Raw genomic sequence first — 69629 nt, 5'->3', positions numbered from 1 at the left:
ACGGAATTTTTTGTCTCAGTGTCTTCACCTGAAAAATATGCACGGCATCTCTTCAAAACAACAATTTAACTTTGATAATCTTGTAGTTACAAACTCTTTCTTCAAGCTTTTACATTTTGCCCGCCTAAAATGAAATGAAAAGGAAATGTAATGTAATAAGAGAATAATTACTCACAATCAAATTAAAGTTAAAAAAAATATATAATCAAGTTTTTAAACACAGATGTTTGCAAAAATACACATCATTTGTGATGAATTGGCTAAAACCTGTAAAAATGTTTTGGTCTTTTAGACTTTTAGATAAATCAGATGTGGACTATATAAAAGGATCTCAGTGATTCTTATCAGGTCAATTACTTCAATATTTAGTTGAGAAAGTTTCTGTCTGTTGTTCCAGGGTAACCGGAGAGTGTGTATCGATGGATGTGTGTGTGTGTGTGTGTGTGTGTGTGTGTGTGTGTGTGTGTGTGTCTGTGTGTGTGTGTGTGTGTGTGTGTGTGTGTGTGTGTGTGTGTGTGTGTGTGTGTGTGTGTGTGTGTGTGTGTGTGTTAGTGATTAGATTAAGTCGGTCCTCTCCTGAGGTGTGAGATCGGCTTACCAAACCCGGCTCTTCCAAACACCTGAGAAAACACACAGGATGTTACTGTGCAGACACTCAGTCACCACTGCTGGCAGCGTTTAAAGGAAAAGTTCAACATTTTCGATTTTTAGCTTTTTGCCTCACTCGCTGGCTAAAGTAAAGGCGCCAGAAACCGTTCCTCTAACTGTGTGTGCATTTTTTATATATATAAATGGACACCGGTCTCTCATCCAGGTTAGTTTAGCTCAACCCTAACCCTTTCTGTCACCTTTTCTTGAGCCGAAGAGAGTGAGGCAAGAAGCTAAACAATTAAAAATGTTGAACTATTCCTTTAACCAAAGTGTCTTCCTGAATACCTGTCAATCATTTTGAATTATACATGTCTTTGAAGAGCTATAGCAGCTACACTTAATGATCTGGTGAAAACACTGGGATGAATTAGACAACATCGTTTTTTATCAATAAGCATAAACAGGTGTGAAGACTATAAAATGTTATTTATTTTAACTTTTAACTATTTATCTTTTATTGCTGTTTTCACACATATTCGGAAAAAATTAAATAACACGCGCACACACACACACACACACACACACACACACACACACACACACACACAGTGTTCTATTGTGGCATGGTCTTTTGCTCATGGGCACAACAATAGCCAGGTCTGAGGTAGAAGGGAAATTACATGCATATCCTCAACACTCACTAAGGTTCAAATACGCCACTGCTTTCTTTCCCTTGATGGTTTTATCCTTTACCCTAATTTGTTGAAGAGCTCAAAATCCCACAAGCATCACTCAAATAACTTTTTACCTTATCTTTAAGCTGTGACAAAGACGCCGCCATTTTGAAAAGTGTCATTGCCTTTGTGAGCAGCTCATGATCCCCTTACATAATAAAACCTTTTCCCTCTTGACACTTCTTCATCCGTCTCTCTTTCATTCTTACAGGATTCATTACATAACTGCTGTAACTCCCGCTCTCTTTTCAACTCTTGTCTCTGAGCTGTCACTAGCTCTTAAAGTGAGGCCAGGCTTTCCTCTATCTCTTCTGTCTCTCTTCACACACACACACACACTCACTCACTCACTCACTCACTCACTCACTCACTCACTCACTCACTCACTCACTCACTCACTCACTTGCAGTCAGACAGACAGACAGACAGACACACACACGTTTGTACGGTTATACTTGTGAGGACATTCATTGACATAATGCCTTCCCTAGCCCTTTACCCTAACCTTAACCATTGCAACTACATGCCAACCCCAACCCTTACACTAACCCTAACCTAATTCATACCTGAGCCTTAAAACCTAGTGTTAACCCTCAAACAGCCCTTTAAAGGCCTGTCCCGAAGTGAGAACTGAATGAGTCTTTATTTCAACCAAACTCACCATTAGTATAATATTTACAAGACAGTAAGGACTAACATTTCGGTCCAGTTTACCTGAGACTTTAACCATAAAGCAAGTAATCATAATGCATCACTATACTACTGTGGTTTAAATCATTTAACAATTTCTTCCATTCTCTTTAATCTATCCAAATCCCGTTCATCCGGCAGGTGGGCTATAAAAACAAAACTTAAAACCCTAAACTTGCATCATCTTTAAAACTGGACTTGTATCACCTATGTTGTGTTGAAGCTCAGAATGTTCAACTATAGCACCCCTATGTGGATATTAAAGGTATTACACCACAAGGAGAATTGTTCTAAAGAGAACTTTCTTCAACAAGAATGTTCTTAATGGTTCGTCACGACTCAAATCATAATGATCATGTAAGATGTATTTTAAGTTAAACAAAACAAATGCAAAGTTGTACCCAGCAACATAAGTTAAAAGTAATATTTAACTAACTGAGGGTGCAAAGTTCTACTTAACACACTATTGGCTGTTTGCTATGACTCACTATCAAAAATGGCATGCAGCCACTTTGATAGTAAATAAAAACATTAGATAGAGAGGACATTTGTTAAGTGCAAGGTCCATAACCATCTGGTCTGTCTGTGCAAGACTACCTCAATAACACCACCTCCCCCTGATGCTGTTTTTTAAGTTCCAAAACATCTGAGGGAGTTGGAAAAACAGTTTAATAGACGAAGAGCCGCCTGCAGCCTCTAACAGAGAGAGAAGCGACATAGTAAACAGGTAAGAGATCCCTGCATCATCATACGCTGTTACCTGTCACTGTGCTCCTCCACCTCACACTATTCAAACCACACATGAGGAATAACACTTTCCAAACTAACCAGAAATCTAATCAGTCTTCCTCCTTAACCCTTTGACGTATTTTCTATTAAAACAAAGCATCTACAGCACCTACAGTCTTTTATGTGTATTGTCATATGTTTTTATGTGGCTTTTTATGTGTTTTTCTGGTGTCTGAGCTGCTGGCTACAGAAATTTGCTCATGGGATAATAAAGTATCCATCTATCTATCTATCTATCTATCTATCTATCTATCTATCTATCTATCTATCTATCTATCTATCTATCTATCTATCTATCTATCTATCTATCTATCTATCTATCTATCTATCTATCTATCTATCTATCTATCTATCTATCTATCTATCTATCTATCTATCTATCTATCTATCTATCTATCTATCTATCTATCCATCTATCTATCTATCTATCTTATAAGAAAGTTTAGATCATGGTCATTAGGTGAGAACGAATGTTTCAGATTGTACCTTTTTCCCCCTTTGTGTTATTTCTGTTTTGACGATATCAATGTCAGCAACACGACTACTGTTGATTTTCATGGTTTGATGATTAACCTATAAAGCAGTAGCTGTGCAGGACATTTAATGATTACATTGTACTAGACTTTGGACCAAAAATCAATCTACATCTTGGGACAGTGAGTCTGTTATTGACTGTGCTCATGCATTTGACCAACACAACATAGAGTGGGTGGGAGACACTGATGACACCAGCTCTGCGGATCAGTTTGTTGAGTCTGTTAGAGTCTGCTACCCTCAGCAAGCCCTTAACAAGCATGAACTAACCTTAAATAACTAAGCATTAACAGTTAGTCAATGCTTTATAAGCATCAATGAACAGTTAATTAGGCTAATGTGACTCCGAATGTTAACTTACTGCAAAGTGTTACATTGTTTTACTTCAGATGAATCTAAATATAACAAATAGTGCCGCTCTTTATCCGATTAACAACTTCTGTCTTATATGTCAAATTTTCCCCCAAAAAAGTGACTGTCCTGATTCCTTTGTTACAGCCAAAAGAAAAACATATAGTTCCTGAAGAGATGGCGATGGCCTCTCAGGTCCGCCTGCAGCTGCTGCCTAGCGCCCGCTGCCTGTATGACGAGCCTGTCGGGGTGCAGGTGGACGGGCTGGGGTGCAGACAGCTGGTCACGTTGAGAGCCAGGGCCACCGACGAGAAGGGCGTGGTGTTCAGCTCCGCGGCCCACTACCGGGCTGACGCGAGCGGGAAGATTCACCTGGACAGAGACCCCTCGCTCGGCGGGAGCTACCTCGGGGTTGAACCCATGGGTCTGCTGTGGGCCATGAAGGCGGACACCGCGCACACATACTTCCACAAGAACAATTCGCTTGACCCCCAGGCAGTGAGGTTTTCTGTGGAGGAGGAGGAGGGGGGCAGGGTACTGGCCCAGGCGACAAACGAAAGGCTTCTGATGGGAGACGGAGTCAGCAGGCTCACCGTCAACCAGGGGAATATCCAGGGAGTCCTGTTCACTCCACCAGGTTGGTGCTTCTCCACTCTCAGTCTTCATCATAGTTTAAATACAATATCTATAATGTAGGCTATTATGATCATGAAACATTACATATTACATAATTAGCATTAATTAGCAAAATAACCATATTGACAATATTTCAGCCACTGCTTTTCCGATTTGGACAGTATTGGAGTGGTTTTGGTGGTTATTGAGGATGATGAATCCATTTTTGACATTTTCAAAATTCAAAATGGCCGGAAATTAAACCGGAAGTGGCCATATTTCAACTCAAAGTGGGACGATTTTGATGAATTTGGAGTCGATTTTCAGGTTATTTGCTTAAAACATTGGCAATCATAATAAACTTGGTGCTAATTTACATATGCATATTATATTCCATTTCTACCAACTGCACCTTTAAAGGTCCAATAGAGAAGCTCAGCATTGGATGAGTAACATCAGTGTCTATCTTATGATGTATAAGGTGAAGGTCCATTCCCTGCTGTGTTGGATGTCTACACCTTCAAGTCTGAGAAAAGAGCCTGTCTGCTGGCTAACAGAGGCTTCATGGTTCTGTCAGTTGCTGTGTACAACAGTCCGGCCAACGTCAAAGAGTTACACCTGGACCACTTTGAAGAGGCGGTGGATTTCTTAAAACATCACCCTAAGGTGAGTTGTGTTTGACATTGAACATGTAATGTATTTGAATTGTTTAACAGACTGATCATTATATTATGTTTAGCGGGTTGCAGGCAGGTATAGGACACAGACAATTCAATATAACAATGATTTAGTAAGTGCCAAAATGACAAAAATATACGAAAAGGCAGGGAACACAGAGGACTCATCACACAACACATAACAATGATCCGACACTGAACAAAACCCAAGGACTTAAATACACAAGACAGGGGAAGGGGACACAACGAGGAACAGGTGGAAAACATTAGGGGAGGGAGCAGGAATCACACGGGAGGGAAACATGACCGGACAAAGGGGAGAAACAAGACAAAGGTTGCGTTCCGAATCGCATTTAGGATGGTTAGAAGTACCCGGATGTCCTACTTCATGCGGCTAAGATTGTTAGTGTTGAAAAGTGCATCCTATTTGGGCGATTCCGACCCACAATCCAGTGCGCACGTGAAGTGACGTCACATCGACGAAGCCTCCATATGAAAACAAACGGGGACGCGACGGATATAAAAGCAAGAGGCAAGATCAAGGCGCAATGTTATGATGAAATAAGAGAGTAAAGTATGTCCCAATAGTATGCCTACTGCATCCTAACTAGATTCTTTTTATCGTCGGATGTAGTATGTAGAATAGAAAAAAGAAAGAGTATGCAATTCGGAACGCAACCCATGATATCAAAGTAAAACAGGAAACACAGGGACACACAACCAAAACAAGACAAGGAACAGACAGACCATGACAATTTCCTCCTGCTCCACTGGTTAATGTTATATTCGTTATTTCTGACTGCAAAACCCTCCTCAGAAGCAAGCTCTCCCTGAAGTATGCAGACAGGGACAGTTGTAGTTTAATTTAGGAGAGGGATTGGACCAATCCAAGTTTATCCTTTACGTCTGTGTGGCTATTTGACAGTAAATGTACCACAGAGACCGCTTTTACTAGTTTACAAGGTGACGCTGGTGTTGCGTTTTCAAAAGATTCCACTCTGGAAGCTGGTTTCAAAAGTTTACATTTTCAGTCACCGATAATGCTGTTGTTGTGTAAATAAAGGCCCAAAAAGTAAAAATACTTTGAGAACCTTACTGTGTAAACAGCCCTAATTCAGTCTCATCCCAGTGTGTAAACAGTTCCATTTCTAATTTGCGTGTTTTTCTTCACAGGCGGGCAGTAAAGGAATTGGCATATTAGCCACGTCAAAGGGAGGAGATATTGCACTGTCTCTGGCTGCCTTTGTGCCCGGTGTCGAGGCTGTAGTGTGCATCAACGGCTGCTGTGCCAATGTGGCCGTTCCTCTTTATTACAGAAAACAGAAGATCCTCTCTGCGTTGATGTATGACACTAGCAAAGTGATTCCCACTGAGTCAGGAGCCGGCATTGTCAAGTACACTGTTAACGATCATTTAGCCGAGGAGAACCGGAGTAGCCTGGTGCCCATAGAAAAAGCCCAGGGACGCTTCTTGCTTGTGGCCGCGGAGGACGACCTCAATTGGGACAGCAAGGCTTACATGGACTCTATGGTGGAGAGACTGAAGAGTCATGGGAGGGACAACTTTGAGGAGATGTGTTACCCTGGAGCGGGACATTACCTAGAGCCCCCGTATGGGCCCCACCGAAGCTCCGACTTCAACAGGTTTGCTGGTATGCCCGTTCTGTGGGGGGGTGAGCCCAGGTCCCACGCGGCAGCTGAGGTCCACCTGTGGAAGAAGATCCAGCAGTTCTTGAGAGCTCAGCTGAGCTGTGATGCTCCACCGACTGAAGCCAAATTATAGACGTTTATCCCTGCGTTCCAATTACCCGTACTTCCCTGCTGTTTAGTGTGCCAGAATTTTTTTTTTTAATTTAATTTCTTTTATTTACTGCTCTTGACCATATTACCATGGTATGGAGCACAAAACAATCAAATAATAACAGAACAAAACAATTTAGGATTTCCCAATACATGCATGTCAAATGCCTAAAAATATTAGAAATGGGACTGAACAGGTCTTACTTGAGACTGAGACCCCGTGTCTCAATGAGATTACCTGTATAATAAAGGTTCAATAAAAAAAAAATCTGTATCATGTGCCAAAACGTCCGTAAATCATTTATCGGATATCGGACTGACTTCACTGATCCATATTCTAAATCAAGGTCTCTTTTCACCACATTCTCCTGCACTTCACTGATGCTGTTGTGTCTGTACAGTTGTTGCTGCTGCATTAATATACAGCCCGACTTAATTTTTGTTTTATTGTCTGATTCATTAGTTTTCCAGTAAGTTTGTTGAAAGGCACTGTGGGTAAGTACACAGACAGCCACAGACAGTTTATTGAATTGATGAGCACATGTGTGCAATAAACTTGGTCGTGATCTCAAATATGATCATAAACTGTGAGCGCCTCGGTCTTTTAACAAAGATAAAACACAAGGCACTTGACGACTACAGTACGTTTCCCATGTGGCATTGACAGCTCATGCCATATGAATGTTGAAATAATGTAATATAGTCTCTCTCTCTCCCTCCCTCTCTCTTTCTCTCTCTCTCTCTTCTACACCTACACTTGAACTGTTGAACTCTTGGTCATAAGTTCAATTCTTTCTTCTCCTGTCTGTGTTTTAATGGCTGACTTTAGCCAGACACCGTACAGTAAAGAAGGTTTAGGAAAATGTAAACACATCCGCTGCTCTCCCCCCAGTGTGCCTGTCCAAACTGTGCCAAACATTATACACCTGCATGGTAAATCTCACAGCAGCAGCATGCACAGAACTATAGAAACTACACCTCATACTATATTAGCACACACTGTTGCTGTTTGGAATGTTTCATTTGGACAACTGTTAATTAATGTCTGGAGAAAGCTTGTTGTCAAAATCACTTTCTGTCAAAATCAGTGAATTCACGATTCGGATCGGCTATCTGTCTGGTGTTAAATGAACATTTCTGTTATACTCTATACTACTACTGACAAGATTTCCCCCAAATTCAAAATAAAATATATTGTCATTAAGCAAATTGTGGTCCCTTAATTTTTCCCAGAGTTGTAACCAAACTTTTAAAATTTGAATATAAATTTGAACAAAAAATTAAATATAGTGTTAGCAGAATCAGACACAGAGTGACACAGTTTGATTTTTTAGCATTATTGTGATTTAATTCACTATGTCTCATATCACAAAGGGAAAGTCTTTTAAAAATGCATCAGACTAGAATTTCTGTATATAAACTGTACACAAAAAGCAAGGCACTATACAATCAGGTTGATCAAGCCGCTGTTTCTCATTCTCATAAACGTCAAACCTTTTTGAAAATTACAACTCCTAAATCTCAGAGTCACTGTTGCCCAGCGACAACAGTTACCTAGACGACCTGTCCGGACAAAAAAAAAAAAAAAAAAAAAAAGGAAAAAATTCTCACAAAATCGGACATGACATGATTTGTTTTTACATATACATACAAAGTCACAGACACACACACACACACAGACACACACACATACACACACACACACCTTTACACAAACTAACATTACAAACGCAGCATGAACATTATATACAATCGCAAACGCAATACATACATACACACATGGCACTCATGACCCCAAGCGTCCAACTGTAGTTCTTATCTCAACGAGCAATTACTTTTCATACAAGGAGGTGCTCTTTATTTCTCTTAAACCATTTTAAATACAAATTTTTGTTATTTAATGACAACATTTTAAAAGGTAAAAACATGACTATATATATATATAAGCGAGGCGAGTGCATCTCCAGTCCCATCCTTCATGATTACGATTTCTTCAGATTCAGATTTTTTTTGAAATATTGAAATTCCAAATGTTCTCGCGCGTTCTCCATCCAAACAAGTTCATGTTGCATTTTTCCCGTGTCTCCATCTTAACTGTCCACTTTATCATCTTCTTCAGATCCACTTCGTGCGCCATCTTTGAATTTTAAAAATCTTGCTTTAAAACAACCCTTTGGCCTTCTTTAAGTTCACTTGCTTCCACCCTGGTAGACTTTCGTATTCCTCTCTATTCATATCCAACGCTATCTGCAATTTGAAAGAAAAAAACAGACACATTCGGTTTTTTAATTTGTACGAAAATGTTTTTTAAGGGTATCAGTAGGCTTTTTAATAAATGAAACAATAATTATATATGTAGTGTTTGGTGTTCAATTAATCTTTAGTTTTTTCAGTGTTTTCATGCCTCCATCTTGTGCTCCAGAAACAGACAGTGAGTCAGCAGCTCTCAGGTGTGTGTGTGTGTGTGTGTGTGTGTGTGTGTGTGTGTGTGTGTGTGTGTGTATGTATGTGAGCGTGACAGCAGCAGAGATGTGTGGTAGGAGTGTATTTTAGTGGAAGGTGATGAGCACAGACACCTTTTCAAAGAGGAGAGGGAGAGAAGAAAAATGGCTGCACAACTTAATCGTCTCGTTTATCACAAAAAGTCTAAATTTGACAAAAGTGTTTAAACACCGAATTTACAACCTCAGCTTTTCGTGTTTAGCAAATGTGTTGACAACAGTTGGTTATCACTGAAGATTATTATTAATAATACTTTGTGAAAAATATACTGACTTATTCAAAATAATGCAACAGTGAAAATATTTTCTTTTTGTCTGTTGTAAGAATGACTTAGTTATCACATAATATACATTGACACTACAACTTATTTTCCTAGCAGGAACAGAATATAAACTAGGGTTGTGTAGGTATGAAGACACCAGAGCACTAAATCCGTTGCGACTACAGCTAGTAAAAATGAACTGACCAAATAAATCAGGCTGATAGTGCAGACGTAATTGTAATTGTGCAGCCGAGCCGAAAATCTCTCGTCCCCCCCCCAATCAGCACCACAGTCATTTAGGAGTGAAACAGTTTGTGAAACAGTTTGTGAAACAGAGGAGGTAAACACAGTGCTGACGTGCTGGAGAGAGAGAAGGAGACGGCCGCAGAATTATCAGTGGCTATTTTTTCTTACCTGAATCCACCTACAACTTGTTCTGTAAAGTAAGAGTTAGATGGTGTTAGGATGGATGATATGGATGAGTTTCTGTAGTAGTGAGGGAATATCCAGCCTTTTTTATAGTCTTATTACTTTGTACCCAAAACTATAATTATTTAGAATGTTTCGTTGTACTTGTTGTGCATAATTCTGCATGTATCTCTCATGCTCTCCGGCTATGGGGCACTTTTCATTTTTCTAATTAAACTGCAGCAGACAGTGTCCCAGGTATATATTTTTTTCTTTTAAAGATACTGATGGGACACAGAGTAAAAAAAAAACCTAATTGCTTGATTCGTAAACCTCCCCACATGGCCTTTTTTTAATAGTTTTGAATAATAAAATTAACGCTAAATTTAGATATATTAAAAAGAAATTACTGTTTGAAAGTTACTAAAGATAAGTGCTAGATATTTTGAGTGATAAACAATGCTCTTTCAAAATAGGACATTTATTTTTAACCCTCCCTACAAACGTTCATTTTAAGTGGAAAATACTATTTGTACTGCAGTGTTAGTGGCTTATTAACCATTATACTGACCTCAAAGTCCTGGTCGTTGAGGTATATCTCTAGCCGTAGCGGGTCCACGCCCTCGGGCAGCGGCCGCGCTGTGAGCTGAGCCAGAGGGAAGATGTTCTGGGTCAGCTGAGCCAATACGTCCTCTACTAGGATGATCTGGTTACACACCTCCGCCTCCTGGGGGGATAGAAGGTAGAAAACATATTAATATAAAATCAAACTGTACGAGCAATTATAACATTATGGTCACTGTTGTACTCTTCATATACTAGTACTAGGGCTGGCCCGAATTATTCGAATATTCGAATACTCGTTCGGAAAATTAGTATTCGGAGCTTGAATTAGTATTCGGAGCTTCGTTTTTTTTTTTATTTTTTTTTTTATAATTATTTATTTATTTATTTTTTCAACATTTGTTTTTTCAAGAAGCTAGTACTGCAATATAATGTTATCAAATAATTTTATATTTGGGTATAAAAGTTAGTAATATTGTAGTAGTAGTAGTAGTATTGCTCATTTAGGAGGATATTACATCACTAAGTGTCATAGCGCATCCATTACTTCACCTCCGTGCGTGTAAATCTTCAACAAAATATGCAGATACTGTCAAAATCGGTTCCAGGGAGTATATAGGGATTATTAACGTTTTTTTATAATTTTTTTTTTTATAATTTTTCTTTTTTTTTTTTTTAATGTTGTTTTTGATAGTGTGTTTTTCTGGAACGAATATTCGCTCAGAAAAACCAACGAATATTCGAAGCCTGAAAAATGGCATTCGGGCCAGCTCTGACTAGTACACAGGTGCATCTCAAAAAATCTGTATGTTAGCATTCTGACTGAAGAGCCTGCCCACTGAAATCATAATTAAATGATTAACAATGAATAATAAAACAAACTGTACGAGCAATTTAACAAATATTTAAAGTAATACAATACTATAAAAGAGATAGGATTAAAAAAAACACTGATAGAGGCCAAGCAAATTAGATAAGGAAATAATATACGGAAATCTCTATGCAAGCAGACTGACTGAAAACCCTCGTGAAAGCTGACTAATATCATATATGATGAACATAAGAGTGTATAGTGAGAGTGTATATATTTGATTTCATTCTTATTTTTTTTTATTAAAATTGTTTATATACTTTATCATAATTTTTTGTTTCATTGTGTTGTAAAAAAAATAAAAAAATAAAAAAAACATATTTTGAAAAAATAAATAATAAAAAGATTGTATAGGTGTGTGTTGTGTGACTGACCCTCTCAGTGATCTCGGCCACGTCCTCGCGGTGCTCCCAGCTGGGGAACATGTTGGTGAAGGTGAGCGGCTCCAGACCAGCGTGGATCAGGTACGACTTCTGAGGCTTCTTATCGTTCTTCTCTGAAACACAAAAATCATCCCAATGACTGTGACACCAAGTTATGAAAATAGCTGATATGACAACAATGTGCAAATGTTTTAATTTAATATATTAATTTAGAAAAATAAATGGTTAGGTATGAAGATTAGTGGAGAGTTTAAATTGTTTTAAAGTCATAGTTACACTTTTTCACCAAAACACGGACCAGATTTTTTAAAACTTTAATGTGCTTTTTTTTGTCCAAATTGGGTACAAATCTTTATTATTTTGTGCGGAAAAGCTTTCTTTATTACATTATGACATACTGGTAGTTATACTATGTTGAACCTGTAAAACCTAAACTGACTTCTGACCCCTTCAAAACCCATCTCATTGTATACGGTAAAATATGTACCAGCCTTTGACTTCACTTGTTTAAAAACATTTTAGCATTATTGTGTATTCATCAATGGAAACTAGTAGTTAGAATATTGTATAAGTCATATATTAGTGCATCTATCAGCTATATTTCTGTACTAACCTTTGCAGTACTGCAGCACGGTCTCCATGGCACACTTCCGGTCTGCGTCCCATCGTATGCGAGCGGAGCCGGTGCTCTCGCTGTCCTGAGGCCACCAGCCCTGCCACAGGTAAACCTCATGGAAGTTATCCACCAGGAACAGCGCTGGTAAAGAGAGAGTTACTATAGCAGATCTTTCAGTGTGAATAATACAATAACATCAAGTTGTAAAGCTGTATTTCTGTAACATGCCCACTATTCTTTTTTTTGTAAAAACCATTCAACTCAAACAATGCGAAGAGATGTTTAAAAAAACAAAACAGATTTAGCTTCATGCTGAGTCAATAACAGTATTCGCTGCATCATGGTGTATTTATAGCCATGAGTCAAAGTGAAATAAACTATATTGTGAATTTCTGCAAAATGTGCCAGACATTCAGAGTAATCGAAAATACGTTTCTCTCTGACGGTGCAATACGTACAAAAGGATAAAAAAAAGATAAGTAATATACAATAAATACATTCTAAATAGTGTAAAATTAAGGTAAAACAAAAAGGTATAGAAAACTAACGGAATTGAGAAATGTACAATATAGAGACTATTTTTATTATTTTTTAATATTTCCAAAAAACAGTCATTTATAGAAAGCGAATATGTACAATACAAGGGCATGACAATGTGCCGAGTTAGTATATATAGATAAATGTAAAAAGCACATGAGTCAGTGTCCAGGCCTCACCAGGCTGTGGAGCGTTGTACAGGTCTTCCTGGAGGAAGGGCAGAGAGCTGACCAGGTCTGGAGCTCTGGACAGATGGAAGAACTCTGAAGCCACAAACTCTCCTGACGTGCTGCTCAGCTGGAACAGCCGCGGGGTGAAGTTGAATTTACCGGGATCTAGAAAAAATACAAATACATTGAAATTGAAATAAGATCACTTGTTTCCCCAAGTTAAGTGAACTTTTTCTGGCACATAGCAGGTTTGAAGCTTTGTAGAGCAAAAATAACTAGCTGGAGCTGCATGTGTGTCTGAGACAGACTCAGTGGAGTAAATGGTAAATAAACATCATAAAGTAAATGCAAGGCATGGCAATTGTAACTAAATAGCAAAATGTAGACAAAAGACAATTCAAAGTGCTTTACAGTGGCATAAAAAAACATTAGGATTAGACAATGAGGTAAAGAGTGAGGGAAGGAAGAAAAAAAGGAAAAACTAATCAGAAACCATGTTCTGATTTCTCTCATTAGGCTATTTGTAATATTTGTAATGCTTTGGCAATCCTGTTTTCTACAATAATCATGCCAATTAAGCTTATTGAATTGATTTGAGTAAATGTTAAATGTGTATCTTTAAGTAACCAAAGTACATGTGTAAAGAGTGTAGCTACCTTGCAGCATACAGTCGTAGGCCTTCCTGTCTTTCCTGCCCAGAGCGTCCCAGAAGCCCTGAGGCTCCATGCCCTCGTCACACTCGTGGATGGTCACCTTACTGCTGCTGTGGAGACCCGCCTCCAGTGGACACCTGACGCAAGAGAAGGCCAGTTTAGTTATACGGCACCATTCATACATGTAGAAAGTGTGTCTGTTTTTAATTTTTTATTTATTCATCTACTACTATTTTAACTTAGTTTTTTATTGCTTACATGTTTCAAATAAAGACAATCGATCAATCAATCAATCAATCAATCAATCAATCAATCAATCAATCAATCAATCAATCAATCAATCAATCAATCGATCAATCAATCAATCAAACAAACAAAATACACAAGTAAATTCAAAGTGCTTTATATTGGCATATAAACACACCTCGATTAGACATTAGAAATTGTATTTAAGACACAATAAATAATTTGAGACACAATTCAATACATGTGTAACACCACAGCACCAACCCCTGACCAGTTTGTGTCTGGTGTTGACTTATCGAATAGCATCTTAAAGCTATAGTGCGTAACTTTTTCGTGTTAAAGATGAATGTCGGTTACATTCAAGCCATCTCCAAACGAGTTGACAGGGAGTTGATTAGCCTATCAGCTCCACTAAACTCTCTGTGTATTTCTCAGTATGGCCCAAGAAGAGCCCAAGAAATGTTTCAGTTGTTGATTCTACTGCTAAGAAAAAGCCTGGGCATACAGCAGAAGTGTGTGTGTGTGATCACTGAAAGCTTACATCATGCAGATTTCACAGACAGTGTTGTTGTAATTACTCAGAAATCCTCAGATCAAGTTACGCATTATAGCTTTATTCCAAATCCCTTATAGAAACTCACTGTTCTTTGATCTTGTTTGCGGCGGTGTTGCCCACACTGCGCGTGTGCGTCTGCGTCTTGCAGCCGTGCCACAGGAACATGGTGGCTCTGTTGATGTTGAGCAGGATCATGGAGGCTCTGGAGCGCAGGCAGCTGCAGTGACAGGCCACCTCCAGCAGGTGGCCCTCCACCGGCACCTCGCCACGCACACAGTACAGACGCCACTCACCTACACACACACACACACACACACACACACACACACACACCACACACACACACACACACACACACACACACACACACACACACACACACACACACACACACAGGCAGGGGGATAGGATCAATGAATGAGAGCATTTTGTTTATTTCTTAGTGCTAAAAATATATACATTTTAAATAACTCATAGCATATAAATAACACAACAGAAAAGTTAAAACATTTACTCTGATTGTTCTCTTCCTCCTCCTCTCTCTTTCCGGCGTGAAGAATCATCCCTCCGTTAAAACACTGCAGGAAACATGGCGGCTCCTTTCCCTGCTGCACCTGGACCTGTAACACACACACACATTTGCATCTATTTAAAAAGTTGGCACTCTGATTTATACTAGTAGGAAACGACACGATATGGAAGTAAAATAGGCTAAAATCTTATGTATCAAATATTGAACGGTCAACTTTTTGTTATACATTAAACATTATACAACCTATTCTAAATGATGTCCCCATCCAGATCTCAAGACATTTTCTGTAGTTTTTACATCAGAAACCAATTAACTGCCAGAAAGTTTATATACGTAATCTCTAGTTTTCATTATTTGTCTCCTGTACCTGTGCCCCTCTCTCCTCGTCCAGCTCTACAGTCATGAGAGCAGAGGTTCCCTTCTCACTGACGGTAGAGTTCCTGCCCTGCCAGAAGAAGTAGCAGCAGCGCTCCTTCCCCGGCCCGCTGCTCCGAGCCTCAGGGTTCTGCCTACGACCAACTGGGACACACAGACACAACAGAGGAATTAACAATACATTCGGAATGGCCAATACTGTTAAAATAATGTTAGTATTGCAGCAGTAAGTTTAACTCCCTGTGAGAAGCTCTCATTTCACAGTAGAAGTTTTTCACCTTATGTTAACCTTTGTTTATCTTTGAAGTAATTCCAAGAATTTTCCATAGCTTTCTGCTTTTATTAAACTTGGTCTTGTAACTTCACCTTTAGAACTGTTACGAAAAGTGCCCAAAAGAAACACACTTTTCCTGCTCTTATCAAGGTTGTAATTTGCATCCACTAGTAAAACACCAACAGTCCACAATTACTTTGACACTCCTCCCTTTTTTTTCTCATGTATCTTATATGTTGTTTTGTATTGAATTTTGTACAGCACTTTGATGTGCTATATATTGCTATTTAAATGTGCTATAGAAATAAATTTTTTTTTTTATTTTTTTTATTATTATTCTTCCGGACAATTACACATAATACATAATTTTCTCATTGCATATTCATACATATTACTTTGTGTTATCGTCCGAAGGGAAGCAGGAGAAGCCAAAGGCTTATCGGGTCCCGCCCCCACTGCCATAAGATTCAGATACACAGATACACAGCTACTACAGTAAGAAATTTTTTTTTTCTTTTTTTTTAAGAAGATTCATTCTAATACACAGATAATTTTAGGTCTCTATTTTCCTCTCTGCCTGTGACAATGCAGATATGGCCTTGTCCATTTCTTCTCTAGTAGTCTAAACACATCTGCAACAGTATTCAAAACAGTCAGTGTGTCTGCTGACCTCGACTACAGTCCCATAACATGCAGTGTATTTACAAATTCTTCAGTCAGAGAAAGTCTTCCAATTTTGAATCGGTTGTTCTGAACACACAGCTGATAATTAACATTTATCTTTCATTTGAATTTCAATCGTCACACATTCCATTAGGTTATCAATAGCAGAGCACATTTTATTTACGATTTCAAACCTTATATTTTGACACAAACCAGTTTAAATCCCTTTAGTTCAAAGTCCATGCTTTTTGCCTTCTTTAATCCTCGTCCCTCCGGAATTGATCCAAATCCTCCTCCGTTTTGATTTGCACAATTTTGGCTTCTTCGGGTGTAGCTCCATTCATTTTGATGAAGATTCTTCCATCTCTCGTCCAAGTTTGTTGGACCTGTCCACATTTTTTTAACCCTCTCGCTTGGTAGGCCAGATAAGCCTTTCTCTTGGTTAAATTTTCACTCATTCCAATTTGTTCACCTTTAAGCTTCTTGCCTTGACTGAGCAGATTTATCTTATGCTTTCTACTCACAAATTTCAGAATGACAGCACGCTTTTTGGCGAATTTTCCCTTCGGGAGAAGAAAACAGGACTCCACGTTCTCTAGATCCAGATTAATGGCTTTGCTTCTCAGAAACATTGCCACTTGTTTTTCCACCGTTACATTCCCTGTATCGCCCTCTTCTTCTCCATTCCCGGCACCTGCATACGACCTTGGTTTAATATCCATTCCAGTTATTATCACATCTCTGTTTTTTGCTTGTTGTTCTTGATCATCAATTTTATCTCCAAGCTCTTTCAAGAGCTGATCTTTCTTCACATTGACGGCTTGAAGTTCCTTCAATTCGATCATCAGTGGCTTCAGACCAGCAGCAACTTTCTCTTTGATTTTTACATCAAAACGCCCAATCAATTCGTCAACAATCCCAGCCAGTTCAGCCTTCCGCAGTGCTCGCTCCGTCTCCCTCTCACTTTTTATTTCTCTCTTCAAATCTGCCAACATTCCTTTCTTCAAGTCTGACAACTGTTTTTTCATTTCTTCCGCAAAAACTTTGTCTTCCTCCATTGCCTTATCAGTGGTTTTTCCTTTTTTGGACATCTCCAGAGATTTTCAGAGATTTTTAATGCTGTGAATCTGAGTTCTCCGCTGCTCTCAAAAAATAGCTCTTCACCCTCAGCAAGCCGGAAGTGAACAATTTGAGTTTGACTTTAGTATATCATGTAGATCCCAGCCCCCTATATCTCCTGACCTGAGGTGCTGATGCAGTACTTCCACTTGACCACGTATGCGTCTCCCTCGTGGAACTGTCCGATGCTCTGGCGGGGCAGACGGCTGTAGTCAAACTCCAGGATGTGCCAGACGTCCACAGACAGGGTGCTGATCTCCTGACTCCTCATGTGGTCTTCTGTCTGGACCGGCCCGTGTCCCCGCCCCACGTTCACTCCCTCCAACATGGTGGAGATGGAAGACTGAAGCACGGGCAGCATCAGGGTCGCATCGTAAGCCCGGCAGTCTCGCCCAGGTGCCTCCTGGGAGATAACATTATAGATAGGATGTGTTATGAAAGTATTAGTAAATCACTTTTTGAGTAAGTATTATAAGTATATATAAGTAAAAGTGTTTTAAAATCAGACATAGATTTTACATTTTTACTTGTTAATTAGCACTTTGAAGCATGGCTTGGATTTTTTCAAATTTGGGTTTATGAATATGCTAGCCCTGTATTACTAATTTTTATTTTAGAACTGCACTCAAAGGCATATGCTCTATTATCCTTGTTTGGTTCCCAGTTTGTGACCAACTATTCTGACAACATTACTGTAACGGAGTCAGACAAAATGTAACCAAAACATTTGGCAGATTGGTAGATGGTGAAAACATATGCATACTCTCTGATGTGGTGTGTCCTGTAAAGCAATAATAATCATGAGAAAACAAAACAAGCGTTTATCTTTGTACCTTCAGCTCAGGTACGGGTTCGATAACTTCCTTAGGTGATGGAGACTTCACTGCTTCCGTCCACTCCACAAACTTCGCCTTGAACAGAATGGTCTCGTTGTGCTCCGTCAGACGGCCGAATATCGCCCAATCAGGACGGCCCTGGCCCTTCCTGTCAATAAATACACACAAAGAGAAAATTAGAAATGTTGATTGAACACTATTTTATGCTAAATAAAAGAGCTTATATTCTTATGTGTGAATATGCATGTGTGATAATAATAATAATAGGAGAGTGTTTAAAAAAATATATATATCTGCAATCTACTATATAATGGTTAAAACATATAGAAAAGGATCATGTCCATAATATAATTCTAGAGACATTGACTTTGGACTAGTGTGAGTTAAGACTTTGTTTTGGAGTCACGTTTAAAGCCTTTTGAAAACTACTGCATGGCAAATAAAATGTTATTGCGAGGAATAAAACAAGTGTGTGTGTGTGTGTGTGCGTGCGTGTGTGTGTGCGTGTGCGTGTGTGTGTGTGTCTGTTGTCCTACCTGGGTATGAGTGTGTTGCAGCCCCCGGGGTCCAGTGGGTTGACGTCACAGCAGGTGTAGTCAAACATCCCGTTCCAGAGATGCTTGGCGAGCTGGAAGGCCACTTTCCTCTGGGCCAGGGTCACCTCTTTACCATGCCACACGTACACCTCACTGCCAAAGTCAAACACCAACACCTGCAGCAAAAAAAACAATGGGGAAGACAATGGGTACATGGATTTGACTTATATAGCGCTTTTTAGACAATTTTCTCAGCCCCAAAGCGCTTTACATTTCTTACCACATTCACTCATTCACACACACATACACCGATGGTAGTAGCTGCCATGCAAGGCGCTCTCTGAACCATCGGGAGCAATGTGGGGTTCAGTGTCTTGCCCAGGGACACTTGGACATGTGGCGGGGAGACGGGGGATCGAACCACCGACCCCGCAATCCAGTGGACGATCGCCCTACCCGCTTTGCCAATGCCGCCCCTTATACATAGCTGTTAATGTCTCTCAACATACTAAATGTACTATGCATATTGATAATATTGATATACTGAACTTGTTCTAATGTATACACTGTTTGCTCCTACACTAACCCAACAACATAAATCATAACATAGTATATTGTGTAGACTTCAATGAATACGACCACAAATATATATATATATATTTTTTTTAATTCAAGTAACTGCAGAGCATTCCTTGTTCTGAGGCCCAATTGAATTTTTTCAGCCGCAGCAGCAGCAGTGCACAGATGGATGTAGGAGGTGTTCGCCATGTCACCTGCTGTTGCCGAGCAACAACTTAAAAGCAGCTAAGAGCAAAAAAGCTCTCCTTAAATTTTTTAAAGAAATTGAAAAATTAAGAGCTTGGTGACTCAATGTAAAAGTCAGCCATTTTACATTGCTTTCTGCACATAAACTGAAAGCAAGTCTGAACAGTGCGAGTTAATAGACACAACTCATGTTTACAGTATACAATTATCCTCATCTTATTCAGGTTAAGACCTCTTTTCTGTTCAAATAAAATAAACAGTGGATTATTTTTATTTAAAGAACTTTTTCTCTGCATTTCTTTAATGCTTTTAATCTGATAGTGTGGAGAGATATAGATGAAAAGGGGCAGAGACTATGGACCTATAGAAAGTGCCACTGACCTCTTTGGGAGCGAGCAGAGAGCTGCGAGGGACCTTCCCCCACTCCTCATCATCAGGGACCAGTTTATCATCCAGCAGTCTGAAGATACAGTTGGTTTCTACGATGCCGTTCTCAAACTGCTCATCCTCCTCTGGTGGGCCCGCCGCTGTAGAACAATGAGACAGACATATTATATTATTACATTTCATTTTGCTGATGCTTTTATCCAAAGCGACTTCCAATAAGTGCATTCAACCATGAACGGCAAGAGTCACGCAAGTACCTTAGCTTCAAATAAGCCAAAATGCACATATGTAACATCTAAGTACAAATTTATTAATATTTTTTGGTAACTTCATGCATTCATAAAATGAATGATCCGAAAAACAATGTTGACACCATAAACCTTAAAGGGATAGTTCAGCATTTTTAAAGTGTTGTTTTAAAGTATCTCAATTTAGCGTACAATTGAACATATATTTGGATAGATATCTCCATATGGAAACACACTATGCCTAAGTACACCATACAACCACACTTTAAAAATACTGACCTATCCCTTTAACTCTTTTCTCTCTCCATGTGAAAGATATATTTGTTGTGTTTAAAGATGTTTTGTTTTGTATTAGAATGACTGTGTGCAAACCAATAAAATAAAATCAAATAAAATCAAACTTCTTGCTCTCAAATCTCAAATGAGTGTTTGATGTCTTACATTGGTAGGGTTTCTGTCCACCCAGAACCTTCCAGAACTGTTGGTAGTCCGCTCCCTGTGTGTTCACTCCCTCCTCGATGGTCTGCAGCTCTGTCGCCCTGCAACCCATGTCCTTCTTTGTCTGGATGAAAGTGGCCAAATCTATCGCCTAGAAGAAAGAAAATAAACACAGATTTGTGATTTTGGTCTGTGTGTGTCTCATGCTTTCTTTGATCAAAACAATAATGGGAATTTGAATATCCTCAATGGTGATCTGATCTCTAAAAAATCCCTCTTCACATGTATGCACAAATTCAGTGAAAATGAACAACTTGACAATTGAATCAGATGCTTAAGACGAAGCATGGTTACTGAATGTTGTTGGGGTTTGGTGCTTTACGTACCAATAAAGTGAGTAAACAGCACTGAGTGAGGAGTCGCAGAAAAAGAAAACTAAGTGTCTAGACAATGCCCTTTGGGAAGCTGTAGATAAGCCGGATAACATGTGTTTGATGAGGGGCACAGATGGATATATGAGCCAGTGTGTGTGTGAGAAGCAGAATCACCAATATTACAACACGGACGTCCAAATCATGTGAATGTCTTTGTGTTTATATAAAAAAATAAGCACTGTTATATTAACAATGTTGTGGCATTTGAGTATAAGGCCCAGTCATAATGACAACAATACAGTAAGTTACAGTACAACACTCACCTTTGCTTTCTCGATGACGTTTGAGAACTCTCCTATCCAGACAAAGCAATGTTCCGGAGTGACCAACAGGAAACAGTCTCCACTGTTCAGAGATGAGGCTCTGGGCTCAACTAGTCTGGTCTGGACATGACGACGGCCTGGAACAAATAATTAATATCTGTTTAATTTGTTTTAAAGTTATAGACTTTTTAGTACATTTAGATTTTATATATATATATATACAGCTCTGGAAAAAATTAAGAGACCGCTCCAAATATTCAGTGTCTCTCGTTTGACTATTTTTAGGCATATGTTTGAGTAGAATGAACATTTTGGTTTTATGATATAAACTACTGACAACATTTCTATCAAATTCCGATACATTTTTGGTCATTAAAAGCATTTTTAAATAAGGCATGTAGAGATTAAGATTGAAGAAACATCCAGACTGGTCTCTTAATTTTTCTCTACAAGATGGCGGCAGGCAGGGTTACATGCGATATGAGAACAGTCAACGTTTAAAAATTATTTTAAAATGAATGTTTTACCTTTGATCTGCATGAGCATGAGGTTCTTGTAGGGCACGGCGCTGTTGTTGGACGCCTGCTCCGCCATGTTGACGCTGCGAAGACTCACACTGCTGAAGTTCTCTTTACTGGCCAGACCAGCCAGGGCAGCCTCAGAGTACTCCGAGGTCTTATTCGCTATCAAGAGAAAAAATTCATATTTTATAAAAGTTGTATAAAAGTTAAGACCTACAGGGCTAGATTAATAATGTGAATGGTTCAATAAGTTTAAAGAAACAATACTTGCTACTTCTCTACTTAAATATTTTTAAAAATGTTGGAATTCATACTATATCTGTACTACATTTTCATGGATTTAGTTTAGTAGGCTCTAACAGCAATAGTGTTCAATATAAACGTATAGTTAAAATTCACAAAAAATGTATGCACTACCGGTACATAAAAAAAACACACACACACACCCACACACACACACACACACACACACACACACACACACACAGACACACAGACACACACACACAACTCACTCTTCTCACTCTTCTCGGTCTTGATCCTCTTGCTCTCCAGCTGGGCTACATTAAGTCTCTGCTCTGTGTACTCGTGTCTGATGTCTTGTCTCGCTGCTAACATCTTCACAGGGTTACGGGACGCCTGCACATTCCTGGACGGACGCACGGACCGTTTGTGTTGCACCATGGCCGAGGTCAACCTCATAAGGGAGAAAATCAAATTCGGCATAAGCATAGAGGATGATGTGTATTTGTAGCACTTTCAGCTACATTTGCTTGTATGAAAAGTGCTATGTAAATAACATTTGGTTGATTGATTGATATACAGTAAATGCCCTTTCAAACTTTTAAACAAAGCTGCTTGAGGCTGTAGAGATTGTTTAGTATATATGAAATAGTTTTCATGGGGTTTTACTACTGGGTCTGGGCAATACTTTTGGCAATTTTTGGTGCTGTATTATATACAGCTCTGGAAAAAATTAAAAGACCACTCCAAATGTTCATTGTCTCTTGTTTTTACTATTTATAGGCATCTGCTTGAGTAGAATGAACATTTTGGTTTTATAATATAAACTACTGACAACATTTCTACCAAATTCCAGTACATTTTTTGTCATTAAGAGCATTTTCATTAAGTTATGTAGAGATGAAGATTTAAGAAAAATCCAGACTGGTCTCTTAATTTTTTTCCGGAGCTGTATGTTGGTTGTTTTCCTGTTACTGTCAAGGCATTTATGTGTGCAGCCAACGAGTCCAATTATTTCCTCACTTTGGACCCTGTGAACCAAATATGGCGTCAAAGTCATCGCTGATCTCGATCCTGGTGGGCAGGCGTGGGAACTCAGCCACGCGTTTGTAGAACTTGGAGAAGATTTCGTCATCCAACTTCATGACTTCCTTCACCGCCTTCTCCGTGACTGTTATGGTGGTTTCCTGCAGGCCAGCCACTGATCCACAAAGGATAACAAATAGAAATCTAGATTTGGCTATACTACAATGATTTAATTGGTAGAAATAAGGGTAGAAATGGCAGAAATTGCAGAAAAATAGGCTTAAGAAACTATATTTAAGTAAACATGTGTTGTTTAGGTGTGAAGAAGGACTGTCACATACTAAACATACATACCCCCAGACCAAATATCACTTCACAGGCTTAAAGTCAGTTAGTTAGTTCATACCTTTGCTGTTCAGACGTCCCAAGAAGTTCTCCAACTTGTCTAGTTTCTTGTCCGATTCCATGTTTGGTCTGGCCTCAATTTCTATAAGTGAAATAATTCAATAAAAATAATTTAGTTTAAAACATAAGTTTTCTTGTTTATCATTAATTAAATTGTTTGAATAATTTTTCTTAAATATACTGTATGTATTGTGCAGTGCATATTGTTAAGGCTTAAAGAGGAAAGTACTACTGTACTCATGACTTTCCCATGCATTCAGGATTAAACCAATAATAATAATTATAATGAAATTCCTCTATAGTAGTAATACATTCCCTTGACAGTGATGACCCAGGGATGTGTGAATGTGTCTCACCCTCTTGTGGTTTGCTGACGGGCTGCGTGCTGCTGCTCTTCAGTTTGGTGGAGACCGGAGACAGGATGGGACTGATGACAGAGGACGAGGCTGCCAGGCCTACGGACACACGCACAGAAAGTTACATGAGTTAGAACAACATTTATTTCAATGATTATTATCATGTGCATTTCAAATGTTACTATTGAGAGATAGGGAGAGATAACTTGCTTATCATTATGATTTTTCTATTTAAAATCTAAGCATAATTTGTTTAAATATTATTTTCAGATGAGGTGCCTCTTCTGATATTGCACTTCAGACATTAGAAGCACAAGATGCCAGGGTCAATTAATCAAAACCAGAACATTATTTAATGTGACACCTACACCTACTGTTTGTTAAAAAAGATGTTAAGCTGCTTTTCGGAGCATCTACAATGTGCACGGAAAGTTTTACATAAGTGATCATACAGGGCATCAAAATCTAATACTGGGAAACCAACCTTGTCTAAAGTATTTGAGTTAGGATCACGGAAAGTAATTTCAACTAATGATCTTAATAAATGTATGCATAAATAAATCCTGCCCGGTAGCATATTAAAATGTTGTACACCTAAGTGAACATGTGTGTATAACAGCAGGATGGTTCACTGACCTTTCTTGACCATACGAGCTGCCACGGTGTATTGAGTGGAGTCATTGGCCGCTCCTTTGCCCTTTGTCTTCCACGCTTCCTCACGAACCGAAATCATCTGTTTCCTCTCTTCAATGGACATCTGGGCATCCACATCCTCACCCACCTTCTGCATGAACCAGAAGAAAGCAGAAAACAATTATCAAATTAGGAACGTTTATTAGGGTTAGAGTGCCAATCGCCAAGTCTTGCAAGCAAAGTAATCGCCTCCGCAAAAATCCAGCTGACTGTCAGGTATAATTTCCAGGCATTTTCATGTTATGTTGAAGTTTTTCTTTTGATCGCTTCATTAAAACGATGAAAAAGATATAATGGAGTCAAATCAGTTCGCTTCAAGGCATCATTGGATCCACTATCCACTGGTAATGGCCCTAAATCACTCGCTCACACAGTTTCACTACAGACTTAACGTGACTGTACACTTCCCTCGGGAGCAATTATTCATGTAGCTGTACTACAGTAGCAAACCAAGCAGATATAAAAAGCTTTGATTCACTCATGCGTGCTGCTGGGTGCAAGTCCTTTTCTAGCCTCTGTAATCTACTTTGTTCCACAGTAGCATTGCTGGCTTTAACAGGGCAGCCGCAGGGTTTTAAAAGCATTAGAAAAGACATTGGATTTAATATTCTCAAAAATAGGCCTTAAAAGTATTGAATTTTTAACAACAAAGTATTAAACATCCCTTACATAGGTCTTACATTTTTTGATTGCCCAGTTGTAGGATACATGCTTGGAGAAGGGTTATAATGTAAAAAAATGTGCACATACTTGAGCACTTTTTGATTTTGTTATTAAGAGTATACACACACACACACTTCACAAAGCTATTGTTACAGTTTATCAATGTGAGTAAATTAATGTGAGTTTATAATAAATATTGTTCTTTATTAAAAGTACCTTAAAATACGTCAACACTTCAATTATACAACTAATGTCCTTCCTACTTTTTGCCAGTATGGCCTTGACGTTTGCTATAAATTCCATTTTAAGTGGCATAAAAAAAGGGTATTAAAAAGTATTCAATTGTACTTGGGTATCCTGTGGCAGTACCCTGTTTAAACTGAGTTGTACTCATGCATTCAGAACCAAATAAAAACTGAACAGCACCCAACAAAGCCCTCACACCACTCGCTGCAAAACCAAGCCCGAAACTACAAGACTACAGTTCATGCAGTCAGGGGAGCGTGCCAGGTGCATGTCCTTCCTTACCTGACTATGATGGTCAATATACTGACACTTTTGACCAAGGGAGATAGTGGGAGAAAAGGTGGAAGAGAAGACAGGTTCCTGAGGATGGAAAAGGGGGGATGGAGCAGTGAAAGAAAAGAAAAGAAAGGAATAAAGAAAGAAAGTAAAAATGATAAGCAGCATGCAGGTGAAGGAAGATGAGTGAGGGATGCAAAGAAAGAGAGAAAATTGGAATGACATGTGACTGTTTTTAAAGCTATAGTGTGTAACTTTTCATATGAATGAATGTCATGGAATTCAAGCCATCGCCAAATAAGTTCACACAAGGTTTATTAAGCCTTATCAGCTTCACAAAACTCTCTCTGTATTTGTCAGTATGGCAGCGTTAACAAACTGGTGTCATAACCTCGGACACTGGTGCAGGAGCTCATAAAAATCCCAAGAAATGTTTCGGTTGTTGTTTCTACTGCTAAGAATAAACCTGGGCGTACAGCAGAAGGAATCAAATCAATGCGCGATCACAGAAAGGCTTACCTCAGTCATGTAGATGCAAAGACAGTGTTGTTCTTATCATTATTTAGAATTCCACTTTGGGGCAACAGAAGTTACGCACTACAGCTTTAAACTACTTGCTATTTTTTACCTTCCAGATTAATCTAAAATCTCTGCAAACAACTGATTTGTGTGCTACATAAACACTTAATCATACATTCAAATATTATGTTTTTGTAACATACATGTACAATAAAAATATGAATTTGCTAACTTTAAGACCTGACAAACGACCATGACCAATAAAAAATGCACTTAAGAGCATTTAAGGCCATTGAATATAATGTTAATGTTGACTGTTAGTATCACAGCAGCAAACTGCGAAAGCCATTTAGCCTGTGGTACTTAGTAAGCTGAGAAGGGCAAAGCTTGTCTCAGGCTGAGAACCTCACATATTAAATTACCGGCGCAATGAAAACACAGCTTAAAGGTTAAGGGGCATTAAGTTAATAGTTGGTCTTGTAACGTAATATATATAGACGACCTATTTATGTCATCTAACGTATAATTTAGAGCACTGGTTCCAGACCTTTGTAGCTTCTTTTTTTAGTACAATCAATACAGTAAAATGTCGAAGGTATATTTTAGAGTTCAGTTCCTTTTATCATAATAAATGACCTAAAAAGATTGAATACTAATACGAAGAATTTATTTTCCCTCAGATATATTTTGCGAGCCACTGAACCATTGAACATAAAGCAAATACTAAATCAATTGGCAGGAGGCTTTCGACTTTCAAAATGTACTTTCTGACCTGTATTCTTGTCGACCCCAAAAAATTAACTAAAAAGCTGAATAAATGTGCTTGAAAACGTGCATAATCTTATGTATTCACTCTTTTATGTTACTGTAAAACTATAAAGCTATAATAGGATATTGATGTATCCTATAGATTTATTATTTATTTTTTTGCTAGAAAACCAAAGATATCGCTTGCAGTCAGTAATAAAAAGCCATGACCTGTTTATTTTTTACTTAGAAGCTAAATCTCAATTATCTATTCTACAGTACATTATTGCACAACAGTTTTAATTAAAGATGTTTAACCAGTGAGCGAAACAAAATTGATTTATATCTAACTTTCTTCTGACAAGTTTACTTTGAAGTTCATTGATTTCTTAAAGCCCCTTTATACAGAATCAGCAAAAAGCCGATAAAAAGCTTAGTAAGTACTTCCAGAATCAGCAAACTTTACTTTTTCAACAACTAACCTGTTATTTCAGCAGAATAACAGACTGTTAATGTGAACACAGAGCACCAATTGACCCACATAGCACACAGAGTCCATACTAAACTGTGTATTGTACAGGAGTATGTGCCTTGTATGTTTTCATTATGGCTATGTTTTCATATGTGTTTTTTTATGATTGTTAAAAGCTATCTAGAGACGGGCATTGGAAATAGCAGTAGCTATAAATGATGTGATGCTGTACAGCCCTGAGCAAGACACTGAACCCTAAAAAGACTCCTGATAGTTAGCCTGCACCCTGCGTGGTAGCTGCTGCTATCGGTATATAAATGTGTGCTCCAGTTATAAGTCGCTTTGGATAAAAGCGTCTGCTAAATTACATGAAATTACATTGTAAACTGTTGTTCAAGTATCTATGTGTTAGCATATGTCCCTATCAAATAAACATGAAATTAAACATGAAATTAATGTAAATGACATACTGTAGATCCCACATGAAAAACTGATGTTGGTGTGTGTGGCAGTCAACAGATCTTACCCATAGCTGTTCGGACACAGACACAGAGGAGAATTCTTGGACGACCACAGTTTCCTCCTAAAGGGTTAAAACAGAAAGGGGAAATACGGTCAGAGGGAAAGGGGGAGACAAGGGGGAAGGAGTGGGGGGGGGGGGGCATTGTTGCTCTAATGGGTTTAGGGCTGAGACTGCCTGGAGGTTTGAAGCACAGAGTTTCCCTCAACTGAATACTAATAGGAAGTAGATGAGCTGTTGAATAACATTGTAAATCCTGAAATTAGAAGTTATCATTTTTATTATAGGAATCCCGAATCCGATTTAGTTTGAACCGCTCATTAAAGTATTTTTTTGTTTTAACTGGGGGATTTTCTTTTGACAAAATGTACTTTTTGAAAAAATAAGTGTTCTGATCTCCTCACCATCCGCTACCTGTCTGTACTGTGTGTGAACTGAAGAAAATATCCAATGTTAATACACAGCCGGGTATGTTGCAAGCTATGATGGGCCTCCTTTGTTTACATACCAGTGTACAGAGCATAGGCTATAGAAAGTTTCTCATCAAACTCAAAATGTGGAAAAATGCCCATAAAAAAATTTGACCTAATTTTTTCAAATCATTCATTTAACAATATAATAACAAGTAAATATTCAATATCAAAAATTGTTCAGCGCACATCATATCTCTCCCCTTTGTCTTTACCAGTTTGGGGAGAAATAGCAAACATTTGGGATAAGGACATATTCATTTTGCTACCTGGTGGTAGGATGGCCTATAGGAAAGGTGACCAACTAGTAACCGTAAGGTCACTGGTTCGATCCCCAGCACCGGACAGGAGGGTGTTAGTTGTAAAACTAGTAGTGGCTGCTATTACATCTACAGTGCCCACCATCTCTACCATTGTGTTCACATAACCCCAAACTGCTCCAGGGGCGCTGTACTACGGCTGACCCTGCGCTCTAACCCCCTCCAAAGTGTGGTAACTTGAGAGGGGATATGCGGAAAGAAAAATTTTAATGTAATCATTGGCTAATAAAGTAACTTACCTTGGTCTGGCAGCTCTGCTCTGTCTCTAACAGTACAGTCTGCTCCTCGGTTGACGCCACTTTAACCACTTCTGTTTTCTTATTGATCCTGTTCCTCCAGTCCTCCTCTCCACTCTTCTTCAGCAACGCCACTCTGAAGTAAAAGGAAAAATACAATTTATTAATATGATGGAATAACGTGATAGCGTGTATCATAGGTAAGGGCAAGGAAAAGTTTAATTCTCTAGCACAATTCAGACAAAAGGCCATTCAAAGTGCTTTACAGGGGCATCAAATACATCAAGATATATCAAGTTTAGAATAGACATTAGAAAAGCGACTAAAAAATTAATAGAAATACAAACAAAAATGACAGGTTAAAAGGGGAAACAGAAACATCTTCAGGTTGGATTAAAAAGAGCTGAGTGTTGCGGCAGACCTCAAGTTTCCTGGGAGTTTGTTCCAGATATGATATATAGTATATCAAAGTGCTATCAGAGATTTAGCCAAACACATTATGATCATGTACATCTAGAACAAAATCAAAATATTGTTAACGACAGGAGAGACCACAATGGAGAAAAAAAACCTTGTGCTTAACAGGAGCTCAATATTTTTTCTCATTTTAACTCAATTTCACACACTAAAAAAGACATGATGTCATAATAGCAAGCTACAAATAGTGTTTTAGTTTAATAGGTTTGTTGCTCTGCCACTGCAAACGTGTGCTTCTAACACGAAAGAAATTTCTGCAACACTAGCCTGGGAGTTTATTTTAGGCTCTTTGATCGAACCCCAAAAACAATATAATAACAGGGAACAAAAGCTGTTCTTCATGTGAGTGTTTGCTTTAATGCTTTTTGTAACATGAATGGATTATTATTCATTTCCATTAACGTCTACAGAAGAAAGTCCTTCATTTCAAGGTTGAAAAAGCAGGTCAGATATTCCGGCTTTACAGGCAGCAAACCACAAAAAGGTTTTTATAAAGCGCTGATGATAACGGATGGCTGAGGGGGGAAAGAAAGTATGTCATCTCCTCCACAGCTCCGGTGTGGACAGGGCAGAAATGAGGGCATTACAAGGGAGGAACCATCAATCCCATAGGAGGTCTGCAGTCCACAAAACACAGTGTGGCTAAAAATGAATCTATCTCACCTCCAAAGATGTGAAAAGGTGGAACAAACCTATATATATACAGTATACTGTAAGGAAGGGCCAGACAGTGTCTGCACATTCATGAGACACTGGCTTTTGACACAGATGGCAAATACGTACATGCTTGTCTGCTCTCTGATTTTTGCTGACATCTCAGCTTTCACCTTTGTGATTGTAATTAAGGTCGACTGGTATCTGCAGCATTGCTTAACATTGGGTTTAAAGCAGGACCTCACAAACATGCCTTCATTTGAGATCTATCTATGTATAGATGTATCTATCTATCTATGTATAGATGTATCTATCTATCTATCTATCTATCTATCTATCTATCTATCTATCTATCTATCTATCTATCTATCTATCTATCTATCTATCTATCTATCTATCTATCTATCTATCTATCTATCTATCTATCTATCTATCTATCTATCTATCTATCTATCTATCTATCTATCTATCTATCTATCTATCTATCTATCTATATCCATCCATCCATCCATCGGTCTGTCTGTCTCTCTGTCTGTCTGTATGAATGCATTAATGTCTGTATGTATATACACAATCAACATAAAATTAACATTAAGATAATAACTAAAAGGCATCTTTAAAAATATAAATAGAACATTTACATTACAATATTATAAGACATCTCCCATTGAACACTTCCAAAACCTCTAGCCGTCACTCACCAGCAGAGATGCATATCATTATAAATACATTAGGTATTGATTGAGCCTTTACCTCTCCCTGATGGACATCTGTTTGGCCGACATATCTCCGTCACCCAGAAGCTCCCCAGAGTCAGTGGGGGACAGCAGCAGGTCTCCAGAGTGAACACTGTGTCCGCTGACGTCCTCTCCGAGCTCCAGGGGCATGGACTGGGACTTAACCAGCGCCTGGGGGAAGGACTGGGGCTTTGGGGGTGTCTGTGGGGGCACCCTGGTAGCTGCTGCTGGAGGCTGCGGTTGGGAGGCTACCGTGTGTGGGAAAGGTTTAGGTAATGGCTGGATGAAGCCCTGAGATTTTCCCTGTAGTGTGGTGGAGTGAAGGAAGGGTTTGGGGAACGTTGGAGGGGGTCTGGGTTGTGTTTGGGTGTCACTGAGAGGTTTGGGTTGGGGCAGAGAAGCAGTAGGGGGTTGATGTTGTGGTGTGAAGGGCTTAGGGAGAGTTTGAGGAGCCTGGGTGATGGTGCTGCTGTGCTGGTGCTGTTGGCTGCTTGAAACGTGAGACACTGTCCGCGATGAGACTTTAGCTATCAGCGGCTTCAGAGGCGCAGGGTGGTCCGGCAAGTCTGGAAGAGAAGTATGAAGGATAAAATCATAAATAAATCATATGTTATATATATACATTGGCAAATATACTCATAAAGGAGGACTCATATAATAAAAACTAATTTGCCTGTGTGTGTGTGTGTGTGTGTGTGTGTGTGTGTGTGTGTGTGTGTGTGTGTGTGTGTGTGTGTGTGTGTGTGTGTGTGTGTTTTGCTGTCCATTGTCTCGTATTTATTGTTGTCATTATACTTCTGGCTGTTCAAACAAATTGCCCTTCTGGGATAATAAAGATATCCTTGACCTTATATAGATACAATGTCTGACCTGAACGTTTACAGGTTAAAGTTGTGTGGATTATCAGAGATGTAACACTTCCAGCATAATTACTTGTAAAAATGTATAATATTTGGGGCATTTTAAGCTCTTCATAATATATCGATAATGGGAAGATTACATGAAATGAGACAAAGGAGACCACACAATGTGAGAGCTGGATGAAGCTACAGTGACCCAATTATTCTTCTAACATCCATTTTTACTTAATGTTTGATGTACAGCAAATCCTAGTGTTACCAATACTTATCCCTTAAACATATGCACACACATGAACACATGCAGCTGGTTTTTGTAGGAAAGAGAAAAGTGACATGCAAGGTGTCTTTTTGTGCATCTGAATTAACACAGTGGGGACTAAAATCTGGTCCTCACAAGCAAAGCCACTACATCTTAGTCTTAATACATAGTCTTATTCTAAGGTTGGAGTAAAAGGCTTGTTTTAGCAATGTAATGGTGAGTCCCTAGGGAATTAGTGTACGTCAATACAATTCCTTCTAGCTTCATATTACTATAGTATAATAACATCTAGCCATGCAGAACTAACTAATAGTACAGCCTCCATTGTGTCCTCACTGTCCTCTACCTGTTTCCTATAAGTGCCAGTCAATTGTTTCGAAACACTCTCTCAGTGAGTGAGTGCTTTCATCTCTCTGTGTGCTGTTTTGTGTGCACGCATGGGAAAACGACCATTGGGCATTAGCACATGAAAACAGGTCAGACCCATTATACTAGTATGTAGTATGTGTGTGTGCACCGCTAACCCACAGGCGTAATATGGTGGGAGCATGGGGACCACAGCCCTTTTATAGGCCACGACAGTCGGCAATTACACACACACACACACACACACACACACACACACACACACACACACACACACACACACACACACACACACACACACACACACACACACACACACTGTTTGATTTGAACATCCTTGACGTCTGTTAGCTGACAAACAGCCTGTCAGTAAAAGGGCTTCCTTTCCTTCCCAGACAAAAGGCAGCCACGAGGCAAAATTGATGGAAAAATATGCTAATTACATGCAGCCACAGACGTCTGCCTCTCCTTTACACACACACTCTCTCTCTGTATCAGCCAAATCAAACACCCCCCAGCTGGGACAAGTGTGTGTGTGTGTGTGTGTGTGTGTGTGTGTGTGTGTGTGTTTGTGTGTGTGCAGCCGGCAGAAGGCGATCATGCGTGGTATAGGGAGCACGCTGCATAAGACAATGAGGATAATGAGAACAGCACCTTCCCTACTACACATTGCTTCCTAATTTTTTAGTGTCACTCCCTTTTTCTCTCTCTTATCTTTATGTCCACTCTGTTATTTTGTGCCATTCACACATCAGCTGTTCACATACCTTTTTACTATCCTTTCCCCACCACTCCTATCCATCCCCTTTTCTGTGTCAGAAGCCTTAAAATCAAATCAGTTTTATCTCTATAGCCCTCCCAAAATCACTAGCCTCAGTGGGGCTTCACTCCATACACACACATTATGACAACTTGGACCCTTAGCTTGACTGAGTAAAAAAAAAACTCTAATTATATTATATCAAAGAAAAAAAAGAATTCCCTTTTACCTGAGATGCTGCTCTTGCTGTGCCTCTCGTGCTCGTGCGCTGTCTCTTTAAGGTATCCACGGTCCCCTCTCCCTCTGTCCCTATTCTCCTGGGAGTCTCCCTCAGTGGCTCTATGGCTGGACAGAGCCTGTGTCTGCTGTGTGTCGCTCCTCCACACAGCAGCAGAGGGCTCTTCAGAATGGGGCTGAGATTTGGGATGCTGTTGCCGTTGATGCTGCCTTCCTCCGTCCCTCTTTCCCTTGCTGTCTTGACTCTCCTCTCTGGCTCCTCCTCCCACTTCTTGCTGTCTCCCCTTAACGACTTCCCCCCTCTCGTCCTCCTCAGCTGTGCCCCCCTGCAGCCTCCGAATAGGGGTGGAGTCGAGCTCTTGTTCAGGGGGACACGGGTCTCCGCTCTGGGTCATTGAGAAATACCTCAACGCCCCCCTCTCCTGGTGGGTGCTGGTAGTGCTAGTGGTGTGTGTGTGTGTGTTTGGAGACTGTTGTTGGGTAGGGATGTAAGGGACAGCGGTGGACAAATTGGCCGGACGGAGACCAGTTACGTTGTCATCATCATCATTGATGCTGCTGCTGTTGCCGGGCGTGGCGGTTACCGTGGTGACGGAGGCCTGGGATGTGACGACGGCAGCCACAGAGCGAACCAGCGAGGCGGACAGGGGCTCAAGTTTGATGTCCACCCCGTGTTTCAGCTGTAGGGATGCGAGAGAGGTTGTGTTAGAAATTAGGGATTGATAGAAGAGACAGAAGAGTTGAAGTGAATTTGGATGGATTTGCAGGTGCATGTAAAACAAAATGTAGTGTAAATTGTAGAATACATAAAAGAGGATTACTGCTTACAGCTCATTAAAATAAAAAAATTCAGTATATCTAAAAAAAAAAATGTTGCCCACTTTGCACATGCGTGGTTGATTGGACAGTATATTTTGAATCTCTCATTCGCATATTGTTTAGGGGCCGAAAAAGCGCCGCAATCCTCATTTAACTGTAGGATGAGAAAAATAAGTTCTGGAAATTATATTACTTACCTGTAACATAGAAAAAAACAACATCAAAGCTGTATGCATTCCACACTACTGCCAATGGATTTTTCGTTGCAAACCAAGGTCTTGTATTGACCCCTCACACATTTCTACACACTGTTGAAATCGAGGCCTGAGAAACATCCAGATACATATGCTACATTTTCTTCTTCTTCTTTTTCTATTTTATTCAAGTTGGGAGGAAGCCTGAATAAACCAGCATGCACCATTTGCAGTCAAATAATCCCATGCTTATAATGCAATGAGCAGCAAGCATGACATAGAAGCTGCTTGCATTCAAAAATGAGGAGTCATTGTAAAAAATGTATTAATAATTTGAAAAAAACTCAAGGCAACCTAAACTTTAAAGCAATTTCCCACTAAAACAACATTGAACGCTAGATTGCATGTATGGCCAATGTTATCAAGCTCAGACCAGCTACTGTAAGCAACACATGACACAATACCAGTAGCTTGACCTATCAGGTCACTCAATAATAGCAGGGTTCATTCAATGCAACCAATCAACAGCTCTGTACAGGCGGACGGGGGGTCTTACATGTTCACCATTACACACTGTAGAGGTTACCGGTGGCTCTGCTTCCTGTGTGTGGACACCAGTGATTGACTAGTGAGAATATGTTGGAGGTGAAGTCAACCTAATTATGAAACATCTGACACTGTGTGAACTAGGATTTTGACGTTTTGTTTTTCAGCGTTTATTGAGTAGCTTATGAAGGAATATGTACTTTTATCTTATAATTGCAATGCATGTGTGTTACAAGTATGCTTAAATATCAGTGTAGGTTATCATAGGGTATGGGATTACAGGATGCAAATACAATTTCTGCACAGGGGAGAATATAGCAAGTCTAAGGTATTGACGCATTGGTTGAATGTATAGGTGGAAAAGTATCCCATCAAAAAAGTAAAAGAAAATTAGATCAAGTAATGCAACTATATTCCTTGAAGCAAGACTATTTTTTTTTTAATTCAGCAAAGACCTCTGTGGCTGTAGACTGCTACATTTTGAGTGACAAAATGGTTCCCCCTTGTATGCAGTATTTCTAAGCTCCCGTATGTGAATTCTTGGTCCTTTGTGACATCTAGAGGCCACTGTACTAAAAACCCAAAAGTAGAATAAACCCTGGTGTGGTATCTGACAGCACTGACTACACTGTATGCTACCTGCCTGGACTTGTGATAAGAAAACAGGGGGAAATGTATTGTTATCTTAATGATGTAAAGTACTGAGACCTCCTAAAATGATATGTCCTTTCAAACTGCCTTCTTCAAACAGTGCTAACTTTTGGAAGTTAGTTTCTCCAATTTTTTACAAAACAGAATTTTACAGAACTTTAAATATTGTCTCATCAGAAGTTCATTTGAAATATATTAGAATAGTTATAATTTCCTCAAGCTTAATAATTATATAATGTTTAACATTTATAGGTCACATTTTAATTGTAAAAATGCCACTGTTTTCATGAGACACTTAACCAATAAGTCTTTTTTTACCTGCTGCACCTCTCCCTGGGTGATGGGTTGGGTCTGAAAGCGTGTGTTGGCCCTTCTCTGGCGGGTGTCCCCTGCACGGGCCCCCTCTGCAGTCTTGGTTGTAGCATGGGCCATGCGGTTGAAGAGGGCCATCTTCTCAGACAGGCTGAGGGCAGACAGATCAGGCTCGTTGGATATGGGCCCCTGGTCCTCTGCCTCTGCGATGGGGGTTTGAGCTGGTTTCTGGTTCTCCTCCTGATCCTGGACCACTGAGCTCGGCTGGGATGAGGCATGGATGCTGGGTAGTGAAAGGTGGGTGGGTGAGGGGATGGGATGGCTGTGTTAGTCATCTTATATCAATTTGATTTACAATGAAAGCTCAACTTATAGACTGGGAAGTAGTTATGTCCTGAACATACAAGATAATACATTTTATGAGTCATTTCATTTCTTTGAAGCATTAGAACAGACAGGAAAGATAGTAACAAATAAAAAAATATATAAAAAATATATAGCTACTGAATATCATTTTTTTTCGATTGTTTTGCGAACCTAAAGTTTCAAATATGTCCATCCACTGAATATCAAACGGCTGAATAGGCACACCTAAAAAACAACTAGCAGGTAAATAGCCATGACAACAGTGTCATATTTAAGCCACAGCAACCGGGACATAAGTAGATCAGCGAAAACATATGCCAGATAATCATATAATGCACTGGGATGTTTGCAGGGGGATATGGCCAATCTCCCAGCACTGTGCTAAGTTAAACCGGGGTGGGTGAACAAACTGCAGGGCACGTGAACCCAGACATGCAGAGGGCTTTAACTGGCTCAACCTTAGACCTTTTACCTAAGATCAATTGCAAACCGTTGCTTCACTGACATTTGTAGCCCTGCAGTGTGAGGAACATGCAATAGCAAATGCTTGTAAACCTGGGCACAGAAAGCACAGAATGACTTATTGTGTAAACACCGACTTTCTTGCCCTATAAGGTGCACACAGCTACACAGCTGAGCAGTGGCACATGAGGAGGCAGAAATAACAAGGTAAGATGAGCTGGAGGAGCAGTTTAGCAATGCAACCAGTAGAGGGAGATGGAGACCAAAATGTCTCTATGGCGTACATACTAGTACATTATTTAGAATCAGTACTGATAAAATAAAAATAATAATTAAAAAATCATAGGAGAACGCAGGAACTTCTGTTAAAAATTGGCTCTCGCACCCAATTACAACAACATACTGCCATTTTAGTCAACCTGAAGAAGGCCTGTGTGTGCATATTTTATACTTGGTCTTATCAATAAAGTTTTTTTTAACTCTTCCTACGACAAGAATGTCTTGGCTTTCACACTGTTCTGATACTGCAATATTTTCCTGACCAACAGCTGATGCATTTTGGTGTTTAACCTTTATCACAGCTTAAAAAACAAGCAATCAACGATTTCAAAATGCACACTCATACAGATACAAAGCACATATAAGTGTGCAGCCTATAGCCCAACTGTACCTGATGCTGGCCACACTGGTGCTGGCTTTAGTGGGGCTTGAGACGCGAGCATAAGGGTGGATGCCCAGAGATGTGGATGTGGAAGGATCACTTAAAAGTGGGGAAAAATGAGGGAAAGAATGAGAGAAAAAAACTGTGACAGACAATGCTAGGCAAATAAAAATGCAATCACTGTAAAGGAGGTGAGAGGTGGATTTAAGTAAATACTTAAAAGTTGAGATGTGTTGAAGACTGAACAAGAAAGAGACAAGAAAAAGAGACAAGGGAAAGGAAAAGAGAAAGAGAAAGACTGAAATGGTATAATATACAGCTCCGGAAAAAATTAAGAGACCAGTCTGGATTTTTCTCAAATCTTCATCTCTACATAACTTATTGAAAATGCTCTTAATGACAAAAAATGTATTCGAATTTGGTAGTAATGTTGTCAGTAATTTGTAGAATAAAACCAAAATGTTCACTTTACTCAAACATATGCCTATAAATAGTAAAACGAGAGACACTGAACATTTGGAGTGGTCTCTTAATTTTTTCCAGAGCTGTAATTGGTTTGTTTGATTCAAGCAAAATCACAAGATCTACCTTGAAGCGTTGACCACCTCCCGGTTGGTGACAGGTTGTGTGTGTGAGCGATCCTGAACTCTTCTCAGACGTCTTTCTACGGCAGCGTTTCGAGAGCGAGGTTTGGGAACATCTGACGTCCTTTCTAGCTCCTGGAAGAATGTGTCAGAAATTTGTGTTTAGTTGAATTGAGGACATAACAGTGATTTGTGAAAAAGTAAAAATATCTATTAGATTCTCCATGTACTCAAGATTAAAGGTGGAGTAAGCCATTCCAGAGAAAGCTTGTTGATATTTGAACCGAGCAACAAAACAGATGGTTGGGAAAAATATTTTTGTCAAAAGTGTTTCGGATTAGAATCGCTGACTCCATCTTCAACATGGCACATGGAATCAAATGGACAAAATATGTAAATATGAACATAACTCAGGTTTTGGTTTTGAGTTCATGAGTTTAAAACATTGCTCATACCAAAATATACTTTATTAATCATCTGTCCTTATGGTTAAAATTGTACATAAAGGAGAAAACTTTACCCTGAAGAGCGACCTCTTGGCAGCCACACTCATCCTGGCTCTCTCATCCACTTTCTCTTCTTTTTACAAAAGAAAGAGAGAATTTAACGTTACATGACATTTACTGCAAAAACGTTATGCATATAAATTGTGCATATACTGTATGTAATAGACAAAAAGTTACCTTCAGGATCCTTTAGCTGTGATGGGCTTAGACGAGACCTGCAGATAACATCAAATCACATCAAGCATCAGCATTTAGACAACAATTCTTAATTTGAGGCACTGCTGGAAATCACCATGATCTCGAATTCCAAACTAGAACCATGCTCTGCTATCCATTTCAGAGTATTTTCGTTTTGAAATTAAATGATTTTGAAAAAGCTCCCGCTGATTATTACAGAGCACCCCTCCTGTACCTATCGGACTCCAGCCGTTCTGCAGAGGTGATGGGCTGAGTCCTAAACCTTTCCGAGGTGCGATTGTCTCCCGGTGTGATGTAGCGTCGAGGCTTCCGGGCACCCCTGTCCCGATCAGCGGCAATAACAGGATCTACCTCCATTGCTGCCAGCTCTACTTTAGTAGGCTCACTTTAAGAGTGGTGGACAGACGTACAAAGATTGACGAGGACAACACAGAAGGAGAAGCAAAAGCAAGAAAACTATTTAGGAATGGTTTTGATAATTTGCTTTGGTTGTCAAGCAGGTTACCAGAAACTGCACTCAAGTTAGAAGAACAAGGCCTCACACATTGATAGTGGTGCACAAGTTGAAAAAAAACTAACTGCAACCCAACTGTGAAAAGCAATTACCAATTGTTAATATGCAGCAGCAGACATCTTCCAAAGGCTAACTTGATAATGACAGTGGTAGAGATATCATAAAAAACATCTTGACACATTTCATGCCAGACAATAAGATTTAATCAGTATAATTTTCTTGGATTATTGAGTTATTTATTTGCAACAGCTTACTTAAAGTGACTATGAGGAACTTTCTGTTTTTGTTGATTCTAGTGCCCCCTTTGGACAAAAGCGGTAGTGTTTTTACAACACCAGCGTCTGCTGTACTAAAGATCTTTGCTAGAGCGTGCAAGCGCTGCATGCATTTGTTAAGAAAGCAATTGAAAGAGAAACCGCAGGATGCACCGCGCGATGAGGTAATGTATGTACATGTGACTATGTCAGGTTAATATTGGTGATATGACAATTGACGAACTTTGATTAAGTATCATTCAGGAAACACAGGCTTTTCATGTCTGCCAGCAGTTTGTCTGAGTTTGTGGAACTTCTGACTAGAGCAAAGGCATTAATGATTGATAACTATTTAAAAATATCATTCTATTCGATGATGGTCTTGTTTGCCGTTACAGGTCATTCATAATCATCAGAGGGAAAATTAGACTGTTTCATGAACATTTAAAAGTTCCTCGTAGTCGTGTTAAGCGGAGTTAGACAGTTATTTAGCAATGCAACACATAGCCCATGCCAGTGGACCTACAACTCTGGTTTCCGGTTGGCATTCTCCAGATACGAGTGTCGCAGCTGTCTTACTGAGACCCTGGTGTCGAGGGTATCTCCGTTCGCCACCCCTGCTTGAGGGGGCGCTCTCGATGCTGCCTCTCTGCTGGCCGCTGCCCTCTCCATACGGTACATGGTAGAATGTTGGCTTATACCTATATCAGACATGGAGCGGATTCTTGTCTTGGGTTTGGGTGCTCCGGTCACCTCCATGGTTCTGTGTCTGGACAGAGGTAAAGAGGAACCCTTCTGGAGGTACACGGCCGAATCAACCCTCTGCTGCCTCTGGGGCTCAAGGCTTTCCTCTGGTTGTGGTTCTTTCGGTTTTCTATGGGATTCTTGCTGTTGACTTGGAGGGTCCGGTTTTTGGAGCTCATATTCCTGATGTCTTTGAAATTGCTGTGGGGGCTGCTGTGTTTGAGGCTCCTGTGGCTGTCTCGAGTGGTCGTACTGATGTTGCCTTGGGGGATCTTGACTTTGGGGATCTTGAATTTGTTGAACTTGAGCGACATGTTGGCTCCTTCTGGGTTCGCTTTGTTGGGGTGTTGGCGGCTCTTGCTTCTGAATTCGGGGCTCTTGACGGTACACAACCTCTGAGTATTGTTGTTGCCTTGGCTGGGAAGTTTGCGAAGGCTGCATTGATCGAAATACCTTCTCCTCTTGGTTTTCATGGCTAGTGTGACGTTCTCTCTCTCTCCCTCTTTCTCTAGTCCTCTCGACATTTCTTTCCCTCCCTCTCTCCTGCGGTCTGTCCCGATCCCAGTCTTCCTCACCTCGACTCGCTCTCCTCCATTCTGGGCTGTAGTTCTGCCATTCCATATCGTCGTGCCGACCCCTATGAATATCATCCACGCTCTTTTCCCTTCTGCGGATCTCGGAAGGCAACACAGCTTTTCTGCTCTTGAGCAAGCCCTGTGTATGGGGCTCTTCCTTCAAAACTTGCCGGGCCTCCGTTCTTGCCTCCTTTTGGGTGGCGAAGATATGGTCTGCGCTCAATCTCCTTCGTGGTGGTACCGCGGGGGGTTCAGAAGATCTGGTAGTGGTTGGCGGGGCAGGGCTGAGGGTCTGGTACTCAGGAGTCGAGGGAGGGTGGTATGATGTTTGGCCGTGGGCAGGGTGGTGGCTTGGGCTGGGCTGAGGTACAGTCCTTTCTTGGGCGGAATCTGAGTACTGTGGTGTGTACTGAACAGTGTGAGTATGGCGTCTGTTAGCCTGCTGCCTGTCTGGACTCCAGTCAGGGGGCCTCTGGACAGTTTCATCTCTGGACAACCGTTCCCTTACTCGGATTCTTGGGGGAAAGGAATGGATAAGGCACACTGAGATTCCGGTTCAATGAAAGAGCTACCCCACTCGCTGAACTTATAATTCAACTCAAACGAGGTGAACTAAAAGGCATAAATCAGGCCTTTTTCCCCATGGGATACAAAATATGGTAATACATGATCAAATAAACCTTCCACAATGTCACTATCCAACTATTTATTTTGAGTAGAGTTGCATGTCTACCAAAATGTGAAGAGATAACAAACTTAAGCTGGTATTGTTCTTTCTCAGTGGTGACCTAAAATGCATTTCCTACTTTACGCCTAATTTCCTGTGCGCCAATGTTGCTAGACAACAACGGTTTGTAAACACTGCCTTACTGAAAAATACAGAGACAGTTGTGAGGAGCTGATAGGCTTAATCAACTTTGCGTCAACTTATTTGTCAATGACTTGAATGAAACGGACATGTATTCATATGAAAAAGTAATGCACTAAAGCTTTAGAAACATGCAGCAGAAATCTAAAAGTATTTGATTGATTTCGTTTTTTGCAATTCCCACACACAAAACAATACTTCTACATTTGACCAATCTCATCTATGATTTGTATCCCAAGTACATATTGTGAAATCTATTGCTTAAAAGTTTATGACATGAGACCTTAATGGGACCAAGTTAAGTTCCCAAATCCTACAATAGGATTGGAACAAGGTCAAGTCACAGTATGCCCTGGTTTTAAATTTAAATCTTAGCTAAAACAACTCTCTCTCTCCCTCTCTAAGATGTATCCGTGCCAAAAGTAAGCCAAACTATTTTCTTTTAAAACCTTCTGACCCCAGGTAGCCAAAAGTTGCTCTAATCTCATTGTAGACTCTCACTAAGCCAGACATAATTGATGGGCCTCTGCTTTATCTCACATGGCATGAAGGACTTACATAGTACTTGTGCTACATGAAGTACTGAACACTTATATCCGCTAACATAACCAGATGATAAGACCACAAAGAAAGTAGGTCCCAGTTGCATACAATTAACCAGTATAGTATATACAGTATATACTATGATGAGAATGTTTTCTTTTTAGACATATAAGATATTTGAACAAATTGACTAAAGAACGAGTCAGCTTTCTTACTATATTACTCAATTTTCTTTGCAGGTAGAGAACTTTTTGTGAACCAATGAAATCTACCAAGCTTTATTAACTCTTTCCAGAAAGGTTTGTCTGATCAAGCTAATCATACCTCTTTAAATGTCACCTGTCCATACAGCTCAAAGGCTGGCAATTGGCCTTCATACTTTCTCAGGCTATCAGCAACCAAGCTATGTCCTATATCTAGGCCACCGTCCACTCCAAAAATACATGTATACCAAAGGAACTTAAAACGCTAATGGCAAATCCTCCAGGACCAATCAGATAAAATCAAAGATGTGTGGTTATCAATTTCTCTCTAAGCACAAAACCATACCAGGTAATTAAAACATACATGCAAACTGTCAAGGGGACATATCTTATGCAACAACATTGTCAAAGTCACTTACGTGGTGGGTGCAAGACTTAGGTGTAATTTCATAGGGTTTAAACAGGCACAAATTTGAGGAGGGGGGATGTGAGTGTAGCCCCAGCTGACAAGTGCTGAGTCAGTGGGTCTACGACTGACTGGGTCAGGGCATCGGGCTGGGTAACACTGTGACCCCATTAACTCTGGTTCACTAGAATCACTCAAAACCTCATCAAAACCAGCAGGGCACACACAGGAACATTCATTTAACAAGGGATTAGGTGCCAGGGATGGGATTGTTTTGGGAAAAATAAATCTGGAATTCTGCGTATGTTTGTAGACCGTAGTTCGACTTTCAGTGTGTTACAGAAGAGTTGAAACATGATATGAAGAGGGTCAAGTATCCCTGTTTCTTTCGGGGACAAGGTATTGAGTTGGCAGAGACTTTTCCTCTGATTTTGGTTCAATAAACAATTTATGATGCCATCTTTTAAGATAGCAATATGGAGAACCGGTAAGGCCTTGTATATACTTTATTGATTTACTGATTTGTCTGGAGTTGTTAGCGGGGCAGTGTATCTTCCCAGACATTTCAAAATCCTTAACATGTTACTGTGGTTAATGGCTCTGCTTCTCCATTGTATCTACCACAACAAAAATAATGTGTGTCCTATCTATTTGTTAATAATTAAAAAGTATTTGTTTGTTGAAAAACGTCATGTAAAATGAATCTATGATATCCAGGATAATACTGTGAATGAAATCTCAATATCGTCCCATGCCTATTGATAAGAGTATGGCAAAAAAAAAGTCATGATTGCAAGAAAGGTAGTGATGCTTGTCTAGAAAAAAATGGTGGTGAGTGTATGTAAATCCTTTGATGAATAAATGTTGGGTTAAGACTGAGTAAGGGATAAAGGTTAAAAGTCAGTTGAAAAATTAAAACCCTCTAAGATCCTCAAACTTGAAAACGTGTTAAATGAGAGACCACGACACCCATTAATAGGGAAAATATTATTGAATGAAATGTAATATTTTACTGTTATAAGGGATATCTACTGGAACGAGTTAGCTGCATGTCCACCGCGAACATGTTTTTGAATTGCTGGTGTGTTATCTTGTCACTATCCTTCTTGTTTAGGTGTTTTCAACAGAATTTCCGAATAGTGAGCACTTTTTTTTTTACCAAAAACAAGGCTTTGAAGAAATTTCATTCAAAGTGTATGACTTTTAAAAACTCACACATACAGTGTGGAATAGATTTTAGTGCAAGAAAAAGAAGATTTCAGCACAGTTTTCAGTCGGGACTTGTAGAATAATCAGCACTTCCATAGAAATTGAGTAAATACTGCCAGCTTAAACACACGTACCCGGTGGACAACAGGGGCTAAGACGGTCAATACGGATGGCATCCTGAGTAAACGGTACCTTGAAGGCAAGCTGAAGACTGTCTGTGTGTCGCTCTCTGAGTCTGTGTTGAGCGACCAGTCACTCTTTGACAGGGCGGCCAGGCTACGGGATGGCGTGACAACAGTGTCAAACCATTAAGAAAAACTTCTAATTGCCCTTGATGAACCACAAAAAGGAGTATTTGGAAATATCAAAGGTGTTGTGTGATATTGTCATGAAAGTGTCTATTTGTAATTGTTGCGGAATTTACTTTTACTTTTATAAATATGAAAAAAATTATTGATAGGTTTCACTAAAATAACCATTCCTTTTGTGGTAGCATATTCAATATATCAAATAAATAAAAGGGTAAAAGTTCACTAACTAACCAAGCTGCAGTTAAATCAGGGCTAAATCTTCGAGACAAGTTGGGAAAGCATATCCCCTCCAAAAACGTAACCCTGCAATGTACCCTGCTGCCCTACAGCCTTTTCCTGATGCGCTGAAACTGGAGCAGGGCAAGAGTCACCGACCTGAACCCACAGTCTAGAAAGATCCTTGCTCTAACTGGCATGGTGGTAAAAGTAGCAGGTTAGCTAGCTCAGCAGCCAGTGCACAGCCAAAAATGTATCAATTTATGACATTTGCAATGCTTAAATTCTGCAGTTCATGTTTATTGTTATTGTAAGGTCATCGTTACTTTCAATGTTATTCCTAGCTTGGATTTCTACATCACCTAAATTCTGGTAGCATGTCGAGAAGACAAATAAAAATGTGTATCATAAACTCTGAAAAACTGTTTCTGTTACTATCTCAGAATGAGCATTTACAAATCTACATATGAGCGGAGGCCGTGACGTTACACTGCCATGTTTCTACACTAGCACATAATGGACTATTATAAAACTTGTTTTAAAAATAAATTGCAGATAGGGGAGAGTGGCCTAAGTTGTGCATTTTGGAAGTTGTGCCACCCCTTGTTTCTAGAAAACCGTGGAAGAAATTGGAAATGTGACCACATATTTAAGAAGAGCCATCCATTTGACTCATCCTGTAAAGAAGGGAGACACAAGGAATAAGATATAAGCACATTTAAGCTCAAAAAACTGTGTTTTGCCTTTCAAAGTAAAATTTCCATGATCAAGGTTTTTTGATTATTGTGTCAATTATAGACAAGTTTGAAAACATTTGACACATGTTTTAGTGCTTTGGTATGCTACATTTTAAGTCTATACAGTTAGCACGATGTCAGCCCTAAATTGCTGCATCATGCATTATCCAAATTTCTGGGATTGGGGTGATTTGTGCCAAAGGGCCTGGGTGAGTTATAAGTAAGTAAGTAAGTAAAATGTATTTATAAAAGCACATTTATGACAGTTTGCACTGTCCAAAGTGCTGTACATAGTGCATTCAGTAGGTAAACAATGAAAGTAAAATAACAATAACCAAAATAAAAGACGTAAAGCCCATACATCCACATAAACACAGATAGTAGTGCAGAGGTAAGATAGTTAATGGGGAGGAAACACCAGGGTGTACATATGGGTTTTGAGCCTTGATTTAAAGGCAGAAATGTAGGGGAATCACATTTGTCAGGTGGCAGTTGGTTCCACAAGCACGGAGCAACTAGTGCAAAGTACATTTCTGAGAGTTGTGCCAGTGGCATGGCTGTATACGCTGGTCACCAAAAGAAAGTGATTGTCTACAGTAGCTCAGAAGAGAGTGACATCTCAATTCCACTTAACGACACCACTGATGAGAGTTCAGATGGCCAGAAAGATGATGATGGTGACTTTGTCATTGTGAGCTTTACCATTAGATCTGCTAGGCCTTGTTTAAGAAAATTGTCCTTCAATCTTTGTCAACTATTTACTTTATTTACTTTAAATACACCTTAAATAAGTGATTGTCTAATGGATTTGTCTTGCATTACAGTTTATGAGATATATAGCAATGGCACAATTCACCCCATGGTATTATCTCCAACCGCACAACTTACACCACACCGGGGGCAAGTTGTGCATCAAGACAACTTTTTTTCCGAAAGCTATATTTCTTCAACAGTTTATTCCAGATCCAAAGTTTTTATTGCCAGGGATGCACAACACCCTGAAATGTATGTACATATTTGAGTTGGAGACTTTACTGTCAAGGCCTTACTTTAAAGTCACTTTGAGTGAAAAGTTGCACAACTTAGGCCACTCTCCCCTATATCAGATTTTTCATGGGCAGAAATAGAAAAGCATGTAGAAATGTCATAGTAATCCATTGTATCAGACCCAGTTCTTGGGAGTTTGTAACATGGTTGGTTTTACTGTATTCTTACTGTATTATCTCAAAATTATACAATTATTATATGTTTGTTTTTAAATGAACTCACCCCTGTCTGTTGAGGATGCTGTGGGCCTGCTGCTCTATGAATAGATCCCCGGGTGAGATGCCGTAGCGAACGGAGGGCAGGGAGTTCCGGCGTGCGGAGCGCGGGGAGCCGGGCGTCGCCGCCATGCTGCTGTAATCCCTGCTGGAGGCGGGGCTTGGGTCCTGACGGGTGTCGTCATGGTGATGTTGGGGTACATGTTGGGGTACATGTTGGGGTACATGTTGGGGTACATGTTGGGGCACATGTTGGGGTACATGTTGGGGTACATGTTGGGGCACATGTTGGTGCTGTTGTTGGGGCTGCTGTCTGTGTTGTTGTGGTGAAGGCTGCTCCTGCGTTCGGGAAGTTCTAGAACCGCTTGAGCGTTCTTGAGCGTTCCCACCTCTCCGATAGTTCTCTATGTTCATAGCTCTTTCCTTCTCCGAGAATCCCCTCCCGTGTCTGTCTTTGGGTTGGGGAGAGGCTTGATTTGAGGAGGTGGAAACAGGTGCATGATCTTGGTTTGACCTCATGTAAACTTTGCCCACCCCTCCGGCGCGGTAGGGCGCCCTGGGGTCCTGGCCTTGTACCTCCACCTCCTGTCTGTCTCTGTCTCGCCTGGGGGAAGCCGTATGACTCGTGTGGCTTGTTTGTCGGTCCGAGGGGTCCGGTTCCCGCTTGTTACGGTATCGCGGTGTGTAATCAAGTTCTGGCTCCTGATCGAGCATGATGCCATAGCGCTCGGACAGTTGCCGGCGGCGCTCGGCCTTGTAGCGGGCGATTCGTTCAGCTTTAGACCTCAGGGCGGCTGGGTCCACAGGGCCAGACGTGGGGGTGGAGGAGGTGGACAATGATACCGGGTCGACATACGCCAACTTCTGTTCAGGACGGGTGCTGCCTTTGACCTGAGGTGACCTGACGTGAGAGGACGAGTGCTTGTGGGGGGCATCAAGCTCCTCTCGACTGTAGCGCTTCACTGTGGTACAATAGTGAAGATACTCGATTACTTATCAACAAAGTGGCTACGAGGAACTTTCAGAGGAAAAAGGAGACATGAACATTTTAAAATTCCTGGTAGTCTCTTAAACAACAACAATTATGCCACATTCAAGTATCACCCTTAATGCCAACCTCCAAGGCATACACTGCTATACTGACCATGTAAAGCATTTTTAACACTCAATCGACCAACTCATCAATCTTACAGCAGTCTTGAGTTGTCTAATGACGTAAACCGAAGTTTCCATCCCACATGACACAAATGTGGCATCCAAACTAAACACATCGCACACAGTCCAATCAATCTGTGAATTCACTTCTTGCAAAATGCAACGACATGCAACAATGTTTTGCTTTTTTAATTTCACTGACACAACAGTTTATCCCAGTGTATCCACAGATCAACTGTTGGATACTGATCAGCTCGACTGGCGGAACCAGGGAGCAACTTAAGAGCATGTTGAGTTAACAGTGAAAGCAAATTGCCAGACAAAAACTTTTTCGACATGATACATCACATCGTTCACATATACAAGTTAGAGGTTTCAGACACCATTCTGGAGTTTTGATGCAAGTCTCCTTAAGTCATGACCATGTATTTTTCAGCAATGCATCGTGCCATGCTTACCGATCACACATGGCTCACAGGGGTCTGAGGCGCGGGTGTACCGCGGGGGGTCCTCCTCCAGCATCCGGTTGGCCACCAAACCGCCGGGCACCAGGGCAGGGGGGACGTCACTCTCAATCCCCTCCAGACGGCGCGCTATTCTCTCCTTCCTGTCAGAGATTACAGGCACAGGGTTAAGATGAGAAATGTTCTGTTCAGCTCTAGGCTTTAGACATGTTTATGTGAAAATACACGTTAGTAAGCCCTGGAGATACCTGTTCATTTCTAAATCCTGGTTGACAGGTCCCTCAAAGTACTTCTTCAATTCTGAAACTGAAACATAAAACATAAACGTAGTGTCATACAAATGTCAATAGTAACAATTGTTCTTGTTTTCTGAGTTATGAGGAAATGTACTGAATATACCCTTGGGAAGGACAACCAGAAGTTTGGCATCTGTATCCGAAACACTCTTGACCAAGGTGGTCGGTTCAACCAAGGAGAAGTCACTCTGAAAACTGAAAGAGAAGACAGTGTGAGAAACCTGCTATCATAATTAAACCTATTGCATTTTGAATTCTTAATGGAGGCAAATTGGAATTGGTTGAACTACATCTGATTTGTTTGAATGGTGCTATATAAATACATTTTGATTGATTGATTGATTTACTTAAAATGGCAAAAATAAATTGTGCCTATAACTTATTATTTTCCATCATATCAACAACTGTCTTAAAGCAACAGCATTGTCTTAAAGAGGAAATGCCAGGTAGTGTAAAGGTGAAACTGGGCTCAGCAGAAGTGTCACTTCCAACAGGATCCAGCTTAAACATTAGGTAATCAAGTCCTGACTCCGTGCCAAGTGGAAACAGACAGTCAAGGTCTTAATGTCTTTAGGTTACACAAGCTATGGATTCACCTTTACCTGTATTTTCTTCACAACAGTACTATTTCATTTAATGAGAACAGAATAGCTTTCCATTCAGAATTCTTCAATTATAATTTTCTCAGATTACATTGTATACTTTATACTTATTATGCAAAGTTTAGAGAAAAAAATCATCTGTTATTAATTTTTTTTACAAGGTTACAGGTTCTCTTAGATTTTCTGTAGGAATGTAAGTTGATTTGATTGTTATGCTAAAGTTCAACCATAGTTAACACTGTAAACCAATGCAAAAGGGGGCATTGTACAAACTTAGACGGAAGTAGGTATTATGGCCCTAATGCCATGTGAACAAAAAAGTGTCTTAGGATAAGCTGTTCCAGGCATCTCCAGCTTTAATGCTTACCGAGCAGCATAAGCACTCCGCTGTAGAAAAACCTATATCCTTACATATCCCTCATTTGCTGACGAAGCAGACTTGAGACTAGGGCTTTTAGAACATTTCTAAATCTACATTGAGTTTGCCTTTAATTTGTGTACCTTGTAACATAGTTAAATCAATCCGATCCTGCTTTTTGTCTATGTCATGTCTATGTAGAGATCGCAAACAACAAACTCACCTTAAGGCGTCGGTTGGCAACGAGAATGAGCTGCAAAGTTTGGTGGGAGCTTTAGATCCAAATTCTGAAAAGAAAAGAAACACATACTGTAAATAACCAATAAATCCACCCTCTACCTTTCTATTTAATATTCCTTATTTCTGTCTTGACATCAGGAGTATTGGAACATATCCTTGTAAAAAACAAAAATGTAATTAGAGAACAGGGGCTAGAGCAAAACTGTGTTCAAGTAATTGAGGCCTCTGTGTTGACGGGCGGGCGCTCCGGTGGCATAATGGATAGAGCGTGTACCATATTGGCTCCTGCCTTCGTTGCAGTGGTCGCGGGTTCAAATCCGACCCGTGGACCTTAACTGCAGGTCATCCCCCCTCTCTCTCTGACTCCCCATCTCAACTCTGTACTATTTAAAAAAGCTTGAAAATGCCAAAAAACAGTCTTTAAAAAAAACTAAAAAAACAACAAGGTTCCCCACACATAGGCAAAACACAAACCAGATCTAAATGTGATGCTATTCCACATCGTATTAAGATGTCCAACCAAGCACAAGTCCCTGGTGGACTACTTTAGGACATGGTCAGCGTAATGCTACTGTTTAGCCAGCACATTGTTACAATGGAGGATAAGATGTTGTGAAATCCTTTCTAATTGTATTAACTTATATACACTGCTGGACATTGTATTGGCAACAGATAAGCTTTTAAAGTGGATTATGTACTATATCACGCAAACTGGACCTCGTAATTCTTTTTTCATTGCCTTATCGGCACCTAAAGCAACAACTCCAATTGATCCAGTTGATTAGCACTCAGGCTACAGATACAAAAAAAAGTTATGATACTTGGAAATACTGCAATAACAACACCTTGAATGTATAGACACTAGAAAATATAATTATCAATAGTTATGCTCTCCAACCAAAGTATTCAATCGACACTAGTAGCCTACTGTCGATTTCAGGATATCCTTGCCAATCTCACTACAACTCTAAATAATCAATATATTCATAATGATATTTTACACTAAAAATACAATGTTGAGGAAATAGAAGGTAATTGTTTTTTAGGCAACTGAAAAGTGAATTAAGAGAGGTCAACTTTTCTTCTATTAGTTTGAAAACCAACAATGCACCGGAGATCTCCAGCCCCACATCACAGCAACAGTGACCTGGTTGCAAAGTTGTACCCCAGTATAGGAGACGGATCATGTTGCTGCAGCAGACGCCACTTTAACACCTACGTCTTATTTTGGCCGCCGAAGGCCGTGTGGCAATACAGCAGAGAATGTCTGGCATACAGGTCTGGAAGTGAAAGGTGTGGTGGTCTAAGCAGAGTCCTAATGCTCACTTAGACACCAACCCTGAGATCCAAATCACATTCTCTTTCTTTTTACTACCCTACATACTAAAGTACGGAAGAGTTTTAGGGCCACAGGAGAGAAAAAAATCAGATAAGGAATCAGATAAGGAAGTTTTTTTTCATTATGTCGAGAAATGTCGAGAATAAAGACGAATACTCCAAAGTTATATTGGAGTTAGTGGGGCATTTATGTATTTTCAGAATACAGCAATTGAAGTACATGTATTGGGACAACCTAAATATTCTTCTGGCGTACTAAATAGTATGAAAGTATCGGTATTGGAACTCAGGGCAAGTTTAAGGACATTCTCGAAGCTATGTAAGTGACCGTGTGACATTAAAAATACTCAAACGTGATCTTAAGCTTTGAAGTAAGGCATGACACACAAAACGGAGTTGGAGGTTATCATTTTTGTCACTTATGTGCCATGAATTCATTTTCTATGTCTATTTTAATTAGTCTCAGTCAATTATATGTCTGTTTTTATATGAAAAAACAAACCATGCTCTATTGAGAATGATATTTCACTTCCATGTACGCCAAGCGTGTATTTTGGTAGTGACAATAAAACTGATTATGATTATGAATGCCATTATCCAGCATATGAAATCCTTGGTGTGTAAAGTGCTGATACCAGCTCTTTTTCATACTCAAAAATGCCATAACCTTTAAAGGTCACCAAAATGCACTTTTTCATGGTTTTTCAACATTACTATGGGTCCCTAGTGTGACTAGTTAAAAACAACCCTCTCTCTTTTTCTCTACCTCTACCTTCCTGAAAACCAGATTCAGACAGACCGATTTCTCTCCCATATGACGACATTAGGGAAGAAGCCACACCCCGTCATTACCAACCTGACTTAACACTATCTCCATCTAGGATAAGCACACCCCAAGATACCTACTGAATCTAACTGGCAGTTACATTGAGGGCCAATCAGAGCACACTGGGCTTTTTGGAAGGCGGAGCTTAAAGAGACATGCTTTAATACGGAGTGTTTCAGACAGAGGCTGAAAAGAGGAGATTTCGCGATGGCACTGTGAGAATTATTAAGGATTTTTTGGGACACTACACCATGAAAACAGTTTCTAGTCAAAACCCAAATTACAATTTGAACCTGAAAATTAGCATAGAATGTGACCTTTAAAGCATTATTTTTGTCTCAAACCCAGAAACAACTAAGGTTTCTGAGGCTGTGTGGACCCTGTGAATGTCTGTGTGTACATATCTGTCTGTCTAACTATCTGGAAAGCCCCCGGTGTGCACAAGTCAGTTCGGCTTTCCTTAGAAACGCCAGCGGGTTGTCAACAAAACAAGCGGCGGCGAGCGCATGCAGGGCTCAAGACTGGCAGTGCCAGAGAGCAGCTTAGCCTGCTGACGGTCTCAAAGTGAGCGTGGTGAGGAGAGGGATCTTTCTATAAATATTCAGAGGTGCAAAATAGACTCCCTGAGTGAACCAGGCCTCCGCTTTCACACAATCTGTTCGGGAGAGGGTTGCTGGTTTGAACAAGAAGCCTTCCATCTCGACAGGTAGAAATCAGAGAGGAGGAAGGAGGAAAAAGCTTAGCAGATAGCACATAGCAACACACACCTGTTGAATACACAGCACCACATGACTAGTAAAAAAGATCTTTAACTCCTAAGCCCCAGTCTCTAGTCTTTCAAAGCAATCAGATGCTACCATTCATGCCCACAGAAATAGATTTAAACCGTCTGTATCTATTCATAATATCCCCCACAAATCCCTAAATGCATTGACAAGGATGAGTAACGCTTAAACACATCCATGTATCATTTGAACCAACCAATCAAATAAGGAGTCAACCAGGAAACATAGCCTATTTAACCCGTCTTGCTAAGCGGAACCACCTTGCACTGACAACCACCAAACTCTGTCTTGTATATCTGAGGAGCTAAACTGCATTAGCTAAGCAGTCTATGGGGTAAAGGGTACTCAAGTAAGTCCTTCTATTTTCCAACAAAGCTTCCCCGCCCCCCCATTTTAAAGGCCTTACCTTGGCCACAGGGCTGCACATGGTTCACATGGTAACTAGAGATCCATGGGTTTCGAAACATGTTTAGGGAGAAGAAAAAAAAAACAGGGAGGGAGATGTACCACTACTTGAATCTCCTCCTATCAAAGCGGTAGTCGACGGCGATGCTTGCTACCGGCGAGCACAGGCAAAGATGGACACATGCACACACACACACACACACAAACTACACACACATGGACGAGAACACAGCCACAGAGGAGTAACTGCCCCGGCTACAGCCTCCACAGACTGACTGTCATACTGTGTGTGTGTGTGTGTGTGTGTGTGTGTGTGTGTGTGTGTGTGTGTGTGTGTGTGTGTGTGTGTGTGTGTGTGTGTGTGTGTGTGTGTATGTGTGTGTGTGTGTGTTAGTGTGTGTTCGTGCACGCAAAATGGAGCTGAGAGAGAGACAGCACAGCAGGGCGCTAAAGCAGCTCAGAGCCCTAATCAGATTACAGGCAGAAATTAGCCTTGATGATAAAAACTCTGGACCAGGATTGGAGGAAGGGTGCCAGCAGCATCGCAGGGGTCGGTAAGGGGTCCGGTGCTTTACTGAAAGTCAGATGGGATCCTTAGCACACTGACATCATACCTGCTGCAGCCATTAGGGACAGACTTAAGGACAAAAACTGAAGCCAGACATTGCATTAAAGGTGGAGTCAGCAATTCTGAATAAAAAATAAAATAAAAAATAATAATTTTTGCCAAAATCAATGAATATCTCCGTGCTGTGTGCGCTGAAAACAAATCAGGTGTTAATACACAGCCTAGTCTCTGCAAACTGGTATGTAAACAAAGGATATGTAAACAAAGGGGGGCCACCACAAATAGCAACATGTCGGTTTTAAGAACATAGGCTGTGTATTACACTGGATTTTTTTTTCAGCGCACACAAATTACGAAGAGGTAGATCTTGAGGAGCTATTCAATGATTATGACAAAAAGTGATTTTGACAAAAAAAAAATCTCCAGAATCGCTGACTCCACCTTCAATATCTATATCGTTATCAGCATGTCAGATGATTTGGCTGTAACATCTTAATTCTTCCATTTCAATGCAGCTGTTGTCCACTAGCTCATAAAATGCAAAGTACCACAGGGAATACAATTCATTGTGGTTGTAAGGGGTTTTACTAACAGCCTTGTCATGATGCCAATTCAGCAGGAAAGGCTTAATCAAGCTGTCAAATGCAATGCTGTAGAACAGTATTTATCATTTCCTGCAATGTTTTCTCATTGAATATACAGTAGCTAGAGAGGATTTTCGAAAAAAAAATGTTAAAAAAATTAATAAGAAATTATACAAAAACCATTTCATGTATTGATGGGTTTGTAGTTTAAATATTGGCATTCCTCGTTTACTGTCTAATTGTCTTCCTCTACCTTCTTGCATTCTACACTTGCATACACAAAGCATTATTTACACAAGAATTGATTCTGTTAAGTTGGCCTGAACTCAGAAGTAGTTAGAGGCATCATGATTTGGAGTCAGTGAAATAAGGCTGCGATGAGATCCATTCATTCATAGTAATATAATCTCGATAGCTCATTGATAACAAACTCTTATTTTCAATTTTGTTTTTGAGATGAGGAGGCGATAGAAGTTACAGGAAGTATCCGGTACCCAAACAATCAAATGACCAACCATCACAGTCCCATTCTGCACTATGACACTTCCACTGAAATGTCTCCAATGCCTACTTAAAAATACTGTCTTCCTGGCATTTAAATTGATGCATTAATAGAAGCTGACATCATGGTGTAAAAAAAAAACCCAGCTCATTTAACTCGTGTCACACACTTTCGCACTATGTTAAGTCTTGCACACTTGCACGCTCACTCACTTTGTCTGTCTGCTGATGCTTTTTCTCACCCTTTCAGAAACAAACTACCCCCCACCCCACCCCCCTACACACACACACACACACACACACGCACGCACGCACACACACACACACACCCTCCCCAGTCTGCCTGCGCTGCCTGTAGGCGCCCCTAATAAGGCAACATGTGTTGTGAGTGGCTGCCTCAGGGAGAGGTCACCCTGTCAAACGGCCGGCCGTGTGTGTGTGTTTACTAAAGGACCATCTCCACGCATACTGCTGCGCTGCTCTGCCTTGTTTTCTTTACCACTCTGTCAGACTCCCTCTCCTTCCCCAGATTTGTCATCCTTTTAGACCTTTTGAAGATCTTTTTTTCCTCAAAGTTTTATGCAGGCTACAGCATTTGTTTTGGGTTGTTTTTATTGCTTGTACTGTACTCATGTATTCCTTTTGCTTTGCTGTTTCTTGCAGTGTACTAATGTGTCCTTGTGTTAAGCATTTTGTAACATAGGTTTTGAGGAGCTATATAAATCAAATGTACTTACCTACTTTGTTACTAACTTAGTCATGCGCGCTCCTATATTCATTCCTATCAACTCCCTCTCATTCCGTATTCCCCCTTTCGTTCCTGTCTTTCTAGCATTCTTTGTGCTTCTCTTCTATTACGTTTTCTAAATCTATTTGTTTCTTGAGCTGTCTCCCATTTAAAGGCCGAGTCAGCGATTCTTGAGTACGCTTGTCGTCCAAATTTTTTTCTAAAATCAGTGAATATATCATATCAGGATCCGCTACCTGTCTGTTCTGTGTGTGTGCTGAAAAGAAATCTGGTGTTGATACACAGCCTAGGTTTTGTAAACTGGCATGTTGCTAGCTATGTTGGGCTCTCTTTTGTTTACATACTCTTTGTTTGAATACCATTTTACAGAGACTAGGTTGTTTATCAGTATTGGATATTTCAGCACACACACACACACACACACACACACACACACACACACACACACACACACACACAGGGGAGAAGTAGGAGATCTTGGAGATATATTCACTGATTTTGCATTCACTGACTCCATCTTTAACTTCTAGCTCTGTGTTTACCTCTCTTTTCATTGCCAAAGCTCATGCAAGCCTGCACAGCAACAAACACATGATACACACCCGGTCACACACTCTCTCTCTCTCTCTCTCTCTCTCTCTCTCTCTCTCTCTCTCTCTCTCTCTCTCTCTCTCTCTTTCTTGCCGGTTGCACACATTTAAACATGTCTAAACAAGCCACGTGTATATATTAATAAAGCTGCTCCTAGTAAATCACACTGGCATCACACGCCATAGCTACAGCCAAGTCACCAAACTGAGGTTGAGTATGGGGGAGGGAGGGGGTGGGGGGTGCAAGTCAATGAAAACATGGGAACTTGTGTCTCATACATTGAGAACGGTATGGTGTCACATCTGGATTTCCGGACATCAGTTATTATGATTCAAGTTAACAGTAATATTTGGACGACCTAGCTCTTTAATGATGGGGTTGGAGCCATTTTAAAGTCTTGCATGATTACCCTCTCTGCTGTTTTGTACATTTATATATATATATATATACACAAAATAAAAATACAGAAATACAAAACTCTAGAGAATGCTAGTTTTCAAAAAAAAAATGTCAAAATCAGTGAATATCTCCTCACGATTCTCTACCTGTCCGTACTGTGTGAGCGCTGAAAAAAATTAATCCAGTGTTAATACACAGCCTATGCTCTGTAAACGGGTATGTTGCTAGCTATGGTGAGCCCCAATTTGTTTGCATACCAAATTAAATAGCAGAGGCTGTGTATTACGTACACGTATAGCAGATGGTGAGGAGATATTCACAGATTTTAGAAAAAAGGTGATTTTGACAAAAAGCATTCTCCAGAATCACTGACTCCCACTTTAACCATAAGTGTTTGAATGTAAAGAATTTTTATGATCCTGGCCCGGACTTTTCCACGCCACATGGGAGAGAGAGAGAGAGAGAGAGAGAGAGAGAGAGAGAGAGAAAGCCCCAATGAAAACAAATCCACACCGGGAGACAGGCAGTTTCGATAATTTAGGCATATTTCCAAAAGTTATTTCTCTATCTGTACCTAAATCGTATAACGAAAAGTGCCTGTAGTCTGTTCATAGCCGTTTTCTCCCCCCAACCATTACTCACCTCCCATGCTGTAAGGTTTAATTCTCTGTCAAACGAGGAATGCTTCCCTGATGATCTAGACATGTTATACCAGCTACGAAAACACGACTTGCTCTGACTCTTGTCTCTTGGTCCAAATAATAACATGTGAAACCCAGCTGAAATATTTCGTCTTGCATCACTAGATGTGTTAGAACACAGTCAATAAAACTTAACACCCGGGACAACATGGTGACCCAAAAGGCACGTGGTGAAATGCCGCACACAAAAATCTTGGTGTGTGTGACATCAAAGGCAACTCTGTGCTAATCAAAACGTTAAGCTTTCGAAGCTCATACAAGGTTTCAGCTGAGGATTGACTTGCTCCCTATGGAAACCAGCAACATGCGATTCCATTGTTACGGTCTGAGCTTTAACTGAGCTCTTGAGGGCTTTTATGTGATGTGCATTATGACTGAGCTGTTTAAACAGGCCAGCACACTTATACTGTGGTGCAATGTGGCCATCGTCATAACAGGTCTCTCTTGTTTCAATGAGATTACTCGTGGATTTAGATGTAACATTTTTGAAAAATGTATTGAAAATCAATGTTACAGTCATTTCTACATGAGGAGTCATTGGGGTTTTTAGATTCTCAAGTAACTGTTTGATGGATTCTGAATTATCTAGCATGAGCTTTTTTTCACCATGATCAGAAAAGGACAGAGTGACATTGCTCTTGAGCACTTCATGACACATGATACATTATCACATGACATATGACAACTTATTTAGTCTTGACATGATGCACAATATTGACAGCGGGGTATTATTTTGTCAATTGTATATTAACAGGTTTTAAGAACCTATAGACTAGTGCCTGACTCTACTGAAGATATACTGTTGCCATTTTTGGAAATAAAGGTTTTATTGCAGCCACAGAAACCTCAAAATAATGAGTTAGTGAGTGAATAACTTGATCAAAAAGATGGACTGAACATGAATACTTAAGCTGAAGGTATGTTTCAGAAGCAAATTATGTGTAACTATGGTAAAAGTTTAACTCTTGTTTATCAAACCAGGTGTTTTGCTTTACCCGAAAACATGCCAGCGCAATATCCCTTTGTAGGCAAAAAAAGTCATATGACAAATGGTTGTTTCTAGTTGTTGCACAGCAGACATGAGCCACGTCCACAAGAGAGATGGACGAGCAGGTTATGACTGTGCGTTGGCTCTGCTTCTCGTGCGAATCCATTCATAATCACGGGTTAGATTAAGAGGAGCTCATGAGAAGGTATGAAAGTGTGCTTCAGGAAACATGTTTCTATTGCAAGTAAGGTTTCAAGTCAACATATTACCAGTTGACAGTTTACGTGTGGATTTATATTTTGGCAATATAATAATATTTGTTCTGCATAACTGGTCCATAGCTGCTCCTACTCACCTGTTTGTTTGTTTGTTTGGTTCTTACGGGAAAAATTATATTTCATAATTTTGAGATTAATTGCACTTTGGGAAACAGCAGATACTGCACTAAACTAGCCTGACTGTATTAGGATCAACTTCCTCTGACAGAAGTTAGCTTGTACAAACACACTAATATACACTTAGAAACAGACACACATGCACACTCTCACACACAGACACACACACGCACGCACACACACACACACACACACACACACACACACACACACACACGTACTTCCTCCTTCCTTAAACATTTACTCTGGCAGTGGACTTCAGATGCAGATCTGCGTTCCTCTGCTGCCTTGCATCAACTCTGCCTGACACCCGGCTCAGAAACCTGCTCTGCTCTTATATGGAAATCGATGAGCACACAGAGCACAGGGCTACAAGCGCTAAGGAGTTCAGCATTGCTTAGACAGAGCAGGAGAGAGGGAGGAGAAGGAAAGGAAAGAGAGATAGAGTGAGGATGAGTGTAGAAGGAGGAAGAGGAGGATTTCATTCCAGACATGGTAACTTGAGGATGTGGCTGTGTTTGCCTAAAGGTGGAGTCAGCGATTCTGCAGAATGCTTGTTGTCACAATTAATTTTTTTGGGCTAAATCTGTGAAAACAAACTACCTGTAAAGTAATGTGTGTGCCTTTAAAATAAATGGTGTTAAAGTGGCATTTATACAATGGGTATGTAAACAGAGGGGGCTCACCATAGCTAGCAACATGCAGAGTTTACAGAGCCTAGGCTGTGTATATTAACACTGGATTCTTTTTTCCCCAGCACAAACACAGTACGGACAGGACACAGATTGTGTTGAGATATTCATTGATTTCGACAAAAAGTGATTTTGGTGTTCTCAATAATCGCTTACTACACCTTTTAAGGTCTTTAAATTTGATTAGGTGTCGGCCTCAGAGTTATTGCAGGGTCATGACCGTAGCTGTTCTACTTTTGACCACATCATAGACACAACACTTATTAAGATTGGAGTGATAAGATGATATGGAACATAAGCCATGGCTCTGATTTTAACCCATGTTACATCAAGTATGTCTGAGACATTCAAACATACAGCTATGAATAGGAATACTGTCAACTAGCCAAAGCGCATATCAAGTTAGTCATTTACAGTATTACTGCCTGTCGTAGATATGGCTGTGTCTGTAATTATGCAAAGTTTTAAAAATGTCATTATACTTGTATACATTGTACTTTTTGTCTAGTGGCACCATACCTAATAACTGTAGTAACTATAACTGTAGTAACTGTAAATAACTTCATATTTTCATCATATCTTATACACTGTCACACTATGCTGTATCTGTGTACCTGCTGCAACTACCTTACACCCCATTGTCTTAGATTTACAATGCTTACAATATCATTATATCATATCTGAGCAACACTACTCTACTGCCACTTACTGTATATTACCAATATGCTTGTTTGATACCTATTCAAAACTACACGTAAAATTGTGCCAAAACAATTAGTAGAAATAGATATATCATACATAGAAAATGAACATACAGTAGCTGCCATCATCACTGATTATTCGCGTCATGTCACAAAACCGACACAGCAGCCATACACTCAGTAAGAGGCTAACCTATTAGCAGGACTAACCAGGGACCCTGTGTGGACAGCCCTTGTGCCTATATACTGACATACTAAGTGGTGACAGTACCAGCAGTCAGCGGGGGGACAATCAAGAGATGGTTATCCGACGCAAGAGGCCATATTCAAACACAAGTCACACGCCCGGTGAATACAAATACGACGGACAGAGGGTCAGTTTCTCCTTTAAATAGGAGCTTGAGAATGATGAGAGGCTGTGAAAGAAGATGCTGATCATTACACAGAGTTTAAGTTGTTAAAATTCATGTTGAAGGGGAAGCAACGTCTGCTGTTAAGGGGAAATAAATCTCTGAGGGTTCATTAGCAAGGCAGTTATTCTTACTACTGTGACAATCTGTGGTTGCAATCCGCCAACATTGCTAGTGTTTTCTTCCCCGCAAACGCAAACAGAATCAGCTATGTTTTAAGGTTATAGTGTGAAAACCTGATCAACAAAGAAGCTTAGAAGTGCAACCAAGAAGAAAATCTAAATGCAATGTCTTCATATACATTCCAATCTTCTTTAAAGCCTCTGGAAACCTGGTCTAAAATGGTAAAAAAATCTATATATGATATCGAAAAACTGCTTTTTTTTACTGTCTTGATTGTTTGACAGGACTGTGTGGGCGTGGCTATGAAACCACGTCAACAGTCATTGTTTTTATAGAATGTTCAGGAAATGCCATTATATTATTGGTTCAAACTACTTACTGTGTCATAAGAACCAGAGCATAGCCTGCCTCATATAAACCAAATTTCTGTAAAGTTTGTCAAATTTAAATGACAATATATTTCAATTGGATGGATAAATATGACTTTCTCCTTTCACATGCCTACTATCATGCAACTAACTCTCCACATTGCATAGTTAGAAGGATTTTGTGGATTTGGCTTTAACAGTGGGCTTTAACAAAGAATGTGTAGGCCCTGCCTCAACCAATGAAAACACATGTATCGCAGCTGGTTGACAATACAAAGACATCTCTGTAACACTCGGGGGAGACGTGTGCAAATCTGTGTTCTTATAAGTAGATGAACAAGAATCCAGTTGCATAAGGTCAAGTATGGGGCTCAGTCATTAAAAGTGTCACTGTTCATTTTGATGGGTGCAGCAGGTGCGGCGGTCGGACTAGTGCACCCAAAGCAACTGCCGTACGGAAGGCACACATTCTCACGCACGCACACACACACACACACACACACACACACACACACACACACACACAAACACACACACACACGCTATAAAAACAAAACTGTGGAGAAATGACGCCTGGCCGCAGTTTGGAACAACACAGCAGACGCTACATATAACCTATAGATCAGCTGAACACACATAGCACCACCATACAAGCTGTAATCCGGAATGCTTATATACCCATGTGGTCACTCGAGACAAGCACGAAGCAATAAGAAGTAGGTTTTGGTAGACACACTACATTTGGTTCTCTAGGGGGGGGATTTAAACCAGACACTAGTCAAGCACTGCTGAGTTTTGGCACCAAAGTTTGACTTAAATTCTGGGAAGTATGGCAAAAAAAAGGCAATAAAGGACTTTCCCAATCTTATAAACACAGCGAGTAAATCCAATACTTAATCTGGCTGCGAAACTGCTTGACATAGTAGAGAATCAAAAATATATCCAGCAATATGTTTCATTTGGACAAGATGCATTTTGTAAATATAGTGATTTTGATTATGTTGTTTCAGTGGATTCAAACTATGTACTATAACAATATGTCACCTGCTGCACCAGCTAGTAGTGCTGCATATTCACTCCACAACGTATTAATCAAGAACAAAAGGGTTATCATTTAGTAAAGGATGGTTTCACTACTTTTTATCTTGTCAGATGTGAAGTGATTATAATGTATTGCAGCAGTTATTTTTTACATTTAAGTCAAAAGGTCCCAAGTGAAGCACAAAAGTAATTGAATTTGCCTTAAATGGGGATATGTCTATACAGTATGTATCGACTTCACACATACCTGAGAATTTACAATGTGCAACTTTCAGAATCACCGTGAAATAAACTATCTGCCTACTTAACACATATCATTACACGCATGAGTTTAAACTAGAAAATACGGAAAACAATACTTACAGTAATTTACGCTCCAATAACAATTCACTGAGAGAAATTCTGCACAGGTGAAGTCCATATATCTTGCCAAGTAGAATTCACAGATATGAAAAAACTACCAAACCCAAAAGTCTCTCTAGTTCCTTATTCAGAGCAAAGTACAGTATTATGCTGAGGAGGGCAGGAGGTGCAGGTGTGAACAGGTAAAAAACCCAAATAGAGGATCCAAAGTCATCAAGCAGGACCTCCCTCTCTCCGCAAGACGACAAATATAACCGGGTGCTTTCCCCCCACAAGCTGTGCTGCAACTGGGCCAAATAAATCAGTCCGCGAACAGCCGAGGAACGAAGGAGGCAGAGAAAAAATTAGAGGGAGTAGGGGTATATACAAGGAGAGGGGGTATAAAGGGGAGAGGGATGGGGATGGAGCTAAGAAAAAAGAATCTAGTTGCTAGATGAGTGTGATACTCCGGTTAGTTCAAACTATTCCAAAAGTTTAAAAAAAGTGCTTCTTAAAACGTCCCATCTTGTAAAACAAAATAGGTTTGGGGATGTTGGGACGGTCTAGACTGAAGGGGGGTCGATTGGGAGGGCGACACAACACTGTCTTCAATTCCAATGGGGTTTTCAGGGAGCAAAGGGGGCCGAAACCAAAACCGGCGTTGTAACCTCATCCCACAGCAACCTTGTATGGGCTGAAGAGAGCGGCCCTCGACAGAGAAGCAGTCTGCCATAAATAGCCAGGAAGCGTTTTGGACTCGCGGGCAGCAGCAGCAGCAGCAGCAGCAGCAGCTAAGAGGGATCGAATCAGCTGTTCAAACTACCATCCAGCACCACCAGTGTGTGTGTGATTCAGACTCTCCAGGGGCTCTTGCACTGCAACACTGGGATCGTACAGTGCAAACATACATACATAGGACACACATAGGACACATTTTTTGTTGTTTTGAGCAATGCAATGTTAATGTATGTGTTATATGTTTTAAAGGTGCACCATGCAGTTTCTGGGGAAAGCGGGTTTGTTTACATTTGCAGAGCTTGCAGTTAGTTTATAAGACATATTTTTGATAACATGCAATTCTTAGTTTTCAATAATTCTATCATAAATCCAAAAACTTCATTATTTTGAGGCACCTGGTACCACACGTAAGATTAAGATTGCTTTTAAATGCCTCAATCAGCAAGATGTTTTATATTATCAATGAAGAGTTGAGCCCAAATCTGCAGAATTGTATTTATAATGTACAGTAATGCATTATGAGCCTGATCCTTGCTAAAGTATACTCGCTACAGGACCGCTGTGAGATGCACAAAACAGGCTCTCTTCTCTCCTGCTCATGTTGGGTTACTCACCTACAGAAACACACACACACACACACACACACACACACACACACACACACACCCACAGTGTCAATAGTTATGAAACTATTGTTTATCTCCAAAAATGGAAATGTTAGCGGAGTACCAGTAGTTTTGAAAAATGACTTTTCAGATGGGTCTTATAATGGGCAAAAAAAGAAGATACTTCAGAGATGGAGGCCATAAATAAAGTCAACAGAATATTATCTTTTCAAGAATAACCTAAGCTTTTGGAATGAATTAACATTGACATTCTATTTTAGGAGAAAATTAGCAACATGTTATAATTTGAATAAGCAATTTTACCGATTAGTTTAGAATGATATAACTCTAAAGGCATTATAGACGGTGTAAACATAGGCTATTTAAAGTGAAAAATAGACATATGCAATTAACCTGCAAGAGATCTATGTGTAAAATCAATCAGATGTATGCAATATCAATAACTGGACAACAATAAACAGCAAAAGGTATTTTCTGTCTTCACATCATCTGGTTGGGAGGAGGTAGGGTTGGTGCAGGGTTTTTGGTGATACCGTACAGCTGTATATTATAGTTTGGCGCCATCTTGTGGACACACAAAGTAGGGCTACATAAGAGTATATCCCCTTGAATCTCAAAACCATATTTCTAACAAGGTGTATAAAAATAAAAATAAAATCCGCTAAATTTAAGTTTATTCCACAGTATTGAGGTGTGGCACCATCAAGAATTCAATCTATGTGCAATCACAGACAAGTGGAGAAAGGGGACAACTGTCATGGACTTACTTTATTCCCCAAGTAGCAGAGGCGCGCATGTTTAACAGGTGTAAAGTAGTGTCAGATATGCAGTTTACTTACTGTGGTCAGAGAGGCTCTGAGACCGAGGCAGCTGAGATGGAGGGACAGCTGGAGGTGAATGGCTGTGATATGATAAGAACAGTGGCAGTGGTTAACACAGAGGAAACCCCATAGAGAAGAAAAATATGTGATATATTACTGAGTATTTAGAAGACAACACAGACAATTTGGCTACCTAACCTGAATTATAAATGTAATATCCTATAGACCTACAGTTTAACGCAATTTAGATTAAAGACTGACTTTGACTAAAACCAAAACTGTAGGCTAGAAAAAAGGCCTACTGCAACATTTAGACCTCGACTCAAAACTGCAATATTAGCAATAGGAGGCAGTAATGTAGCAGCCACAGCATAGGCTATATATACATTTGAGGGCTAATATTTTGACATGAAAATTACACATGAAATTTCTTATTATTATTATTGTTTATAATGGTGGACTATTTATCATGTTTAAAATGACAACATTACAATTGTGCCTTTCTTCTGTTTTACCTGCTGAGAGGTTGGCAACGGTAGCAAGCCACGATGATGGACATTTAACATTGTTGATACCAAAACTGAATAGGTCACTTCCTGCTAACTGAAACAAACTGGAAAACGAGGGCCAACCAATCCAACTTCGTTAATTGTATTTCTTTTAAATTAAGAAAAAGGTTAGTAACAAAGGTAAGAGAACAATTAAAAATGTGTGGGGAATTACTGTAGACTAATTAGGCCCGTACAATGATGTCATATTCAGGGGATAACCATAAGCTAAAGTAGCTTAACTATGCTAGGTGTGGTTGTTTAGGCTAGTATGTTGAATAACTCTGCCTTCAAAGTTTCAAAAATGTGTATCTCTGCTGAATAAAAGTCTCTGAACTGTTTACTATGGTGTTCTTTGACCGTCAAGCAAAACTTGGTAGACTTGCAGCACCACATTTTTCAGTATTTAAAGTTAGGGTAGCCTACTTATTAGACAACTTGGGCTGATGCAGAGATTTGGGCTAATAAAGATGATGCTGTCATATATTAAAAAAAGACAATTAAAAATCGATATAAAGCAAGTTAAAAATAATCAAATTTGTTTTAGAATAAGTCTTTTAAGCAATATACTGTATTTCAACAGGCATTAATGAACTTTTAAGTTCACATTAGCCAATCATAATATCATGGCTCAGGTGTGGATTTATGGAATTACTAGGCTATATAAGTTGCTTTCAATTCAGTCTCTTTTTTAAAAGCATGTTTCATTTGGAATATGCGTTTTGATAATCACAATATAACAAAACTTAAACAACAAATATTTCAATAGAATTATATAAAAAAAATATATGAACCATTATTTTATCCTGTGTGGACATCAAATAGCTGTTAAATTGCAGAGCTATTTTTGCTTCATATTTCTGCTTAAATGCGTCCACTAGCACTGCCAAATGCTGCATCTGCATTATGTGGCAACCTCTTTAATACAGTCTATGCCATGGTGATGACAACCTATAATATTATCTTCTCTACCTCTAAGATACAACCTCTCCTCCCTCTCAGCCCCCTTGCTGCCTCAAGCGCCTGCAAACTGTGCCTTAGATGTTGGGGAAAATATAGCTTTACTATATAATCAATAAAGTATCACATCAGAAGAAATACCTATCAGACCTCTCACTCTCCTTTTAGAAGAAAAAAAATGGCAAATAGAGAAATTTGAACAGCGTTTTTGATTGGGTGACATCCAAGCCTCAGAGAGCATGCTGGGAGGTTTTTACAAGGTTCACCACAGGTATTGTCTTTGCCAACGCTTTGATCGAGCAAGTGGAGCTCAGTGTGACAGTCTGGCACCGTAATTGGGCTGGAATTGCCAGTACACAAGGAAGGGTACATGTGTGAAAAACATGAGCACAGTTTTTAACGGTGTTAAGGGATAGTAGTGAACTTTAACAGAAATTTAATTAGAAAATGAAATGTCAATGTATTGAAAAGTACAAGATCAATTACTAGACTTGTTATTGGTATTTGTCAAGCATCCTTGGGTCTTTCACATACTGTAATATACATTTCAGAGAGAGGAAATTGGGTATTTCCAAAATATTTTACAAATATCAACAAAAGTATTATTTTCCCCCAGTGAATATCTAAACCCAATACAGTTTATAAAACAGTTTCCTGTAGCATATAACCCTAGACAATTGATCACAAACACAACTTTCATGCAAAGAGTTTATTTATGAATCAGACTGCAGTATCATACAACAGTAGCACAATCATATGACTATGGATTATGCTCATATTTATAGATACAAAGATTAAAGGCATGTCGTAAAGGAAAAAAAAATGAATGAGTTTCTCTTTTGATTTACTCTAAAAATAGCTTTTAAATACTTGGCATAGTTTTTGTAAAGTAAATTATGAAACGTAACGTCTTGCCAACTGGAGCTTTAACTATTGGAGTACCAAATGCAAATATACTTTATGAAAACCTTTTTTTTTCCTCCTCTCTTTTCGCATTTCATGCAAGGAAGAAAAAAAGATGTCAGTGAGTACAAAAAGCACTTAAATCTCATATGAAAATAGAAAATATTACAAGTGTGCATAATTACTTCATGTTGCACGTAACCTGCAGTAGAAAAGGTAAAATGACACTATGTTCAAGTGTACCTGACATGCCAATTATTGGGGGAGGGTGGGGCATATGTACTGAAATAGCTATTTAAATGTCGTCAGGGGGCAGTTAACACGTAAGACCGAGGGCTTTTCAGTCTTCAAAACGTATTCAAAATTAGATGTGTTAGTAGTTATGGGCGTGCCAGGCCAGCTTATCCTTTCTGTGATGCTGACTGTGGGCTTGTTTTTGAAACATTGAATCTCAACTTGTATTTTTTTCTTTAAACAATGCTTTTTGTATTATTTAAAATTCACCGTTTTGATTCAATGTTCCTACAGATAGACAGCGTGAGGAGCAGAGGCTATCCACAATGCTACTGAACCTCTCCAGCCAGAGGCATGGGCAGAACAGTAAGTTGTTGGTAAAAACCTATAAGGTATATGAAACAGTGCTTAGCATGTTAGTATTTGGCATTGCCTGGAGTATGACGTAATGAACACACAATAAGGCGACATGATTATTCCAAATTTACAAGAAATACGGTTTGAAATACTAAGACAAAGATCTGATTTGATAAAATGCTACAACTGTAAAATGCTACATAACAATTAAGTGATACTTTGATGAGTGATTAAACAATGATGGATTCCCATTAAAAATCTGTTGTTGATGCGTTACACCAATGCAGCACTGCTATTGTGGGAAAAACCAAATATCTGCAAATATCTTATCCACAAGAGGATTTTTTTTATTTAGGTTTTAGCTTATAATTTGGACTTTAGTAAAAACCCCTGTATTTTAAAAAACAAAGAAAAAAACAAAGTTCTTCATATACGCTTTGCAAATACGTGGTTTTTAGCCAATAAGAGCGAACTGCGTTGTATCCTTTAGTGCAATAAGTTATAGGAACAGCAGAACAATTTACACAGAATGGACACGCGCTGTGGAAACAAACAAAAAGAGTGAGAACATTGGAGTAGGAGGGAAAGAAGAAAGGGAGGATGGAAGGAAGGAAAAGAAAAGAAAACAATTTCCAAATTTTATTTCTAAACTTGTTTTCGAGGAACCAACAACAGAACAATACATGACTTGAATTGGAAGACATACAAAGACATAAATAAGACACACAGGCCAATGTCTGACCACCAACATAGTAAAATACAGCTGAGATGGATTGATGTATCAAATATCACAAGGAGCATCCAACATTGACTCGATTTTAGCCTATGAAAAAGCACTATCAAATAGGAAATCATGGCACAATCAAAAAGTTTCCATCATGTCATCACTGGCAATGATGAACCCTATCACTCACTGACACCGAATCGTGTGATCAAGGCACACCACAGGGCCATCCCATCTTATATCACTCTGTTAGATTTTTTAAAGCACTAGAAAAGTATGTACTCTCAATATGATACATTACAGACATTAAAATTATACTTTCAGCTTGATATAAGTGTTGAGAAATAAAATGTCATGGTTAAATACAAAATATCTCTTAAAATATTTAAAATATACTTTATTTTGTACATTATGCAAACTGATTAACAATTCGATGATAACAAAAATAAATCTTCCGTGAAATGTTGTCTCTTTGCAATACAGAGATGTATGAACATAGACATATAACATGAAGTAAAAGCACCCACCCCCTATTAAGCGCCCATATACCCTGACACGATTCCATATCCCTGTAATACAATTTGAATGACACGTTCACATTAAAACTCCTGACAATGGTTTCCTACAGGTAGCTCCACTATACCACTTAGCTGTTTGTACAACAATATTGCTCTACATATCTTTTTTTGTTTGTTCTAAAACCATATATCCATCTTTAATTTTTGTCAAAGTTGCCAACCACCATTTCTACTCAATCCGTGCCTTTATTGCTTCCTGAAATTACCTGGAAATAGGAGCTATACATCGGATTGATCAGGGGACTAAAACACATCTGGTTAAGAAGGCAACTCTCCCTCTCCAGTGTAGAAACAATGTATCGTATAATAGGTTACTGATCTGTCATGTCATGTGGTGTGTAGAGTCACTCTTCACTGAAGAGCACTATGGGTTGTGGTTGCGGTGTGTACAAAAAGCAATGAGAGAGGGCACAATGTAAATTTAAAAAAAGAAAGGCTGATCGATCTCATCAGAAAAAATCAAAACAGTTCTTGAGCCAAAGACAGTGATGTCCAGTTCTAAAAACTGCTGTCGCCTCACCACGACAATCAGACACGCAGTTTATTTTGGTGTAGTTTAAATGCAACAGAACAGATTTGTGACAATAACCCTTCTATGTCTATGGTTAGGTTCAACATAAATGCTTACATTCATATCCTTAACAGCTCGTCCGTAAACAAACAGATTCGTTCACTATATGCAAAAAAAATGTCTCAACTGTATTCACTATGGACATTTTAGTACTTCTAGTATGCACGACAGAATTGCATAATGTCTGCCAATGAGAAAAGCATAGGGAGGGTAGAATAGAAAGGACAAGCCGCTACAAGAAGACTAACTAGTAGAAACCCTATAAGAGGATGGGGCTTGGGGATGGAAAATAGATTGGGTAGTGGGAAGTCATTTTGGGAAAGGCT

General features: G+C 39.7%; 2 protein-coding genes across 2 annotated transcripts; one reads left to right on the top strand and one right to left on the bottom strand.

Moving 5' to 3' along the window:
- Positions 1–3872: 3872 nt before the first annotated feature.
- LOC307255448 (acyl-coenzyme A thioesterase 1-like) lies at positions 3873–6763 on the top strand (the record flags this gene model as incomplete). The annotated part of the gene is made up of 3 exons (XM_080034130.1): positions 3873–4326; positions 4786–4970; positions 6155–6763. The coding sequence occupies 3 exons, from the start codon at positions 3873–3875 to the stop codon at positions 6761–6763; spliced, it is 1248 nt and encodes a 415-aa protein (XP_079890256.1).
- A 2177-nt stretch (positions 6764–8940) lies between these two features.
- On the bottom strand, positions 8941–53153 carry LOC307255447 (supervillin-like; the record flags this gene model as incomplete). Its single annotated transcript, XM_080034129.1, has 41 exons — positions 8941–9027; positions 10524–10679; positions 11762–11883; positions 12384–12527; positions 13103–13258; positions 13750–13883; positions 14634–14841; positions 15063–15168; positions 15448–15599; positions 17635–17914; positions 18345–18495; positions 18884–19059; positions 20030–20175; positions 20725–20872; positions 21419–21555; positions 21946–22101; positions 22455–22636; positions 23206–23383; positions 23615–23695; positions 23970–24068; positions 24606–24753; positions 25854–25931; positions 28112–28168; positions 29135–29267; positions 31016–31565; positions 33474–34161; positions 35051–35095; positions 36010–36286; positions 37502–37591; positions 38081–38211; positions 38597–38655; positions 38760–38797; positions 38995–39165; positions 40075–41382; positions 44289–44372; positions 46630–47584; positions 48236–48384; positions 48490–48547; positions 48641–48732; positions 49721–49784; positions 53093–53153. 41 exons carry the CDS (start codon positions 53151–53153, stop codon positions 8941–8943), a joined length of 8235 nt encoding a protein of 2744 aa, XP_079890255.1.
- Positions 53154–69629: the final 16476 nt, after the last annotated feature.

This window comes from Ammodytes marinus, assembly GCF_949987685.1.
Source record: "Ammodytes marinus genome assembly, chromosome: 9".
NCBI classification, from domain to species: Eukaryota; Metazoa; Chordata; class Actinopteri; order Uranoscopiformes; family Ammodytidae; genus Ammodytes; species Ammodytes marinus.
Note: the sequence above shows the minus strand (reverse complement) of the source record. Positions and strands in the feature narration are given on the sequence as shown.